Source organism: Lycium ferocissimum, chromosome 8 (assembly GCF_029784015.1).
Source record: "Lycium ferocissimum isolate CSIRO_LF1 chromosome 8, AGI_CSIRO_Lferr_CH_V1, whole genome shotgun sequence".
Taxonomy (NCBI): domain Eukaryota; kingdom Viridiplantae; phylum Streptophyta; class Magnoliopsida; order Solanales; family Solanaceae; genus Lycium; species Lycium ferocissimum.
Window position 1 is genome coordinate 22,476,328 of NC_081349.1, and position 71,601 is coordinate 22,547,928.

At 33.3% G+C, this 71,601-nt stretch overlaps 8 protein-coding genes across 11 annotated transcripts in view; 3 read left to right on the top strand and 5 right to left on the bottom strand.

Annotated features, from left to right (window-relative positions):
- Positions 1–22,353: 22,353 nt before the first annotated feature.
- On the bottom strand, positions 22,354–27,177 carry LOC132067560 (G-type lectin S-receptor-like serine/threonine-protein kinase B120). 3 transcript variants are annotated; one of them, XM_059460825.1, is made up of 7 exons: positions 25,637–27,177; positions 24,820–24,951; positions 24,543–24,727; positions 23,875–24,085; positions 23,535–23,772; positions 23,274–23,424; positions 22,354–22,725 (listed from the first exon to the last, which is right to left on the bottom strand). In XM_059460825.1, exons 1-7 carry the CDS (start codon positions 26,979–26,981, stop codon positions 22,408–22,410), a joined length of 2,580 nt encoding a protein of 859 aa, XP_059316808.1. In that variant the 5' UTR covers positions 26,982–27,177; the 3' UTR covers positions 22,354–22,407. The 3 variants fall into 3 exon arrangements, with proteins under 3 accessions (XP_059316808.1, XP_059316809.1, XP_059316810.1); XM_059460826.1 differs by having other exon boundaries at positions 24,820–24,948; positions 25,637–27,176; XM_059460827.1 differs by having other exon boundaries at positions 24,820–24,948; positions 26,267–27,174.
- A 4,428-nt stretch (positions 27,178–31,605) lies between these two features.
- On the top strand, positions 31,606–34,896 carry LOC132067561 (uncharacterized). The gene is made up of 4 exons (XM_059460828.1): positions 31,606–32,362; positions 32,534–33,084; positions 33,186–33,799; positions 34,229–34,896. Exons 1-4 carry the CDS (start codon positions 31,938–31,940, stop codon positions 34,667–34,669), a joined length of 2,031 nt encoding a protein of 676 aa, XP_059316811.1. The 5' UTR covers positions 31,606–31,937; the 3' UTR covers positions 34,670–34,896.
- A 465-nt stretch (positions 34,897–35,361) lies between these two features.
- LOC132066137 (uncharacterized) lies at positions 35,362–39,925 on the bottom strand. Its single transcript, XM_059459512.1, has 8 exons — positions 39,800–39,925; positions 38,012–38,239; positions 37,646–37,928; positions 37,417–37,564; positions 36,724–36,862; positions 36,333–36,631; positions 35,930–36,160; positions 35,362–35,739 (listed from the first exon to the last, which is right to left on the bottom strand). Exons 1-8 carry the CDS (start codon positions 39,923–39,925, stop codon positions 35,517–35,519), a joined length of 1,677 nt encoding a protein of 558 aa, XP_059315495.1. The 3' UTR covers positions 35,362–35,516.
- Positions 39,926–44,218: 4,293 nt separating this feature from the next.
- On the bottom strand, positions 44,219–45,364 carry LOC132066138 (putative fasciclin-like arabinogalactan protein 20). Its single transcript, XM_059459513.1, has 2 exons — positions 45,097–45,364; positions 44,219–44,532 (listed from the first exon to the last, which is right to left on the bottom strand). The coding sequence occupies exons 1-2, from the start codon at positions 45,362–45,364 to the stop codon at positions 44,219–44,221; spliced, it is 582 nt and encodes a 193-aa protein (XP_059315496.1).
- A 1,890-nt stretch (positions 45,365–47,254) lies between these two features.
- Positions 47,255–49,237, top strand: LOC132066139 (putative fasciclin-like arabinogalactan protein 20). The gene is made up of 2 exons (XM_059459515.1): positions 47,255–48,317; positions 49,015–49,237. Exon 1 carries the CDS (start codon positions 47,255–47,257, stop codon positions 48,314–48,316), a length of 1,062 nt encoding a protein of 353 aa, XP_059315498.1. The 3' UTR covers position 48,317; positions 49,015–49,237.
- Positions 49,238–49,526: 289 nt separating this feature from the next.
- LOC132067562 (pentatricopeptide repeat-containing protein At1g71060, mitochondrial) lies at positions 49,527–51,486 on the bottom strand. The gene has a single exon (XM_059460829.1). It carries the CDS (start codon positions 51,318–51,320, stop codon positions 49,758–49,760), a length of 1,563 nt encoding a protein of 520 aa, XP_059316812.1. The 5' UTR covers positions 51,321–51,486; the 3' UTR covers positions 49,527–49,757.
- Positions 51,487–53,616: 2,130 nt separating this feature from the next.
- LOC132067563 (beta-glucuronosyltransferase GlcAT14B) lies at positions 53,617–58,233 on the bottom strand. The gene is made up of 4 exons (XM_059460830.1): positions 57,218–58,233; positions 54,919–54,994; positions 54,703–54,818; positions 53,617–54,604 (listed from the first exon to the last, which is right to left on the bottom strand). Exons 1-4 carry the CDS (start codon positions 57,717–57,719, stop codon positions 54,090–54,092), a joined length of 1,209 nt encoding a protein of 402 aa, XP_059316813.1. The 5' UTR covers positions 57,720–58,233; the 3' UTR covers positions 53,617–54,089.
- A 6,883-nt stretch (positions 58,234–65,116) lies between these two features.
- The window catches only part of LOC132067564 (ABC transporter G family member 7), a 10,272-nt gene continuing 3,787 nt past the window's right edge, over positions 65,117–71,601 (top strand). Inside the window, exons 1-7 of one of the 2 annotated variants that reach the window (XM_059460831.1) lie at positions 65,117–65,404; positions 66,734–66,924; positions 67,014–67,164; positions 68,276–68,408; positions 69,919–70,120; positions 70,745–71,015; positions 71,473–71,601. The exon at positions 71,473–71,601 is cut by the window's right edge and continues 3 nt beyond it. In XM_059460831.1, the coding sequence (XP_059316814.1) occupies positions 65,168–65,404; positions 66,734–66,924; positions 67,014–67,164; positions 68,276–68,408; positions 69,919–70,120; positions 70,745–71,015; positions 71,473–71,601 (1,314 nt within the window). In that variant the 5' untranslated portion in view covers positions 65,117–65,167. The remainder of the gene's footprint in view (positions 65,405–66,733; positions 66,925–67,013; positions 67,165–68,275; positions 68,409–69,918; positions 70,121–70,744; positions 71,016–71,472) is intronic. The other variant, XM_059460832.1, reaches the window with a different exon arrangement.

Here is a 71,601-nt window from a genome sequence, read left to right on the forward strand (position 1 = left end):
TAGGTGATTAAGTGGAAAGATATCAGTCCAAATTTAAGAGAAAGACTATAACAAATTTTCAGCAAATGACAACCAAAATCTTGTTTTATTTTAATCTTTCGCCTCATTTTGTTTAAAAGGAACTCGACAATCGCCATGTCTTATATGAAGTTAAGGATTTGAACCGGAAGTGATTAATTTTAGAAAAGAAAGTTGCCGGGATATGAAATTTGATTTAAGAACGTTATAGAAGGAAATATGAGCTTTAAAAGTGATCCAATGATGCCAAAAAATACTACTTTTGATTAGTTCTCCCAAGTGCGATCTTGATAAACCGAAATTATATTTCTATATTTGGACTTGATAGTTATTCGCAAAGAAACTTCAGCCGACACTTGCTAAATCTTTCTCCTTAAAGAAAGTCAACTTTTATTAACTAAAAGGAAATGGTCCAGATTCTGAAAAATCAGTTTGCAACAAGTTAAAAAAAGATTAAGTCGATGTTTTCTCTTTCAAAAGACCAACAGTGAAACAAAAGGTTGCTGTATAAACAAATCTGATTTTTTAATACTAAAAAAAAACGTTATAGATATTATAAAGGCTCCCAAAACGAAAAAAAAGAAACAAAAAAAAAGCTATTAGTTTTCCCGCATAACATCTACCCTTTCTAACTTAATACTAGCACTGGTGCTATTCCTCTATCAAAGTAAAAAAAGTTCAACAAGCTGTAACTAAACAGAAAGAAGTCATAGAGAAGGAAAGCAAAAAGTAGAAGTAACTCCCTCGCTCTCATTTTATTCGAATGGTAGAGAGCGAGGAGATGAACAATGAGGGTTGCAAGTTTCAAATCTTTTCTCGCTCCCCTCTTTCCATTTTCTGTTCGGGCGCATAGCAGGAGGAAGCAAGATGTGCTTGAGAGGACGAAATGCATTTTCCTTGATCTAACTGTGATATCGAGTCTCATTTGAGGATCCTCGCAACGCCGGATGTCATGCAAAAGAAGTTGGAAAAGAGAAAATTAGAACAAATAACATATGATTCATGATAAATAGTAAAGGTAGCTTCAGTACACAGAATCACTTGATGACAACATGTAGGACCAAACTTGGGCAAGTAATTTGCACCTCAAGCCACTAGAAAGCATGTGATTAAACCATAGTTTACACAAACAGAATCTCAAACAAAGTACTTCTATTTTCAGAAAATAAACTCTTCTTCTTTTATCCTTTAAATCTTAGACAAAAAGAAATGCTCACATGTCCGAACATTATTTTTCTAAATCACAGCAAATTACGCCATAAATTTTAAACCATTTATAAAAAAATAAAAAATCCTCTTTTCCAGGTTGACATATGAACTAACCCAAGAACCTATACTCTCGCATAAAACATAATCACAAGGTTCATATTTTATCAAAACTTCAAGGCCAAAGCATAATTAGAAGTGAAGGTGAAATGTACTCACTGATTTTAAAGCAACAGAGGAGTAATTTTAGACTAACTGTTCATGTAGTCACTAAGGAAGCTTAATTTCCATTATTCCCCAACATTTAAAGCTCGTTTTTAACAAGAAACATATACTTATTTATGGAACTACTGAATTATTCTCAAGAGTAAACACAAAGGAAAGGTATTACTCGATTAACATGCTTTACTTCTCTTTAATCTAACCTTGTGATCACATATAAAACAAAACTTAAACTTCCTATAAGAACAGGAGAAAACAGCCCCAAACACACATTAACACAAACTAGAACATGTACCTTTTGCAAGATTCATAATAATTCCTATTGTGACAGAACAGTGAAAACTCAAGCCACAAACCTACTATATTCTTTAGTGCAACAACAAAATGAAGAATAAGTGCTTAAATACTCATTTTTTATTTTACAAACAAAGGAGTTAAAGGCTGAAAAACAAGCTGACAGAAGTTAAACTTGATTCTCTTTGTTTTGTGAAATGTTCAGATTACACTAGCATGTATAGGAAAGAAAGGGGGCAGTCATATGTCATTAAGGGGTAATCCTCTCGTTTAGTTTCTGGAAAATGTACTCTATAGTCTTGAGGAAAGGTAATCCCAACCAAAATAGATTCTCAAGACAACTCTCAACATCAGACCAAATTATAGGGATTTGTCAAGTTAAATTCGAAAGGAAATACACTCAGACAAGGTTTATTACTAAAACAGTGACCAAACAAGATATTAAAATCATACACTTTCAGCCTCATACTTAAACGACCACATGCACATATCCGGGAGCACTTTGAGTTTATTAACTTCCACAGAAAGGCGGTAAAATCACACACTTTCACCTATTATTTCATAACCATAAAGTTGCGCATAGGCTTCCTCTTAATAGCGAAACAAAGATCCTATACCATGTTTTCAAATAAAATGAAAAACTTATTATGGACAGTAATCCTAATTTAAGAGCACCAGCAATCATCAAAAAGACAACAAACATGCTATTTTTATAACATCCAACATAGGAGAAACAACTCGAAATCGAAAGCGTTTTTTAAATACAGAAACAACATTATGAACACACAGCAAAGCTCTAAACTAAATCGAAAAGAGAGAAAAGGAATGAATAACACTGACCTTTTTCGGGTGCAGTGAACTAAGGCTTTAGGTCACGGATTCACCCTCAAAAGACGACGAACACGGGCACGCTCAGATTAACCAAAAGTTCCAAACGGAAAGGTGAAAATATAGTAGTTTTGAGGGATATGTGGCTATTTCTTGTTGTTTTTTTTTAGGGTGAGATCATGGCTGTTCAACCATCCCTGAAACGGATGCAAGGACTGATATTTATAGTTACGAGCTAGGGTTAGGTTGACATTTGGGCGGGATTTTTTTTTCTTTTTTTGAGTTTCAAAAACAATGTTTTATTTAGGACGTTGGGAGGCAGAATCAATCAGAAGGAGCAAAGACGAGCAGGGATTCTTTCCTCAAATCGTCTAAGAGAGAGGAAACTTTTATTAAGAGGGAATAACCTGTATGTTTGTATTGGTATTTTTAGATGTCTTGGTCAAAAGAACTCTCGAGATTTTACAGTGATTCGCCCGAACAATTGCTTGAAACGGCCATACAAATATCTGATTTCCGAAGATAGAGGTCAAAGCCTCTCCAAATGGGGGATGAAGCCAAAACTTACTCTGTTATGGAAGAGAGAGTGAAGGATGCGGCTATGAGACTCCAGGAATGAAAATCTAGAATTTTAGGGCATCGAGGGGTATTACGGGTGTTTTGTGTGGGCTAAGTGAGGGTAAAATAGGCCATTCAATATAAATTAGGAACCTAGGGTTTGAGACTCAAACTGCTCAGCCAATCCGAGAGCAACACGTGGAAAAGGCGTGTGCTGGATGTGGCAGACGTGTGCGAGGCGTGTGCTAGCCCTATGTTGTGACCGTTTGGCGCCTTATGTGGCGCTGACGGGGCGCTCGCATGGCGTCCATGTGGAAAGGAGGGTATGGAAATGGGCTGTGTGGATTGAGCTCTCTTTTGGGCTAAAATAAGCCAAATTAAGGATCAGATATTATATGAATTGGGCTAGTAAGAAGACTTTTATCTTGGACTTAAAATGCTTTCTTCCTCATATTTATTTAGGTTTTTAAATTAAGATGAAAGACACTCTTTAGGTAATTACATATTAACGCGCGCTAAAATATTACTTAATATAAAAATATATTTATTATAGCTCAAATAAAAAATAAAATTGTTTGATATTGTAATAGTTGCGATAATATTTATAAAGTTTAAAAAATAAGTAAATGCTGTCGTTCAACTCTATAAATAAAACGTAATGCGTTTTTGCGTAAGATAATAAATAGAAATGTTAAAAGTGATCATGACGATTATAATATTAAGTGATGGCAATACAACAACAACAACAACAACAACAACAACAATAATAATAATAATAATAATAATAATAATAATAATAATAATAATAATAATAATAATAGGGAATGACTATATGTTGGATAATGAAAATGATGATGATGATGATAACGGTAATCATATGATAATAGGGAATGACTATAGATAATGAAAAACGCTAATAATTAATTGTAATAAAATATAAATAACTGTTCTTAAGTTGTCCAAATATTAGAAGCGCCCATAAATATTTTGGAAGAAAGGCGGGACAAAATTGGCTGTCAACAATAGTAATATTGTTTTCAGAAATTGTGATTTTTTCATTGTTTGAAAGTTAAGATGTTAGAGTTGATTTACATTTCATAATAGGTTTTATTTCATTGTATTGTTTATACTTGTAAGATTATGTTATATATAATTACAAGTTGTAAGTGGCGTATAATGGATTGCTTTGATTAGTTTTTTGTGATTTTACCTATTTAAAAATATTTATTGTAATTATATTATTTTATGAAATACAAACTATTAAATACCCATGGGGCTTATGCCCCGTGCCTCAGGGCTTACGCCTCGCTGAGGCATATGCAAAACGCCCCGCCTTACGCCCCCGCCTTTTAAAACACTGGTTACTAGTACTATATAGTGGTAGCAATTATGCTTTTTAAATAATATATCAATAATGTAAGAAATTATTACAGTACTATCAGCGTAGTTTAGCTCGTTATAGCAGGCCATTACCTATTTTCATATTATCATACTCCCTTTGTCTCAATTTATGTGATACACTTTCCTTTTTAGTCTATTCAAAAAAGAATAATACATTTCTATAGTTAGAAATAATTTAACTTAAACTTTCCCTTTTACCCTTTAATGAAATGATTTAAAACCTCACAAATATCTATGACTTATCTTACACCACAAGTTTCAAAAGTCTTTCTTTCTTTTTTAAATTTGTGCCTAGTCAAACTATATCACATAAATTGGGATGCAGAGAGTAGTATTAGACTTGTTGTGATGAATTACTTATTGTTGTAAGCTGACTTAATCTGAAAGTATAATAATTTAACTGCCACTGCAGAGAATTTAAACTACAAAATAAGAATATACATCTAGCTATAGTTCAGACAAGTGGATGAGAACTTTTTTCAATCCATAGGCAACCAAGTAAGGATTATATAGAACATACTTCCCTTAGTTTGTGTAAACAGAGAGTGATAATACGAAAAATCATTGTTACAAGATATGCAGTAGTAGTAACCGACCATCAATAAGGGTTTGTGCTGGAGTTTTAAGTATTTTTTTATCCTTAATAAGAGGTTTTGGGTTCGAGCCCCGAGTATAAAGTTAGCTTTGTTAGAGAGCTTTTTATCCTCCAATTTGAGACTTTCTGACATGAATCGAAATTTCACTAGTTCTCAATACGAATACCGGACAAATAAGAAAGCAAAAAAAAAAAAAAAAACTTAACTAAGCATTGTATATAATTAAGAAAATTGATCAAACCAGTAAACCCCACATAATAGAGCAATCTTATAATAACCGGGCAGGCATTTTTAGAGATAGACGACAGTTTTTTTTTTTTTTGGTTTCTCACTTCATGTTCGGTATTCACTTTGGGGCTTGACTATATGAATTCACGCGGGATAGTTCCACTTTAAAGGTAAAGCACGCTTATGAATGTTATTTTATTCTCAAAGCTCAAACTCATACCACTAATTAAAGAAAAATATTATTTTTCATCCATTATAACCTTTGGTAATATAGAGTAGTAGTAGGGGTGTCAATGGTACGGTTCACGGTTATTTTATAAACATTATATCATAACAATTTTTCGATTATTTTATTTAGTATAACCAAAATTAGACTTTTAGAAACCGTCACATCATCTCGATTTTTCTTCGATATCGGTACGGTTCGGTTAATTTTCGGTATTTTTTAAAACAAAAATTTCATGTAAAAATCACTAGTAAAAGTTAGAACACGATACCATACATACTCCGGTTGGACTTTGACAAAAACTCTCTAGAAATTTTTACTGTTTAAAAGGTAATGAATCAAGAAAACGTGAAAGACGACAAGAAGAGATTGATCTCGCTATTTTACGATAGTGTAAAACAATATTAGCAAAGACAAAAGGTATAATTTAAATCACACAAGTGGGAAGAAATCAATCAAGATGAGACTCAGTTCTACTAAGATTAAGTATCCAATAAGAGAAATATAATTCAAATCATACGAGAGGAAAGATATCTAAAATCTTGTATAATATCTTGTAGTTTGCTATCCAAATTCGTTCGAATACCTTGTAGCTTACATGTTACTAATCGAGATCCTAGAACTAATTCAGTTTTAATATATAGAAGTAGTATGATAAGTTTCAATGTTAGGACCTTTCGGTGTTAATTATTTTGTCGGCTCATAGTTGTTTCCATCACCCGAGGCCCAAGGTCAAAATTTTAATATTTTATTATTTTTAAACTTAATATAGAAAATATATACATATAAATATATTCGGTTCGGTATTTTTTCGGCTAATTTTTATAAAAATAAAAACCAACCTAATTATTCGGTACGGTTATAAATTTATGTAAAAACCGTCGGTTTTCTAGTGTATCACCTATGGATTCACGTGATCTCAATGTTTTTGCGCTGTATATGTATCAATAAATCAGCTAAATATCTACAAATATTTGATTGTAAGTTCAAATATTATTATACACCCCCTATGTCTCAATTTCTACAAAGACTTTTCGCTTATCGAGCCAGAGTCAATTTGACTAATTATCTTTGAAGCTGAATTGAATTAGATCAACTCAACTTTCTGTCACACCCCCAAGTTAGGGTGGGAAGTGCTTGGCACCCATCGCTTACTACCGGTTGAGCGAACCCTGTTCTAGCTAACTAAAATTCACTTATAAACTCAACCTTTAATGAAGAGAAATAATAAAATAAAATAATTATTTAATAATTTCATAAAACTAAATAATAAACTCAATGAAGTATCGTCTAAAACATAATCACTGACAATCATGAGCCTCTAGGAATCTGAAATCTAATACATAGTCAACGGGGCATTCCCCCGCAATAATAATGTCTAAGAAAAATCAATGTCTGGAAACAAACAGCTACTGGTGCAATGAAATCAACGCAGCCTATCAGCTGAGCCTAAAAGATCATCCTCTAGTCATGGGTTTCGTTACTTGCACACTCAACACCTGCCACATGACGTGGCAGGGCCAAACGGGCTAAGTATCTCCAAGGGTACCTAGTAAGTGTCATAGACTACCTCCGAAAAAAAAAAGACGGATCTAGACTTTCTGGGATAGCAACATAATAAACAAGGAAAAACACGTTTCACAAGAAAGCATGTAACTCATATACAGTCTTGAAAACTAACATAAGCTGATTACTAAATGGAAAACTGAGTCTGAAACTGAAGCTAAAACCTGAGTTATTTTAAAATAGAAATAACTTTTCTGAGCAAAACAATTTTTCACATATTGGTCCTACATACGTGAGGACCCGGCAACACGCATAGAGGAGTGTCGGCCTATCTCTCCAACAAACAATAGCCACTATGAGCGTGTGGGTAGCTAACCCAGGCCGTCGTGGCACTCATGCAAGGGGAGGTCGGCTGGCTCTCGCGTCTGAGGTTGGATGTGATCACGCCAATAACTGAACATATAATTTGCAAACAATTGCACATAACATGAAGTGTAACACGTAAGCATATATTTCTTGAAAACTAAGTCTAAAAATCATATAACACTTACGAGACATAAAGCAACATGTTAAAATATTATTACCCTACTACTTATGACCGTGATGAATAAGAATGGATTGAACTGAGTACTTCATGATAAGAATTCTTTCTAGGGCATTCTATCGAACATATAGAGTACATAGGAAGTAAGTCTTAACTTACCTCTGTAGCTTAACCAATGCATAGCATCTTTACTGGTTTTCTTGTTCTACGTCAGTCAAGCTCCTCCAATCTCAATGCTAGGAAAGATTTGAACTGAAATTCCTCTCAAAGAAGGCATAGCAGTTCACGTTCTGTTTCTTATTCTCTTAGTTGAAGCAATCTTGATACAAATTGTTGGAGAATCATTGAAGAATATGAGCAGCCATTAATTGCTCATACTATCATCATATAGCATGCTTCTTGCAGCTTGAAATTTAGACTTAAAAGTCTTGATCTACAACGTAATTAAACACTGGAACCACAATTCCTATAAGGATTGGAATAAGATGCCTGTGTCACCTCTCTCTATGCATTAGAATTTATTTGAGAAACACAGTAGCTTGCCAAATTATTCACGATTCAATATTTTGTTAAATTAGCAGCGGCACTTGGCGAACCGATATACATATGCTACTAGCCCTTTTTATTCTCTTCCGGGCCTTGGACTACCAACTCTTCCTCATTATTTATTGGTTTATTCTTGGGCAGTTTACTATTTTAAAAATTTGCAGGATTGTCCTTCGCTGGGGTGGTCTTTAATTTTTGTCTCTCAAATTGGTGGTCTTTAATTTTTGTCCTTCGCTAAAAAATTCTTAATTTCGGGTTTGAACCCCTGCTCGGTCCAAATTTAAACAAAGTTCGCAAGGCAGAGTTTTGCATGCTTCAGGTAGAGTTTTGAAGGCAAAATTCTGCCTTGCGAATACAAACCTCTGTCTTGCGAAATTTCTTTTTTTTTTTTTTTTTTACTGAGCTGAGGTTCGAATCCAGAACCTTAGGGTATTAGGTGAAGGGCAAAAATTAAAGACCACCCCAAAAGAAGGCCAATCCGCGCAAAAAAATGCTTTAATTCATACCATGTATATATCGACATATCCCGAATACTTTGTTAAAGACCATGTTGATCTTTATATCTATTAGGCCACCTAAATTATGTCATTAAGCTTGCTATTACCGAAGTTGTAAGCCTAGAACTTTATGGGGCTTTACATTTTCTAAAATTAAAATATAAATATCCAAAAACTATATAAAAGATACTATTAGTTGCAATTCTTGTCATGCCAATATGATTAAAAAAAAAAAAAAAAAAACATTTTAAAATGTTGCTCAAAACTCACATAATATGTATCTCGTGAAGCGAAAAATGTAACATAAATTTGGACGGAGGAAGCACTAAGTTCGGATAGTGTATTGTACATAAATTTGATAAGGACATTATATTGTAACTATCATGAAAAGTAGCCTATAATAAATTTGAAAAGCTGGTTTACGGTGTCTATTTAGTTTGATTATTTTTCTCATAAAAAATGTCTATTTAATTTAGTTTGTTGAGACACAAGTTAAGGTCCATTTATGAAAGATATATATGTGTCTTATCACCATATAGCAGTATCTATTTGATTCGTATATTATCGATCTGTCTTTAAAGTTTTATATGTACATCTAAAAGACATTTAATAACTTTAATTACAATTAATATTATTAATTTGAACTATTATTTATCTCTTCCTTAAACATCTTACTTATTAATGACACACCACATAGTAAGAATAGAATAGGAAAAAAAGTAATAAATGAGTTCTTGTTCCTCTAAAGCATTAAAATTTTGAAACAAATTCAGTTCGCGGGAAAAAAAATGATATTTTATATCTCGTCTATGATATTAAACTCAAATATTATTTCATGCAAGAAGAGGAGGTAAAACTTAATCACACAGGACGTTTACATCAAACTAATGCAGCTTATTATAGCTAAATGGTTAATTTGATGAAGTGAAAATATATATGGGTAAAGGTGCAAATATACCCCTCAACTTTGTGATTTAGAACAGATATACCCCTCGTTGCAAAAGTGATGTATATATACTTCTGCAGTTACAAAATGGCGCAAATATACCCCTGTCGTTACAAAATGGTGCAAATATACCCCTGCCGTTACAAAATGATGCAAATATACCTTTTTCACTGACTGAAATTTTTTTTTAAATCATTTAGGTTATTTTTTAATTAAAAAAAATGCCACGTGACTTTAAAAAAAGTTTACCTATTTTTTTTTAGTAGACATATTTTTCTAAAGCCACATGGTAATTTTTTACTAATGTATCGGGTTTGGTTCGTTTAAAAAAATATCTCCGTGACTTTGAAAAAATAAATCTACCCATTTTTTTAAACTAACCGGACCCGACCCATCAGAAAAAAAAGTACTATGTGGCTTTAGAAAAGTATGTCTACTAAAAAAAATGGGTAGACTTTTTTTTTTAAGTCACGTGGCTTTTTTTTAATTAAAAAATAACCTAAATGATTTTTTTTAAAAAAATTCCATCAGCGAAAAGGGTATATTTGTACCATTTTGTAACGACAGGGATATATTTGCACTATTTTGTAATTGCAGGGGTATATATACACCACTTTTGTAACGACAGATATATTTGCTCTAAATCGCAAAGTTAAGGGGTATATTTGCACCTTTACCCAATATATATTAATCAATCATCGTAAGTGATAGTTATAAATATATTACTATATTATATAAGAGCAAATGTGAGGACTTTTGTAGTCCTCACATAATTTTCCAATTTTTTAAAAACTTTTTAATTAATTACTTTTATGTTCTTATTTATTTAAGTCAATTTTTTTGTTTTTTGTTTTTAAAGTCTACTTTTCAAAAGCTATCGAACCTGGGGACTTTTGTAGTCCTCACAATAATTTTCAAATTTTTTTTAAACTTTTTAATTAATTACTTTTAGGTCCTAATCTTATTTATTTAAGTCAATTTTTTTGTTTTTGTTTTTAAAGTCTACTTTTCATATCAAACCTCCTATATTTTTCACGTTCTTTGATTTTCGATTGGTGCTCGATATCCGCATTTGAGCTCAATTAATCCGGATAATTCGCATATCGCATATTTATTCGGGGGAGCGCTTCCTCCAAAGATTTTTTTCCATATCCATGTTCCAACCCCTAATCACCGATTAAGAGAGGAGCTCCATCATCTGGAAGTTAAATTATGTATTTGTCTTAAAAGTTCATTAACTATGTATAGATTATTTATTTAGAACTAAATAACTAGGATACATAAGTTATAATGTCAAATTAAGTTCCAAATTTGATTTGAATTAAATAATTTCATCAAAATGGAAGTTAAAATATTAAAGGAGTGGAATGAAAATTTTGCTTTCATATATATATATATATATGATGGGTATATGGTTGTTGTTGTACACTTCTACTAACACAAATTATATTTCTTTAGTTAAAATATCTACTTTTATATCTTGAGTTTGGAGCCCGGGCCTCACATAACTAGTATTGTAATATATGTCATGAGTTTATTGGTTTTGTGTAAACAAAACATTTTTAACAGAATAAGGAATATTGTCAAGCTGTTTAATGCATGAGGGAGATATTACAGAGGGGGTATGGACCCTTCATGGAGGAAATGGCATTTCTGACTTCCCTTTCACAGCCATCACACACAGTCCATTTTTACCTTTATTTCAACTGTCTGAAAAATGATGTAGATCCATTTTTACAAAATTAGATTTAAAACAAAAGATCATACAATTAATAATAGATGCATAAAAAAATAAAAATAAAAGAGGAGTAATTAAGCAAGTACTTTCATGGTTTTGAGCTTGTTTTGATGTAAACATAAGTTTATATCTCAAAAAGAAATATTTTTATTAATATCTAAATTCAGTATTTTAATATTATCTTAATGACTTCATATGATAATTATCTAACAGCAATTCTAACGTACTTTACTATGACTATTTCAACAGATTCTTCTTTCTTTTCTAGACATAATTAATAGCTACTATTATGTTAATATTAATTTATTTTATCTTGTAACTGACAAATTAATTGGTCCCTTGAATTGTTATTATGACATTAAATATGGTGAAGCAATTACTATTTTGATTGAATACTTTTTGAGCTATTTAATTGCTTGCAATCAGTTGGACATATTTGACCTATATATACTCTAGTTCTTTTCCGATGGAAGATATATTATGATGTAAAACTCTTCTTATCTTCATTTTGTATTGCTGGGTTTTATAACAAAATAAATCTTTATTAGATTCTGGCTCCTAGTTTTGTACTAGAAGAGCTTGTTGAATCCTGGAGGATACACTTATACCGGGTGAAATATTCTTAAGGACAGTGTCTTAATTGACATGCCTCAAGCAATGAGATTGTTCAAGAATTCCCTACAATGTTCGTGATCGAGTATTTTCCGTAAGATTTCCAACAATTTTTCCTTCTACTTGAAACTTCAAACATGCATGATATTTGACCAAGAACCCCCATTCTTTTAAAAAAATAATTTCTTACCTCTTCCTTATTATTCTTTCTTCTATTTTTTAAGAAGATGAAATAAGAGTTGTGGGAGTGGGTGGCAAAAGAATACCATATTTGGCCAAGCTTCTAAAATCAGCTTTTTTTCAAAAGTGTTTTTCAAAAAAGGACTTTTGGCGAAAATTAGTTCGTGTTTGGCCAATTAATTTGAAAAGCACTTTTGCGCAGCAATTAGTGTTTGACCAAGCTTTTAAACTCACAAGTGTTTTTCAAAAAAAATGCTTTTGGGCAAAAATTATTTTTTGTCAGCTTTTGAAAAAATGCTTCTGCTACTCCCCAGAAGCACTTATTTTCTCCCAAAAGCTTGGCCAAACACCTCACTTTTTAAAAATAAGCACTTATTGAAAAAAATAAGTACTTTTGGGAAAAAATAAATTTGGCCAAACAGGCTAGAAGTGGAGATATATAGGTAACTATGGGTTCATTCTATATGTCTGTATTTATACCAAAAGTTTTGTGGAACAAGACTTGATCAGAAGAGGAGTTGTCTACATGCAATATTTAAACTCAAGAAAATGACTTGCTTCAATTTTAATTTGCTACAAATTTATGTTCATATATATAGACCATAATGTTGGGCTAAACGGCCCAAAGATACTTTTAACATGATGTGATATTGTCCGCTTTGGGCCAAGCCCGCATGGTTGTCCCCAAAAGGTCTCACATCATTAAGAGTATCTTTGGGCCGTTTAGCCCAACAACTGGTATCAGAGCCAATGGTTTGGCGGGACGAGTATGAAGATGGCGGAGTGTGGCGTGGGGCCCGGTTTAGTGTCTTTGCCCATTTATGGGCCGGTTTAGGACCTTTACTCATAGGTGATGCATACACAGCCTTGGGCTTCGGTGACCGTAAATACTCTGACAATGTGGGTGGCACACAGACATGTTGAATCTCTGACCGCCATGTGGAACTTAGTTTGAGGGGGAGATTATTGGGTGTGCGAACAAAGTACCACATTGGTAGCTGAAAAGAAAAAGTAGCTACTTATAAGGAGTTGGATACTCTTAATGATGTGAGGCCTTTTGGGGAAAACGTAAAAAAAAAGCAGACAATATCACATCATGTTAAGAGCATCTTTGGGCCGTTTTAGCCCAACAATTGGTATCAAAGCTTGTGGTTGTATTTGGTTGTGTTGATCGTCTATTTGAATGATGGAGGCAAATATGAGCAAGATGGTTTGTTTAAATAGCAGTAATTACCATATTTGGGAAAGCAATATGAAAGATCTTCAATTTGTCAAGAAATTGCATTTACCTGTGTTTGCTTCTAAGAAACCCGAGTCTATTGAAGATGAGGATTGGGAATTTGAGCACTTATAGGTCTGTCGCTATATTAGGCAATGGGTTGAAGATAATGTTCGAAATTATATTGTGAATGAGACAAATGCTAAAAGCTTGTGGGAAAAGCTTGAGACACTTTATGCTTCGAAGACTGGCAATAATAAGTTGTTCTTACTGAAACAATTGATGAATATTAGATACAAAGAGGCGACCCTATTTACGATCATATCAATGATTTTCGGGGTGTCCTTGATCGGTATGCGGAATGGGTGTCAAGTTTGATGAAGAAATACAGGGACTTTGATTTCTTAATACTCTGCCAGACTCTTGGGAAACTCTTCGAGTTTCTTTGACTAATTCTGCTCCCAGTGATAGTGCTAAGAGTGGTGTTTGAATGAAAGATGAGAAGAAGATCTCAAGCTTCATCTTCTTCAACTTCACACTCCGATGTTTTGGTTACTGAAGACAGGGGGAGAAGTAACTTCAGAGGTCAGAATGACAGAGGCAAAAGTAGAAGCAAGTCAAGATCCTCCAGGTACAAGAATCTTACATGTGACTATTGTCACTTGAAAGGGTACATTTGCTACAAGTTTAAGAGAGACTAGAAAAAGGAAAAGAAAGATGGAGATAATGAAAAATGTGTTGCTATTGTTGCTGAAAATGATCTTCTTGTTGCTTGTGGTAAAAATGATATCAATCTTGTTTGTGATGAGTCTACCTGGTTTGTGGATTCAGGTGCCACTTCTCATGTCACGCCAAAGAAGGAATTATTTTCTTTTTATACTCCGGGAAATTTTGGAATGTTACGAATGGGCAATAATAGTGAGGTTGAGGTATTTGGTATTGGCACAGTTTGCTTAAAAAGTAAGAATGGTTCGAGGTTGGTTCTTAACAATGTCAAGCATGCTCCAGATATTCGTCTGAATTTGATTTCTGTAGGAAAGCTTGATGATGAGGGTTATGATCAAACTTTTGGTGGTGGCTAGTGGAAGCTTCTTAGAGGTTCAATGATTGTGGCTCGAGGTAACAAGATATCTGACTGATACTTATTTCAGGGCTCCATTTGTGATGACTCAGTAAATTTGGTGGAGAATGATACTTCATCAGAGTTATGGCATAGAAGGCTGAGTCATATGAGCGAGAAGGGGATTGATAATTTAGCTAAGAAGAATTTGCTTTCTGGAGCGAAACAAGCAAAGTTAAAGAAATGTGTTCATTGCTTAGCCGGGAAACAGAAAAAAGTTTCTTTTCAGAGTCATTCAACTTCAAGAAAGCTTGATTTGCTGGAGTTGGTACATTCTGATTTATGTGTCCTTTTAAAGTAAGCTCTCGTGTCGGTGCACTTTACTTTGTGACTTTTATTGATGTTCATTATCGCAAACTCTGGGTATTTCCTTTGAAGTCCAAGGATTAAGTACTTAATGTGTTCAAGAATTTTTAGGCCTTGGTTGAGAGACAGACAGGGAAGAAATTCAAATGCGTCCGCTCAGACAATGGTGGTGAATACATTGGTCCCTTTGATAATTATTGTAGACGATAGGGTATTCGGCATCGAAAACTCCTCCAAAGACTTCTCGGTTAAATGGTTTAGCGAGAGAGATGAACGGAACTCTAGTTGAGAGGGTTAAATGTTTGCTTTCAAATGCTAAGTTGCCAGATTCATTTTGGACAGAAGCACTTAATACTGCTGCTTATGTTATCAATTTATCTCCTACCGTTGCTTTGGATGGTGATGTCCTTGACAGAGTTTGGTTTCTTAAGGATGTCTCTTATGCTCATCTGAGAGTCTTCGGGTGTAAGGTCTTTGTGCATGTTCCTAAGGATGAGAGGTCAAAGCTGGAAGTTAAAACTAGGCAGTGTATCTTCATTGGTTATGGTCAAGACGAATTTGGCTATCATTTCTATGATCCGGTTGAAAAGAAACTTGTTAGAAGCCGTGATGTTGTGTTCTTTGAAGACCGGACAATTGAAGATTTTGACAAAGGCGAGAAGGTTGATTCTCGGAGCAATGAAAGCTTAGTTGATTTTGATCCGATTCTTATTGAAGAAAATCTTCAAAATAATGAAGATCAAGTTGATAATGAAGATAGTTATCATGTTCAGAATGACCAGCATGATGTTGTTGATGCTCCAGTGGAAGATGATGCGGTTGGCCAGCAAACAGCTGCTATTGATGCTCCAGAGAATTTTCTCAAAAGATCTATTAGAGAGAAAGTACCTTCATCTCGTTATTCTCCCAATGAGTTTGTACTCTTGACTGATGGGGAGGAACCTGAAAGTTTTGATGAGGCCATGGATAGTGAAGAAAAAGAAAGGTGGTTTGATGCTATGCAAGATGAGATTAAATCCTTGTATGATAATCATTCATTTGATTGGGTTAAGCTTCCTAGAGATCGAAAAGCTTTGAAAAATAGGTGGGTTTTTAGGGTGAAACATGAAGATGGTAACCCAGTTCCACGATACAAGGCTAGATTGGTTTTCAAGGGCTTTAATCAGAAGAAGGGAGTTGATTTTGATGAAATCTTTTCTCCAATTGTGAAGATGTCATCCATTCGGGTTGTTCTGGGCTTGGCTACAAGTCTATATTTAGAGTGTTGCTTGATCGCTAGGATGACGGTTTCCTCCACATAGTCGGGAGGGGGAGAATTGTTAGGTTTTTGGGTTTTCCCTTCCTATGTAGAATTGGATTAATAAAACCCAATCCAATTTGGACCAGGCCACTTTCGCCCAAAAATTCCTCTATATATAGGATCAATTTAGGTCTTATTTTAGAACACAAGGGTGAATTCATAGCAACCATATAGAGAGAAAAACGTACGAGAGAAAGCAGATTTTCGTTCAGAAATTTTCTGCTACGATCCGCTTTAAATTGCGTTTCCCAATTCGATAACCGTTGGATCGTGCTGAAATTTGAATGGGGGGTTCTCAACATCTGGTTCTTCTATTTCAATGTGGAGATCGGATTTTGTTGTCTTTATCTTCAGTTTTTTAGTACGAACAGTAGCTCGTTTTTAGGGGTGATTTCTCTCCTTTCTTCACTAGTTTTGGTGCTATCTTTTATGTATTGTTTCTCCGTGCTTAGCTTTGTTGTTGTAGCTATTTGGAGAATATTGTTGTAACTCTTGTTGATTATAGTGGAGCTTTTGTGGGCCGGAGGTCCCGTGGATGTTTCCTCTTCACCTTGAAGGGGTCTTACCACGTAAATTTGGTGTCTCTTGCATTCGATTTATTTTTGCTTGCTTTCCTATTTTATTGTTGGTATAGCTGCTACCCGGATTACCATTTGTGCTAGTATTTATTGTCTTCTCTTTGTTCAAATAGTGTGGGAAGTTTTGACTTGGATATTTCTTCCGTTGTTACCTCGTCGTGCAATTTGGTTATTGCTTGTTTCTTCCCAACCATAGGCCCCTTTTCATAATTACGAAAGTGTTGTAACACCAATAATATTGAAGCCACTATCTTAAGTATATTTAATGAAATGAATGAATTATTATTTAAGATATTAGGTGCTGATAGATATTGAGAGATAGTGATGCTATCCTCATGAATTTTCTTCATTAGTCCAATCATATCTTCAACTTCTTTTAATTCTTCATACTAGTATTCATACCCGCGCGACGCGCGATCAGTATTAAAAAAATCATTAAAAGTAATACATGTCTTTCAAAGGAGCACTTCTCCTCTTTAAGTGTAAATCCGAGCAAATAATGTGTGTATTCTAGTTCTAGTGATAGAAAAGAAAGTTATTAGAAAATTAAAACAAAAATGCCTTCTAAAATTGACAATTCTATAATAGGATAATATAATTGACACATAGCAGGCCTCGAAACTCCTGTATATAAAAGAGTTGTGAAAACACAATAGGTCAAATAACTTATAGCTTTAAAGGATCATTACAGATGACATTTCGTAGGCACATTATCTCCTTTGGACAAATTGAACTTGTTTATTCTACAACCGTGTTATTGAACTGAACACTTAATCTCCACCCTCTTTTCAATTTGGTAGTCAACAACTTGAATATTATCTTATCTATACAAAAGATATTTATGTACCATCACAATGGTTATCATTATACAAAGCTACGAGTTTAAACACTCAATGTGTCTATTAAAATTAATGCAAGTACGTTTCATCCATCCGAAATCATCTTCCTTTTCCTTTTGATGTTTCAAATAAATGTGATAGAAATCCTTGAAAACGAAAGTGCTGAACCTTTCTCTACCTACGCATATAAATTAAAAATTCAACTTCAAAAACGCTATAAGCTGTTGAATTTGCCTGTTCGGAAAGATGTAGTGGAAGATGAAGTAGAAGAGCAAAAAGGATTCAAGCTAAAGGAAAGCTCGCATTGAAAACCTGGTGCGCTAATATTCTAATTGAAACAAAAAACTCAAGTTTTTAGATGATAACAAAGCCTAGCAAACTGACCAACATTTTTGGAGCGAGATACTAAATTAAGTTTCCTGTTTATTCATCTGCTTCATTACTCCTCACTCCTCTGCTTCGTCACTGCACATGTTAAAATCAAATAAAATGCCAAAACCACATTTGTCTAATAGCATCAAAGCTATGGGCAAGAAAGGTTGGATGTTCATAGATTTAACCAAATAACCTCTTCAGTCTTTTCTGAGCATCGCCATGTAACATCACCATCAATAGGTTAAGCCAAGTAAAACCAAAATCAGGAAAATCTGTGGAACTATTTAGACATTTAGGCAACAGTCCAACAAAATGTGAAACTAAAGAAATAAATACATAGGCAATTCAAATGACTAATATATTGCCTTGTTACATATAATTAAGAATTTCAACAATATTCAAACAAAAAAAGTATCAAAGAAGCATCTTCTATTTAGGCATCTAGTTGTAAATAGCCCCAGCGCTATGGAACGAATGATTATCTCGGACCTAATCACCCCCTATATGTGAAACTTTCTCCTATAATGAAATGAATAACCCCAACCCCGTTAGTCATCCCATCAATTATCGTCGATCAAAAAAAATAGCAAATTCAGCTAATCTTCTTATCCAACCAACTAAGAATCTTGTATTAAAAAAAAAATTACGTTGAAAATTATAACTCCAATTCACAGCATCAAGTCAGATTACATAGCTAAATGGAAGTTAATAGCTACCTTTTAGAATTCTGAGGCCCTTTTAAGAGCTCCATGAAACTACTGCACATCGGGGAGAAGATTTCTTTGAAAGAACTATAGATGAACTTATCGTCTGGGTTTATGCTTTTGTTGTGGATCAAGGTCAAGGGGAAATAGATTATTTGTAGCAACAATGTGTTGAAGAAACTTAATCTTTGCTTTTTGCCACTAATATGAATACAAAAATAGGCAAATTTTGAGAGGACAATTCACATATGAAGTTGTTATCAATATGAAAGAATTCCTTGATAGTTTGAGCCTCATATATATTGGAATAAATGCATTAGCATTTTCTAATAAGAAATATTTCCTAAAATTATATGAAAGCAGACTTGCACAACATAGAAAATTTTGTTAAAAAGTCAAACAGACATGCAAAAAGAATAGAAATTTCATGACCATACCATCATTATCAAACATAGGGAGATATGGTTTTTTGGTTCAGTTCCTCTTTTCTCACCAATTTATTCGCCTCATATCCTTCCAGATCTGCCTTACCCCATTTCACTTGTGCTCCTGACACAATATCGGTGGAAAAGCTTTAAGCTGCAGTTCAGACCTTAAAAGGAGAATTCATATGCTGGGAAGAGAGAAATACTATTAGTACTAAATCAAACCATTTACACAATTTTATTATTTCAATCCCTTTTTCTTTTGTAAGTGTTTGTGCCCTTTATCCCATTTTGAAACCCATATTGCTATACATGTTAACTTTAGCTTAAAAAGCTTACAAGCAAATAAGCCAATCTCTTTTTAATTGGTCAAAATAGGACATTGTTTTGCAATATACCTTATTGATAGTCAATAGTTTAAATCTCTTGGCAATATACCCAATGGATAGTCAATGCCAAGGCGTCCTGCCCCTTCAACCTATCACAGAAGACACAGTCTCTTCTTTTGATGGAATAGTTGTTTATTCATATCATTCAGCACTATGGTATTTCCTTCGTCTGTTTAACGGTTTTGTCTATTAAAGGCAAAAGATAGCAATGACAACAACACTTCACACAAATTTGAGGCTAAATGGTATTTGACTCGGCATTACTTCCTATAAAGGAAAAAGTGATAAAAGCAAAGAATGATAATCAAATAGTAAAAACTAAAAAGTAATAGATCCGCATTGCACTGTTCATCCTACTGAATTTGGTGTAGCATACCTGATAGTGTGAAAGATCTTTTTCCGAACGCGGCAAGAAGTAAGTTTTGACCCGAAATCTAGAGGTAATAATTTAAACTTGAGACACATACAATTACTTTCCATACAATGAAGCATACTGCTAGTTAAGAGATTGTGTTCATGAAAACTAAATTCTATATTGATCGACTTTATTCTTAAAGGAAAACTTTGCTTAAAAGACATTGCACTTCTTGTATTTCATCTCCTATCAAATTCGATAGCGCTTTTACTGTCAAAAAAATGAGGGAAAAAGGAAGGAGTCAAACAGTGAAGCATGTGCAGCTAATTAATAGGAATCATCGTAGTGATGCATAGTGGATTAAATAGATCATTCAACTAAGCCTTTAGCTTAATCATGTACCTAAAAATCTAATCTCAACTAAAGATGCAAATCAGGCTCTACTATAGCAAAAATAAATAGAAGTAAATAGAAATAATAAGATGATGAAGTGGACATTAGATAAAAACATACCCATTTAAAATATTTGTTGGAACAGTAAGAGGAAACCTCGTTGGCTATTTGAGAAGTTGGCATTGAATTTCTCCCGGAAAAGCGAGCAAGTCTAAAAAATATACAAATTTAAATCACAATATAGTGAAGCATCAGCACAATACAAAAAAAAAAAAAAAAAAAAAAAGAAAGAAAAAACAAAACTCAAAACAGCCACCTGCAAAAGTAGTAGAAATGTAATATTAACTTAGAATATTCAAAACCTCAAAGGAGAATCCGAAAATTTACATCAACTACACTCTCTTCCAGTTTCAAAAGTTGGAAGTATAACAAAAACTCAAAACTAATAAAGACTTTAAGATATATAAACTTTACGATATCATTTTTTTTTTTTGTAGCAAGTTAGTGTGCCATTTGAAACTACTTCAAGCAAGATGGAACACTTTGGTAAGCCTCAACTTATTTCTCATCCCATTGTTCTTGTTCTCATGACCAAGCATAAGAGAAAATAAACAGAATAATCAGATATTATTTTTAAAATAAATGTAGGACATAATTAACTCAGTTGTAGATACATCAGCACGATTTGCATCCTCAATAGAACCCTATGAAGTTATTTCCATTCACATCGAATCTAAAGACGATAATCTCTTTCGAGAGTAGCACTACAAGAAAAAATATATCTGGCAACAAAAAATTTTTTGTTGCCATAGATTGATTATTGTTGCAAAAAGCTTGTTGCATGAATTTTTCCCAACGGCTGTTATTGCAACAACGTGTAACAACTTTTTTTTTTTTGTTGCCAAAAGTACTTTTTGCAACAATAATCAAAACTATGGCAACAAAAAAATCATTTGTCAATAATAAAACTAAGTTGTTGCCAAATATTAAAAAAAAAATAAAAAAAATTGCGATTTCTATACTTTCTTGTAGTGTAGAATGAGATGTGATTCGTCTTTGCTTCACTGGGTACATAGCAAAAGATCGAAGACACCATAACATTGTAACAATTCAGCAACCATGAAAAATGTAATCATTTCTATTATGAAATATAAATGTCGAACAACCCAACAATTGGAATTAATGGTTCCAAAGATTTTACCCCTTTTCCCTATTTTTACCAATATCGTGGGATATTGGTAAAATTGGTGTGTATAAGATTTTGCTCCTTTGAAACTGAACGGCTGAAGTTTTCACTTTGAAACGCTTTGCAAAACTGAAACTGCTCCTACTCTTTAGTTTGCTCCTTCCAGTTTTTTTAACTGTTGCAATTTTTTTTATTTTTTTTATTTTCTGATTTTTGTGGTGATGACACTTGTCATTCTACCATTCTTTATCTCTCCTATTCTATATAGATAGATCTTCAACTTCTTTTAATTCTTCTCCATCAACTCTTGCAAATTAATCCAATGGCGTAAAATGACAATAAATAAGAAGCAAAAAAAAAAATGCCAAAAGAGACCTAGTAATTTGGCATAGTTTGATCAATTGACCTAAACATGAACAATTTACTAATTATATAAAAGAGAGTACAAATTATCAAGTGAATAACCTCACAAAATTCACTCTTAATTAAAGAGGTTTACGTTCTTCTCTGAACAAAAATTTCTTAACGATTACATTGTGGATATTGTTAAGTGAGAAGGAAGGAATTTCAATTTATAGGAATCTAAAATCTTATAATTCAAGAAAAGAATTAGCCAAATATGAAAGATTTATTTACTATCAATTATGATAAATATTTTACCTTTCAAGAAAAAGTAATGAAAATATGATAAGAAAATGAGGGCAAACATCTAACAAGCTGTTCTATATGAGCCTCCAACTTCATGTCAACTTTTTGTTTTTATACACACACATCATATTACAATTAGGGACTTTTCTTATAACCTTAGTCCCATTTTTGTCTGCTACATAATACTCAGGAAAACGCTAACAATGCAGCTATTCATATACCATGTCTATGCAGTGTTAACAATATTATCTTTGCAAGCCTATGTAAAAATACATAAGTAAATTACTGAATATGTTTCTAAAGAACACGCTTTAGTTGAATATATATACACATTGGAATCATGAAGACTAAATTTATAAAAATAAAAAAAAAAGGAAAGGGATTATATTTACTATATGTCAAAAATTGATGGCATCCCATCTAATTATCGACCAATTTCAATGGTCACAGTGAGCTCATTGTTAGAGACAATATCAGACTTAGCAGCAGAAGAAGAAGATGTGTTATTGTTGGCATATTTTCTAGTCATGAAAGATGGTTGATTTGGGCTCGGAAGAGAAACAATATTTTCGCTACCAAGCATCATAACTATATTTGATGTGTTGGGTCGATCTTTTGGATCTTCTTGTACACACAAAAGACCAATATTAAGGCATTTGATTGCTTCTTCTTCGTTGCATGATTCATGTAGTGATTGATCCACTAAGTCCATGGCCTTATCTTCTTTCCATAATCTCCATGCCTAAAATAGTACACATATGTTAATACAAAATAGTAATAGCGCGGATATATTTACTTCAGTCCTGTAATTGAATAATAGCCGTCATGAAAATTCAAATTTCATAGGTAATGTCATGAATTAACAATAACTAACTTTCAATTACATGGACTAAAAAGTGACTATTGTTAATTTTATCCCAACACATTAGTAAAAATATAATTATATGAGATGATAAGAAGTGAGTTTAAGTATCCAATATCAAGAAATTTTTTATAGTAGGTCCCTCATGATTAAATCTGAAGCCTCTAATATCAAGCTTGTTTTTAGAGAAGGAAATCTGCTGATGATTTTGCAAGAAAAAAGTTTAAGGGGAAATGACGAAGATGGTATTTTATTTTTTTGAAATCCAACCCCCTTTGGTTCTGGCATATTATGTACTAGTGCTAGATTTAAAATGGACAAGTTTCACTAGTGACAGACAAGTTTCACGAGAAATGTCCCTAGTTACAATAGTCGTAATATATATGATGCAGTAAGCAAATCAAGAATTTAAGTAGTTCTTCACTTACATGGCCTAAGAGGTTCGACGCTTCTTCTTGGTGAAAAAATCCGGTATTCCTTCTTCCACTGATGATCTCGAGTATAACTATTCCAAAACTAAATACATCCGATTTAGTTGAGAATAATCCATCTATTGCATATTCCGGAGCCATATAACCACTGCATAAACAGTATCAAAAAAACATATCAATGAACAAGAAAATCAACAATATTGCCTATTTGAATTTCAAAATCATGTCAAGAAGACAATAGGAATTAGGACGACTTACTAGGTTCCAACCACTTTATTTGTATTTCCCTGTGTAATTTTCCCTTCAACAACCCTTGCTAAGCCAAAATCTGATATTTTTGGATTTAACTCTTCATCCAATAATATATTACTTGTTTTGAGATCTCTATGAATGATCCTTAATCTTGAATCATGGTGCAGGTAAAGAAGTCCTCTAGCAATTCCCTCTATAATTTCAAATCTCTTACTCCAATCCAATATCATGCATCGTCTTCGATCTTGTGGAGTCGTCATGCAAAGAAATAATCAAAGACTTTAACTTATATACACCGATAATATAAAGACATTTTACACTATCAGGTCAGTAAAAAAATACTAACCAAATATGAAGGTGTCTAGACTTTTGTTTGCCATATACTCATAGAGTAAAATCTTTTCACTTGATTGGAAACAATAACCCAAAAGTCTAACAAGATTTCTATGTTGAAGCCTTGCAATCAGTATTACTTCATTCTTGAATTCATTTAAGCCTTGTCCAGAATGACTTGATAGCCTCTTCACTGCAATTTCTCTTCCTCCTGAAAATATGCCCTATAACAAATTTTACCAGTCTTATTAATTCCAATCAAGAAATGTGTATTATATAAGGAGTTACTTGATAATAATATGACACAATTTTTAAAAAAAAAATGAGAATGTTGGTTAGGCCCACGTCACCGGCTTGATTCTACTACAAACTGTCTAGCATTTAAGTGGAGAAGGAATAAGGGTCGAGCTCATTATCCAAACCCAGAGGCCGAATTAGGATTTGAGTTTATGGGTTCTGGATTCCTGAAAAGACATTTTATTGAGATTTGGATAAAATATTCATACATATTAAGTGGATTTTTAAACATAAATACAGGTCAGAGCCAAATTACTAGGTTCGACCAAACCCCATAAGCAGACTTGTGGCTCCATCCTTGTCCAAACCGGGCTTCAAACCGCACGGAACTAGCTCTCGGGAATTTCTCAATTATAAAATTAAATAGTGATATTGGGTAAGTACCTTGTAAACAGGACCAAAACCCCCTTGTCCAAGCTTATTTTGTTCTGAGAAGTCATCTGTTGCCACTAATATGCTTTCCAAACTAAAGAATGGAACATCAATATTGCCTTTATCTTCATCCTGAATATTTATCAATTCTTTTCCTTCTCCTTCAGTATTCTGCATGAGAGATTTTGTACTACTCTCTGTATATAAAAAAACAAAAAGAAAGTGAGAAAAATAATTGAAAGATTGTGCTTCATTATAAAAAGAAAAAAAAAAAGAAATTTGTTGTTACCTTTGACTTTTGAGCTTCTTCTTTTTCTATAATATATGTATGTAAAGCATGAAACAAAGAGAAGTGCAGCAATTACACCAATAGGTATGGCAACTTTCAGCTTTTTTGAAGTTTGCTTTTGATGTTCATCTGCTAACCAAAGGGGAATACAAAGAGGAAATTTACTTAGGAAAATAAGTTAGAGAAATCACAAGTTCATAAATAGACAAATAACAGAGGAGAAAAGAAACAAAAGATGTATTTTAAATCATTAATGAATAGGATGGTTGGAATCCTCCACTCATAACCAGAGGTCTCGCATTCGAGCTCTAGTAATAGACGGCTTCTTGGCAGGGAGCGCTTTACTCTCTTAGTGGGCCTATCCGATGCGAAATCGGATTAGTCGGACCGATAAGCTTCAAATACCGGATGGTTAAACTAAGTTTTTTTTTTCTTTTCATTTTCTTGATAATGGAGAAAAAAGAGAAGTAATTAATAAAATTCAATTTGTATTCAAAAGAATGGTATAAATCAGGTAAGTCCACTCTACCTATAGAAGGAAACATTTGAAGTACCATTATGCACAATCAAAGATTACGGTAGAGTAATAAGTATCCGTTCATCTTTAATTATAGGTCTCGGGTTCGAGCCCGAAAATAGAATTCCCTTTGGTAGGTAGGAGACATTTTACCTCCCAAAGTGCAACTTCCAGGCACGAACCCGAATAAGTCCGATCCCAAAACAGATATCAAATACCACCATATGAGAAACCAAAAAGAAAAAATACATCATGCATCCAAAATTTTCAAAATTAGGAGAAAATATAGCAAATCATCACCTTTGTTACTTGAAAATTCAGAAGCTGCAAGCCTGACGTAAATGGTGCTTCCATTAGCATTATCTTGAGAGAGTTGTTGCAAATTTAACAGCTCTCCACTCCAAATCAAACACCCAATATTTCCACTATTATAAGAATAACCAACACAACCACAATTCTCCAAACATGCACTTTCACACTCTGCTTCATTCTGAACTCTCAAAGTTTGATTATTTGCAGGTAATCTCATATTCTTGTGCACCCAAAACCTGTCCTTTTCACTAAACTTACCACAATTCAAACTTGTTTTCCTCATACATCCACTTGAAAAACTATTCAATCCCCAATCTTTTTCGAACTTAGGCTTAAAACCAGGCAAACAATCACATGTTGAAGCAGAGTTGTTTAGTTCATTACAAATACCAAAAGCCCCACAATAAGCAAAAACATCACAAACTTGTTTTGGATCAGTGTAAAAAACACTCCAAGCATTTGTACTATCCATCCACAAAAATTGTTTTGTTTGTCCATTGACATCCATAACGAATCTTGAAATAAGTGCAGGATTAAAGAATTTGTACATGTAATAAACCTCATCATCATTGTTAACATATGTGTAATTAAACATAGGATTTGGTTGATATGGTACACCTGTAAAATTGTTGCCTGTCCAAGGTCCACTATTCCAATAAATCACACTATGGTTCCACATATTAACACCTTGGCCACTATACTTATCCATGTCAACTTCATGAGTAAAGGGTCCCGGTGATGGATCATTCTCGCTTTTCCATGAAGTAAGGACCTGCTTCAGCCTCGTACGTTTGTTGTACCCGAATTTTGAACCAGGCATGAACGTGTGAGACGGATGATCAAAACTTGTCCATAGAAAATTCGTTGAATTTTTACTATCTCCATTACTCAATATCAAATTCCCATCATCAAATAGAGTTGCTACAACTTGGGAATTGTTAGAATTTGTGGAATACTTGATATTTGTGGACCAAATTGTATGTCTAGTACCATTGAGGAGTACCAAATTTCCATCTACAATCTTGAATTGTGCAAAATCCATTTCATATATGGAAACTGGTGTCTCTCTATTTGCAACCCAAATAACAGTTTGTACACTTAGTTTTTTGTACCATATGCCTATGTAATAATTAGAATTGTTACCTGGTGTGAAGAACCCCATTTCAAAATTCCCACCTGATGAAACTACTGTTGAGGCAATTGTAATCCATTTGTTTGCATCAATTGTGTCACCAATAACTGAATTATTCTGGCTTGCTAAGGTTGTTGCAGCTCCTAGGCTTTTGAGAGAGGAGCAAAAGAGTAGAAAGAGAAAGACAAAGAGAGAAGACATTTCTTTGTAGTTCCAAGGTTGTAGCACTTGGTTTTTGTGCACTAGAAAAGTTTTATGAATTAGGAATATGACAAGAATGTTTGATAAAAGTTTACCATAAGTCTATTTTAAAAAAGGAATGGCATTCATGTTCGGTACTCCCTTCTTTTCCAGTTATGCGATATAATTGGAATCGTATGAAATTCAAGAGAGAAATAAAAAAAATTAAAAAAAAACTTGTAATATTACACATGTTATATTAACCATGAAACTTTGTCATGACATGTATGAGGCTATAAACGCATATGCATTAAAGATATTGAACGAGAAAATGACAAAGTTAATTTTTGTGTGTAGAATGTATCATAGATTTTTTGGATAGCCCTTTAAAAATATATCACATAAATTAAATTCAAATATCTCTTTGCTACATTAAGCAAATCTTTACCTTAAACCCACAAGACATAAAAATCTATTTTCATAAACTTCGTGTCTAGTAAATAAGATAAAATGAAATGGAGGGAGTATATATTTGAAGAACAAATCGGAATTGTCCACTTAATAATTTTGACTAAAATTAAATGGGAGTCGTTGCCAAGTCTACGTTACTAAATTTTCTCTAGATGGTTCCTACCCTGGTATCTCTATGATTTTTGGGGGTCAAATGTTGGACGCTTGTTTACATATGTCACTTTTTACTTTCAAAATTCGACCAAGAACAAAATGGATTTTGAAGTCAATTTTTAGAAAGAGTTACGAAATGAAATAAACAACAAAGTTGCTTAGGAATCATTTAAATGATTATCTAAATTCTCATTGAATATATTTTTTTGTTTAAAAACACAAAAAATTAAAAATAATAAATAAAAAAGATAGAATATTAATAAAAAAAGAGAAAATGAAATAAATGAAAAAATAAACGCTTAATATCCCACTTCATTACCCATGATTTCTTAACTCGTGTCATTTTCAATGGGTAGTTGAATTCCACTGATTAATCTCTTTGTGATTTTTCTATTGTGGGGGGTAATTGATTTCTTAATTATCATACAAATTAAAAAAAAAAAAAACTAAAGGTTTCTTAGACAAGATTTTATCTTTTTGTGTTAAATATTTTTATATAAGTAAGTATGAAAGGGAAAGGCATAATCTCTGGCTCGAACAAAATCTGCTGCAATTTTACAATTGGTTAACATATTATTTCTTGTGTATACCCTATAATGCTCAATATCTTTATTAAAAAAACATCTGATAAATTACTTCCTTGATAAGAAAATCATGGAGGAAAAAAACTACTAGTACTCACTACTTAAGAAAATAGGTTAGGCATAGAAGTTAGACACTTGATTGTGGTACATTTGAGAATTCCCTTTTATTTAAATACTTCTATAACTATTGATTTTTCTAATTAATCTTTTTAACATTAAAAACTACTCAGTATTTATGGTACTTATTAATTATTATAGTTTCTGAAATCTAGCTTAAAATTATTATAGTTTCTGAAATCTAGCTTAAAATTATTATAGTTTCTGAAATCTAGCTTTTACTTCAAACAATTGGGAAATCAATGTTCAAATTCTGAAATCTGATTTCCACTAAACATATTTTACGAAAGGCAGGAGTTTATCTTTTTGCTCTTTTTCTTATTTGTTTATTGCAGCGGTCAATTACAGACACTATAGTCAATGCAAATGAGCGAAAATAATGTTGCGTTTCAAACGTCGGCTTCAACCAGTAGTTCAAATAAATAGATTAAAAAAGAGAATTAAACATCTGTGGTTTAAATCCCAATAAATGAACAAAATCTTGATAGGGAGCGTTATACCTCCTTGATGAGTGATCTAGGCCGCTAATCCAAATAAGTTTGCGTCTCAAACTAAGTATCTTTTACCGCGTGAGAAATAAAAAAGCATATAGTACTATTCTTTATACTTTTAGCTCTATTCTGAACATGAAAAAAAGTTTTGATCCATGATCCAACCAGTTACGTAAGAAACCACCAACTTGATTACAATATCATATTCCAACTTTCACCTAAAACATTATGATATGCATATGTATCAAGATGATGAGTGTCTTTATCTTGCTTGACTATATGCTGGGTAAAAGAAAATTTCTTCTATAAAGAAACATGTAATTTGTAGGAAACCCAAATAAACCTTTGTTATCTAGTATACTTTTATATTAACACATTATTTTTGCTTTCCCTTATGTCGTAAGATGTGATGTAATTCCGAGAGAGAGAAAAATGTGTTCATTTTGGTCGTTTGTTGAGCAGAATTCATAAGTTATGCAAAATTTAGTACTTGTGAAAAGTATTTAGCAAAAATAAAGAAATTCAATAGGGAGATATGATGTTTGAATTTTTGAAACAAAATTACAACTTTCAAAGGAAATCATAATTTATACTGTCTTTTCCTTACTCAAAAATTTAAACAATGAATATATACACCCCTCCTCAGTCCTCTGCGAGCAGCTTGAAAAGGACTTAATTTACGAATAGGAGCAAGGTAACCAAAAAATGAATGAACTTAATAGCTGAAGCTGTGTAATCAATTGTGAAAAGCTATCCAATATCAAAAGATAATGATTAAATTATTAAGATCTAATGTTAAGTGTTTGTATCAGAAAAGGAAATGTCCGTTAGTCGAATCCATAAGCATGCCCGATATCATAAAAATTGAGAGGTCCACTGTTAAAGACTTAAAATAATGCATGCCTCCAAAATAGACATGTCACCATTAGGTTTTTGATTGTCGCTATTTTATAGAAGCAAATATGCACTTATCTTTTTATTAAAAGATATACTTTCGATATCTAGAGATTATATAAAACTGCAAGAAGGTTCAAAAATTAAACGTCTAAGTTTAAAAAATAATTGATCAGATTTATGATGATCAAATTTACGTTTTTAGCAATGCACAATGGTGAAGAGACACCAAAGGATGTGGTGCAGCGGACTGCTCCTCCCTTAACCAGAGGTTTCGGGTTCGAGCACTGGGTATGGAAAAATATTTGGTAGGGAGCGCTCCACCCTAAATGGGGCCCTACGCGGAGCGAATCCAGATATAATTGGGCTCCAATGCGGGTACCGGACACCGGGTGAGAACCCCCCCTAAAAAAAAAAGTTTTGTGAACGAAGAAGATTTTAAATCAAGTAACGATGAATAAAGCCGAACAAGTTAGAAAGTTAGGAAATTAAAGCGAAGAACAACATTTTCTAACTAGTAAATCAAATTTGTAGCTCTTGAAATCTAATATTCAAATATTCAACGAGGGTTCATCATTTGAATTTTCATATGAAAAGATATTGTTGATGGCAAACTTACAGGAATAGCTACCATAAGATTGGATGTAACCAACTATAGCTACCATTCCAATATTACAGCTCGTAGCTAATATTATGGCAAAATAAGTATTAATTTTGGTGTATTTGGAATTCTTCAAATACACGGATATGTGGCATGTAACGTGTATGACAAAAACAAATCCCTGGATATTAGGCACTAGTCATGCGTTTAATATGGAAAGGTGAAATTAAATATTTTACAATCTCTTTCAGCAAATTAGAATCCCATTAATCACACGTTTCTCCTTCTCTCTCTCCTTATTCTTCTTAGTAACGTAAAATCAATCTTCCAAAACATTCAAAACACAGGGAACTTAAAAAACAGAGGTTTTGATAACACAAAAGCAATTTTGGAGAAAATCTTTTACAAATCAAACTCACTGTACAAACAGTTGAAGTACCGCTTTTGGTGAGTTATGGTTTTGTGGTATTTGATTTTCGTTTTTATTATCTCCATTGTTATGTTTTTATATTTTAGGCAGTGATTTTGTTCATCTCTATGTGTAGTGCCGTCAGTTCATCAATGTGATTAAAAAAAAATACATATACAGACGACTTCGTGTATGTTTTTTTGTGAATCAGAGATGATCCACATATTTGTTTGAATGTTTTGTTACAGCTTTTTTTGAATGTTTTGTGAGCTTGTATTTGAACAAATGAAGACTGATTATCATTACTGTGTATTTGAACAAATGAATAGCTGATTATCATTAATGTGTATTTGAATAAATGATTTTGAATACTTTTGGGTATGTGCTGTTACACCTAGGTGTGTATTTGAACAAAGGAAGAACTGATTTTGATGTATCTGAACACTGGTTTTGTATGTTTTGTTACAACTAACTATGTATTTGAACAAATGAAAAACTGATTTTCATGAATTTGAACACTTTTGGGTATGTGCTGTTACACCTAGGTGTGTATTTGAACAAAGGAAGAACTGATTTTCATATATTTGAACACTTTTGGGTATGTGCTGTTACACCTAGGTGTGTATTTGAAAAAAGGAAGAACTGATTTTGATGTATCTGAACACTGGTTTTGTATGTTTTTTTACAACTAACTGTGTATTTTGAACAAATGATGAACTGATTTTCATATATCTGAACACTGGTTTTATATGTTTTGTTACACCTATCTGTGTATTTTGAACAAATAAAAAACTGATTTTCATGTATGTGACCACTGGTTTGTATGTTTTGTTATATCTAACTGTGTATTTTCACAAAGATTTGTTACACCTTTTTGGTATGTTTTGTTACACCTAACTACATACACCTAATTTGTATGAATAATACGCATATATTCAAATCTTTGTGTCATAATTTGTATATATTTTGTATGTGTTGATTTTATCCATTGTTAGTTGTTTTCTAGAATAATCCCATATTTTATTTGATAATCTATTTCAGGAAGTTAACAAGCATATTGAATTCGGTTGCAGGAAAATGTCGTCTATATCTTCGTTAATTAGACACTGTGGTACTTGGAATAATGAGAACCGTTATGTGAATTTCAAAATCGATGCTGTTGTTTTCAAGGAGTATTCAACATATATGGATTTGTTACAGACAATTGCAACACAAATTGAAGTTAGACACGTCCGAACGTAAATATACATCAAATACATGGTGGAGGGTAGTGATATGCCGATGGAAATACACAATGATATGGGTGTCAGAGTTTACGTGGATTTGAAGAAAGAGAATAAACAGTTAGCAATGTATCCTTTGTGCATAACTATTAATGATAAACGCCTTGACAACTGTGTATCTGATGAAAGTTGTATTCAAGGGGAGATTTTGCAACTTGGATACACAAGTCAGTTCGATTCTATGAAAACGGTCGGGTGTGTAGACTTTGCGTCTTCAAGTTATATCAAGGATGTTGCTGTGTTTGAAAAAGACACCAATCTAATTATCGAAGACAAAAACCAAAAAGAGGTTGTTGTTGATCAAGTCTACAAGGACAAAAATACATTAAAGGCTGTGATGGCAAATTATGCAATTTCACATAGGTTCAATTTTCGTACGGAGAGGTCTAATGCAATAAGGTACGGTCAAAGGTATAATGTTATGTATTTATATTGTATAAGTTGATTTATTCAAATATTTTGTTTTATCAGAAATTGTGCTATGTATTTAACTGTTCTATCATATTATATGCCTTTTATTGACTGATGTTTTTTTACTTAATGTATTTATGTTGATCTATGTATTTGTAGCTACACACTTGTGTGTGTGTCCGAAGAATGTAATTGGAAATTCAGGGCATCAAGCGTTGGGAAATCAGAAATGTTCTTAGTCAGGGAGTTCCGTGACAAGCATACATGTCCGCTAAAGGATAAAGTGTATTCGCAACGGCATGCCACAAGTTGGTTAATAGGAGGGATTGTTAAACCAAAAGTAGCCAACCATAAGAGGAAATACACACCTAATGACATAGCGGATGATGTATTGAAGGACCTTGGCATGGATGTGTCTTACATGGTCGCTTGGCGGGCTAAAGAGAGGGCTATGAAGGACTTAATGGGTGAGCCAGCAGAATCATACAATAAGTTACCCAGATATCTATATATCATGGATAAAACATATCCTGGGTCGCATATACGAATGCGCAAGTCCCATGACAACGAGTTCCTTTATGTTTTTATAGCATTATATGCATTTATCAAGGGCTTTGAGTGTTGTAGACCCATTGTGGTAGTAGACGGGAGCCACCTTAAAACAGCATACAACGGCACATTCGTTTCAGCAAGCACACTAGACGGTGCAGGTAAGCCAAAAACACATATATATTATGAAAATGAAATATTGTATTTATTAAATTTATAAATACATACTAATTTCTTTGTTTAAACGCAACTGAATGTGCAGGCAATATACTTCCCTTAGCATATGGTGTGATAGATTCTGAGAATGACAAGTCTTGGACGTGGTTCTTTGAGCGGTTCAGTTCGAAAGCCTATGGAGTTAGAGAGAATATGTGTATCGTATCCGATAGGCATGAAAGCATAAACAAAGCTGTATGTCTAACTTATCCAAATGTTCCGCATTACGCGTGCATATGGCATTTGTGGGGTAACGTATGTAAGAATTACAAGAAGAGTAAAGATGTATTGAGTCCAGTGTTTTATGCAATGGCAAAGGCATACACACAGGATGAATTTGATGAGTTGATGGCGAAGGTTGTTAAGGCAGATATTCGGGTGGCAGAGTATTTGGATTTAGCTGGAAGAGAAAAGTGGGCTAGAGTGTATGCATCTGTTAACCGAGGGTGGACCATGACTTCGAACATAGCAGAGTGTATCAATCGTCACCTTGTAGCGGCAAGAGAACTGCCTATATTTGATTTTCTTGAAGAAGTTAGGAAGATGTTTGGTAGATGGAATTACACTAACCGGAGGAACGGTACATACACGTTCACAACACTCTCTAAGAAGTTCCAGGAGATGCTATCAATAAATGAGTATCTATGTTTACGTATGACGGTACGTTTAAATTAAATTCATTTAAAATATACTTTAATGACCTGCAATTATCGTTAGCTGCGTGTGATTTATTTGGCTGTATTTGGATGCTCAAATTTTTTCATCGTATCTGATCTATTATTCTGTAATTGTCGGTTGCAGATTTGTCATGTATTTGTTATGTTTTGGCTGTATTAGTCAGGTCTTGTTTGTATATGTGTGCAAGCTATTCTTTATTTTTTTCTTTTATTTATTACACATCCTATACTTTAAATACAATGTTAAGGTAGCTTGCATCAAATGTTGAAATCTTAAGGTTGATTGGTCTTTGTTATTTTGAATGTCAAGCATGTTTGAGGATGTATTTGTATGTATTTGTGTAAAAGCATATTTATGTATTTGTATTTATTTTACTGCATACTCAACAAATACAACTAATGACTTTTGTAGGTGGAACCATCAACCGAATATGTGTACACAGTCCATGATGGAGGAAGGCGTTTCGTTGTTTGCTTGAAAAACAAAACTTGCAGTTGTCGTATGTTTCAAATAGATGAAATTCCTTGCCCACATGCTTGGGCTGTATTAAAAAAGAAAAATCTAAAAGCTGATGATTATTGCTCAGAATTGTTCAAACCGGAGACTGTGGTGAAAACATATGATATACCTGTGGATCCTCTCCCTGACGAGCGTGAATGGAAGATTCCCACATACATCTTGGAGGATGTAGTTTTGCCACCAAGATACAAGAGACCGCCCGGTAGGCCGAAGAAGAAGCGTGATAAGCCGTTAAGGGAATTGCTTATTGGTAAAAAAAGACATGCTTGCAGCACTTGTGGACAGCTGGGACACAATAGACGTTCTTGTAGTTTTGAGCCTCGGAAGAAGTGATTATTTTTTTATTATTTATTTACAGCCATTTGCATTTGTTATTAAAAATACGTTGTTTTTTTTGCAATATTCGAATAAAGGTAGTTAGTTTAAATAGATTACTTAGTTCCGAATAATATAACTTACATGAAATACACACTGTGAATGATGACATAAGTTCATAATCCAACATAAGATATAAAAATACACATATATCTCGTGTATTGTTATATATTTAAATGCAATAACAGCTTGATAAGTTCATAAGATAAAACTGCACATGTATTTATCTATGTTGGAAAACTGTGTATTTGGATATACCTAAAATATATTAAAAAATGCTCAACTTGATGTAATACACAGTGTGAATGATATAAAAAAATGTGGTAATTTGAAACTTGAGTGTATTTGGATATACTTAAAATATATTAAAAAATGCTCAACTTGATGTAATACACAGTGTGAATGATATAACAAAATGTGTTAATTGCAAACTTGAATTCCACTGGATTGTTAGTTGATAATCCAACGTATGATAAACTGCACATGTATGTTGTGTATTTGTATATATTTGAATGCAGTAACAACTTGGTAAGTTCATAATCCAACATAGATAAAACTGCAAAATGTATATTGTGTATTTGGTCAGCTGTGTATTTGAAAATAGACAAATACACTCAAATTACTCAACTTGATGTATTTTGAGATACCTATGAATGCAGTCATAATAGCTGAATATTGGTAAATTAAAAATTGAGTGACACCAAAATGTAAAATACTTCTAAAACCAAAAAATGTGTGCCAAACTAGGTTCACTTAAAACCAATCACAAATCCGGTATTAATCCAAAGTTATAAATCAGTACTAATCAAACATCGATTGCATCAACAGATGCGTAATCTATGGCTGGCCTAATTGGTCTTGGTGGCACCTCATTATCGCTCTCAGCGTCGTCCGCTACCTTTCGTTCTGCGTAGTCCCATAGGAGTGCACCATATCTAATACGCATCATGTTTGCATCAATTGTAGCTGGAACCACTCCACCCGAGCTCAAATACTCAGCAAATAATGCCACGTAAACACCACAATCCCTGGAAAAAAGATGTATGAGAAAGATTAAGAATACTGTACACTTTGATGAGGTAAAAAAATATTTATTAATAAGTACAAATACATATGTGCACATATATTTGAAAAGTGTTTGAGCTTGATATTCAGTTTATCAATTGTTGGAAAATACATAAATACTTTAAAAAAAAAAAAAATACATTAACAACTTACATGCTACCACTGGCCTGCTGAGGTAGATTTTCCGCATAGACTACTTCAAGACTATCATTTTGTGCCTTATCCGCATAAGCTGGGTCTTTGACCAAATCTATGCTTTTTTGGTCTACAAAGAATCCACCAATATGTAGGAAATGTGGTAGAAGTGTAGCAAGTTTCTGTACTTCAGCCCTAACAACTGCATTATGCCCTGCTGCTTGATACGAGTCATACACGTAAAGACGCCTGTCCATAAAAAATAAGGATACCCAAAGACACAAAAATACGTGCTTAGAAAAGGGTATCAAAATCTTCATTCAAAATACAGCGAACACTTATCTTAACAAAATATATATATATATATATATATATATATATATATATATATATATATATATATATATATATATTAAATTACCTGTCCTTGAATGAAAGCACAACCAATATCCAGTGATTTTCTTCTTGTATGTTGACTGGAATCAACACATTGTCAACCGTATGCCACGGGACATTTGCAAGAATCCTGTGCCCCTTCACGTACTCGCACAACACTTGCTCTTCGTTGGCCACATTGGTTTGAGTTTCAAGGTTGTGATAGGCGCTATAGACAACATCAACCTTCTGCCTGAATACACAGTCCACCGTGGTGAATTTGTAATTGATCCTATTGTCATACTTGCCTTTCTTTCGAAAGTAGTAGAAAATGACGTCAATGTGCTACAATCATAAAATACAGTAGTTAAAAACACAAAAAAAAAATACATGAACTATTTCAAAATAACTAAGTGTATAGTTCAGCTATATTGCACCTCATCATTCCATAGTTGGCAAGGCATTGATAAAAGGTAGAACCAATTTTTATCGGCGACAGTTGTGATGCCAAAATTGTACTCGCCCCCATGCTCAAAAACTGCCATCTTCTTTTTGTAATGGTCTTCCTTATAGTTTCTATAAAAGAAAAATACATAAATACTCATCATCCATTATGTTTTGGGAGTATCTTGTTGTAGCTTCTGTGCAATATGAAAAAACAGTTTGAAAAAACAAAATCCTCAAAAAATTGTTTTCATCTCAAAAACACATACACATACAGAGACAAATGAAAATGGTATGTGTGAAAAAACAATAAATATGACAGTATAACACACATACAGAAAGATATATACACATAGAGCGAGACAAAAATAAAGCAGTAGGTATGCCAAAAAAAATCAGTATGTATGCCAAACAAAAAATCAAGTTGAGCATGAATGCAAAAAAAAAAAAAAAAAAAAAAAAAATAGAACAGGTCAAAAAAGATATACTAGTAAGTCTTACAAAGAACAAGATGACCAAAAAAACCAAAGAAAACTTATGTTATGATATCTCGAAAACACATACACATACACAGAGACAAAGAAAGGGGTGTGTATGGCAAAAAAATAAACAAGATGACCGGTATTGATAAAAAGAACAAAATGACCAAAAAAACAAAATCTGTACTTGTGGATAAAAAAACATACTTGTTATCGTGCCTAACAAGTAATCCGTGACGAAGCCACGCACGGTATTGATCAAGAAGCTGTACATCAAGTGGACCGGTAATGGGATCTTGCTCAAATGGAAATTTTTTGTCAAAAATAGGCACATGGATCTTCGACGAACTGCTTCCTGTGTGATGCATAATGAAGAAATAACATATGGTTACATAAATACGTGAAAAACGTTAATAAATGTCAATAAAATACATACCTGAAGCTGAACCAAAATCTGTCATGTATGGTGAACTCTTGTATCTACTGGGACGAGTGGCTCGAGACATTGATGGATGCAAAATCACTTGTTTTCCAGGAGTCTGGCTTGGTAAAAACTCGTCGGGCAACAACCACTGAGATAGAGGTTTTGCGTCCGTAACTGCAATATAGGGCTTCTCAGATACAATATGATCAATGTGTTCCCCGGCATCTTGTTCTTTAACTGATTGTGTAGCTATGTCTGAGGCAGCTATATCAGCTAGGACCTGTGCTATCATGCCCTGATTTAACAAAAAGTTACATTTTTTAAAGTCGCTTGTATTTTTCGTACACTAAAACATTTGATAAAATCCATATAACGTACCTCACTATTGTTCGATGAATCATCTTGTCGAGTGGCATCAGATTCATGGTTTCCTTCATCTTTATCTTTCCGTGATACATCACAAGGGAACTGGGCTGAGCTCTTAGGTTCCCCTGAAAGATCACCTCCGTCATTAATCTCTTCAGTCGAAGCTTTTAGTGTATCCCCACTCTCGTTGCAATGACCGACTCCAATATCTGGCGCATCTCCCTGTCCTGTCTCCACTCCCTTAAAGATATTTTATAAAAAAGGTAAAATACATGAATCAGTTAATTCAAATAAAACCAAATGAATCGATAAAACCCGAACAGTGTAACTGAAATATACCAAAATACATCACAATAAAAAAATGGTATAACAAGTTATGTGCCCAAATAAACAGTAACCCAATTCAAAACAAAAATTCTATAAATACATGCTCACCGAGATTTAATCGTAACTGTGTACGTTCATGATACCTGTAACTGTGTATTTGACCAAAATGAAGAACTGATTTTCATGTATTGTTACACTTTTTTTTAATGTTTTGTTACACATATTTTGCACAGAATTGTACGTTCATGCTACCTGTAACTGTGTATTTGAACAAATGAATAACTGATTATCATGTATTTGAACTCTTTATTTGCATGTTTTGTTACAACTAACTGTGTATTTGAACATCTGAAAAACTGATTATCATGTATCTGAACACTTTTTTTGTATGGTTTGTTACACCTAACTATGTATTTAAATATCAAGCAACTACACATATACTCAAATACATACATGAGTTATATGTATTTAAACAATAGTGTCTATGTATAATCAAAATACAGTTATGTGTATTGAATAACTGCCAATTCGAGCATAAAATACACAGAAACTCTATTACACATACATTGCCGTAATGTTGTTGTTTTTTTCCTATATTACATATTTGATACTCATTTTTATCTGTATATGACTTTCTTTCAGGACCCTAAATTCCTTGTTAAATTTCCTCCAACTCATCCTATACGATATGCAAGACACTCTTAACATGGTGATATTGTTCGCTTTAAGTACCGTTAAGAATATCCATATACCTTATATTTAATTTATTTTTCTTTTCAACTACTACTATGAGACTTTATTCGCACACCCAATAATAATCGTAAGTCCCTCCTCGTCTTCTAGTTTGATTTGGTTGTTTTCGATAAACTTAAGCAAAGATTCAAGTCTCAGTACTTGAGTTTGTGTTCATTCCTTCAATTGATTTCTATCCCTTTGATTTACATTTCAGCATTTTGTATATATCGACATGATCACTACGCGTAAACCTAATAGAATGCACTAATTGATCTCACCTTTTGTTACTACTAAATTAATTTGCAACTGAAATGCTTTTTATTTGTATTCGATATTAGATTTAACAGTCAATTATTGGATGAAGAAACTTTTCATTTTACATATAGATAGATCATGGTACTTAGTAAGTTAATTGAATGAAGTGAGAAATGTGTTTCAACTGATTTTGAGACATTTGAGCAACTCAAATGATAGACAAACAATAATTTACCTGTAGCTTTATCTGCTATAATAACTATAATTAATTGATGTAAGAATCAAAAAACCAATATTCACTAATTAAAAAAACTTCATCAGTCCATCAAAATCACACACTTCTTTACAGTTCAAAATCAAAAGCAGAAGAATTCACATAGACAGAAACATACAGATCTATCCATATCCAAATGCTAAGAATCACAATTTTTTCGGGTAAACTATTAGTAGTACCATTTACCAGTAAACCTCCATGAAAATTACCTCAAAGTTCTGGATCACGAGTAATTCTTCCATTTGATGAGCTGTTATTATGCCCTGCTTTTTTGTCCTTAGTGAAATTGATGTCGAAGACTTGATCGATAGAGTAAACAATGACATAACCGTCATCGTATATTTTGACGAGGCCAATTGATATTTCAGAAACAAGGGGAATGCTAGTAGTGAAGAGATTATACTGAAGAGAAATCGTAGGAATTTCCCTCAAAAAACGGAACTTACGGTAAGGGAGATAAACAGGGGAATAATGAATGAGAATAGTTTCCATAGACGTAATTTCAGTCTCACCTGAGACATCACACGATAAAACCGGATTCAGTCGGAGCAAATAGTATATGATATTTTTAGGGTCAATTTGACTAAAATTTAAAGCTAATTTTGATTAGATTAACTCAATATTTTAAGATCTTAAATTTATTAAAAAAATACATCAAAAATGCTCCTTTCGTCCAGTGGTTAGGACATCGTCTTTTCATGTCGAAGACACGGGTTCGATTCCCGTAAGGGATAGGTACTCATTCCCGGCCGCTTTCAGTTAGTGTTCATTGCTGAGTGATCGCTAGCTATCTGGATGGAAAAGATGGTCCGAAGCTTCCTCTCTCCCCCAGCAAGCAAGACGAGATCACCACTTCTCTCGTAATGGACTTCCTTTACTTCGTAACCTTAGCCTTAGATGTCCTTTCATAGATTCTCGAACCTCCGACAGACAGTAATCTCCATGCATGTGTTCTTTCTCTCCTCCTCTCAGCCATACATACCTTTTTTTGCTTTTGGCCCTTTTTGTTAGGCATTGAACCCCGCCCCCGGAGCGGTGCTTTGAGTGGTGTCCTCCCTTCCCTAATACCTAAACAGAGTTTCGTCTATGGAGCCTAAAGCTTAAACCATGGCAGTAAGCAGTAAGTTGGCCTAGCCTCTCGCCCAGCCTTCGCCTTCTTCAGTGGCCGACGTTGAAGCGTTCAACGTCGGCCTACCACCTTTTTTTTTTCAAGGTTGAGCTTGTTATCAAAAGTGCTATAAGTTGCAATTTTTCACATATCAATTTGGTGAAAATGCATCTTAAAATGTTACGTAGTAATTAAATTTCATGTCGTTTAAATCTCGAAAAGCGAAAAGTACATTCATCAAAACATTTAAAATTCAGTAATCAAAAAACCTTCATCAATCCATCAAAATAACACTCTTTTCTCAAACAGTTCAAAATCAAAAGCAGAAGAATTCGCATCGCAATAAAGTAATCATAGTTGTAACAATGTTTTTCAGGTCAAATATTAGTAGCACTTACCAGAGACGAAAGTGTAATCAGTTGGAGCAAAAATGGTGAAGCCAGTGAGGTTGAGTTTAGTCCATTCAAGGAGGTAATTGTGAAGCATCATAGTAATGGCGGACATCATGGTTTAGCCTGAGCTGGACATTGCTTGTGTTGCGTTCATTACTGATTGCATTTTCGGTGAGTGCTGATCCTGGCGGTGAACGGTTGAGAGAGAGAAGAATAGTGATGCAAAAGCAACGGTGAGAATGAAGAGAGACAAGTATTTCAGAGCTGTTGCCATGCCTACCTTTTGTTAGTTTAATGGAGAGTGCAAATGTGCAATACGTGAAGTGTTAGGGGTATGTAGGCGGGAAAAAATGGAGGGACACGTGTTCGCATATCACTAGTTAATTGAACTTGATGGGAATGACTGCATTTTGGATCTAACAAATTATTTGTACGATTACTAGTAATTAGTAAATCTATTCAATTTCTTTTTACATGACTTAGCTTTTAGTAGAAATTAAGCTTTTAATATATCAATAATGTAAGAAATTATTACAGTTCTATCAGCGTAATTTAGCTCGTTAGAGCAGGTCATTACCTATTTCCATATTATCATTCTGTTGAATTACTCCTTCTGTCCAAATTTATGTGACACTTTTAGTTTATCGAAATTTAAACTGTATGAACTTTGGCTAATATTTTAAGATGTATTTTATCACCAAATTGATATGAGAAAAGTTGCAAATTATAGTACTTTTCATGTACTTTTCAAATTTATAAATTTTAGGGAAAAGGACACCGTGTGTTCACTCAGCCAAACTAATCCCACATTTGACCACTGTTTGGGCTTATTCCCACCAGGAGTCCGGTCAGCCCAAATTAAAGCCAAAAAATGGCCGGTCGGCTCAAAATAATGCTGGTAAGCCGGCCACGAATGCGCTTAAAAAAAAAAAAAAAGACTTTTAAATGGCTGCTACAGAAAAATCAGGCTTTTTAGTGACAATTAAAAAAGTTGCCACTAAAGGTTAAATATCCCAAAACATGTATAATATGTGTATATTTAGTAAGAAACATCCCAAAATATGTATAACATGTGTATATTTAGTAAGTATATATAAGAACGATACATTTTATATACATATGTTGGAATTATATATACACTTTATATAGAAGAATGATACATTTTGTTTATATACATATGCTGGAATTAATTATACACTTTATATATAAGAATGATGCAGTTTATATACATATGCTGGAATTAGTTATACACTTTATGTACAAGAATGATGCAGTTTATATACATATGTTGGAATTAATCATACATTTATTATACATAAATTATACGTTAATTATACATTTATTATACACATATTATACAATAATGATATGATTATTTTTTTTACATATACAATAGTGATACATATTATATACCACAATGATACGGTTTCTACGATACATTTTTTATATGTATGATACACTTTCTATACAAGACTGATACAGTTTATATACACATGTTGGAATTATATATACACTTTCTATACAAAAATGATACATATTATATACAAAAATGATACAATTTCTATTCTATAATACACATTATATACACAAATGATACATACCTTAGTGATTCATGTTTTATACAGTTTCTATACATTAGAGATAGGTAATGATACATATTTTTATACACAAATGATAAATATTATATGCAAAAATCGCCTCAAAGTTTTTTTGGATACTTCTTACTAAATATACACATATTATACATGTTTTGGGATGTTTAACCTTTAGTGGCGAATTTTTTAATTGCCACTAAAAAGCCTGATTTTTCTGTGGCAGCCCTTTAGTGGCGACAAAAAGTCTATTTTGTTTTTAAAGCGCCTAGGCTTTTAGTGGCGACTTTTTAAATCTTTTGTTGCTACAGATTTTGGCTAGCGGATAGAAATAGTTTATGGGCTAATTTTTGAGTTTCGGAATAGATGGGCCAGCGCGTGGGATTATTTATGGCCTAGCGGCTATTTGTGTCCTGTCCCCTAAATTTTAATCTTAAAATATTAAGTTAATCTGCTCCAATTTAGCTTCAAAGTTTCGTCAAATTGACTCTCGAAAAGCGAAAAGTGTTATATAAATTAGGATGGAGGGTATAATAATTTAACTGCAAGTGCAGAAAATTTAAACTTAAAATAAGAATATACATCTAGCTATAGTTCAGACAAGTGTTTGAGAACTTTTTTCAATATATAGGCAACCAAGCAAAGATTATATAGAAATGCAATTTTATTCTCAAGCTCAAACCTCTAATTAAAGATAAAAGAATATTTCTCATTCATTATAACCTTTGGTAATTGTATAGACAATGCATATCAATCAAATTTTTAGAAAATTAAAAGTGCTTATTTTCAAATAAAAGTCATGTGCTCATTAGACATGAACAATTGCATACAGTTTTTCTTAAAAATAAGCACCTCTCGTCTCCTAGATGATAATTATTGATGCTTGAAGCAATGATAACGACCACAACTATTGGTTTTTGAAGCAATTATGAAATATTTTATAAATGGTTATTCGATAAATCTCAATTTCCCTTCATTGAATAATCTAAGTAGTTGAATTTTTAATTTTCAACATCTGTCATAAAAAATAAAAATAAATAAAAAGAATACACAAGCTATTCACCATTTTATTCTAAACTTATGTACCAATCTGTAATTCTCAATACTAAAGGGTAAGTCTTATATAATTCCACAAACTTACAACGAATTTTGATTCCCTCAAATAACCGCCAAATTACATAAACCCCCACACACTCCATAACAGAACAAAACAAACAAGAGAAAATACTAACTTTCATGGCTTATTTTGAATTCACCTTTTGTTAAGTATTACAAATCAATCTGCAACTGAAATGTAGCTTAGTTTTTATTTGTATTTGATCATACATTTGAGCAAACAAAACTATAATTGATGTACGAATAATAAAAACAAAATATCACTAATCAGAACACCTTCAGGCTTCATCAATCCATCAACATCACACACTTTATAACAGTACAAAATCCAAAATTGCTTAAAGGACTTGTAACAATTATTCAGCGTCAAATATTAGTACTAGTACCATTATTTACCATTAAGTTTCCATGGAAATTAGCTCAAAGTTCTGGATCTCGAGTAATACTTCCATTTGATGAGCTCTTCTTATGCACTACTTTTTTATCCTTAGTGAAACTGATGTCGAATACTTGATCAACAGAGTAAATAATGACATAACCGTCATCATAGATCGGCGGTACAGAGATTTTAACGAAGCCAATTGAGATCTCAGAATCAAGGATTTCACTAGTAACGACGAGATATTTGTTAACAAAAATAGTAGGGATTTCCGTCAAAAAACAGAGCGTACGGTAAGGGAGATAAACAGGGGAATAGTGAAGAACAGTTTCGAAAGACGGAGCTTCTCTCTTACCTGAAACATCATCAAACAGATAAAATATTGAGTTAATTTGGTGAAGCCAGTGAAGTTTAGTTTAATTTTTATACACAAATATGGGCTAAACCGGTTAACAAATTCAAAATATGGGCTAACGCGTGTAAATATTTTCTCCCAGTAGACATAGAACATAATTATCCCATATATTACTCCCTCCATCTCAATTCATGTGATACTTTAATTAATTTGACTAAACTTTAAAATTAAATTTTGATTGGATTCACTCAGTATTTTAAAATTAGGAAAAATAATATAAATCGCAACTTTTTGCATATCGATTTGGTGAAAAAATTACATGTTAAAATCTTCTCTATGCACAGTTTGAATCTCGAAAAGCGAAAAATAAAGATATAAATTGAGACAAAAGAAATATTAGAAAAATTTAAAATTCACTAATCAAAACACCTTCATCAATCCATCAAAATAATACTTTTTATCTAACAGTTCAAAATCAAAAACAGAAGAAATCATAATTTTAACTGCTTAACGGACTTGTAACAATTTTTTCAACTCAAATATTAGTAGAGTAGTATTAATTACCGGAGACATTATTACAGGTAAAAGCGGATTCGATAGGAGCGAAGATAGTGAAGCCAGTGAGGTTGAGTTTAGTCCAATGGAAGAGAGATTTGTGAAGCTTTGTATTAATGGCGGACATAGTGATGTAGCCTGAGCTGGACATTGCGTTTGTTGCGTTGATTACTGATTCCATTTCCGGTGAGTGCTGGCCGTTAACGGCGGAGAGATAAAGGAATGAAGCAAAAGCAACGGTGAGGATGAAGAGACAGAAATGGTTGAGAGCTGCCATGGCTGTAATTCTGTTATGATTTCTGAAATTGAAATGGCGTGTGTGCAAATGTTGCAATACGTGAAGGTGGGTAGATTTCAGGGGGAAATATATGGAGGGACACGTGTTTGTATATCATTGGTTCAATTGAGCTTGATTTATATGACTGCATTTTGGAGTTAAAGAAGTAATTTGAGTTATTTTTGATATATTGAATGACTTGCTTTTTGTGAATAGAAATTATGCCTTTTAATTTACATATTCCGATGATATAAAAAATTACTACAATACTATTATGACAATCATTAACTATTGGTGTTTGAAATAAATAATGACATCCTTTATCAAGGGTTTTTTTAATAATATGAACTTTTCGCTTCATTCAATAGTTTAAGTCGTTGAATTTTTAATTTTGTATCATTATGTATTCATCTTATTTTGGGAACATTACGCTCTAGGTTTACCGGGAGAATATATTAACTCCATGTAGCCCATACGTTGAGTTTTTTATCCGGTTTAACTTATATTTGTGTATAAACACCCTTGATACACTAAGGTTAATACATAATGTATAATGTTTTTCCCCAGGTATAATGTTGTATAATATTAGTAGTATTTATTGGGCTACGCGGCTAAGATTTTTATAAATTTCCCTATTCTAATCTTATAGACCATTCTGCAATTCTCAAAACTAGAGGGTAAGTCTTGTATAATCTTACAAACTTGCAACCAATTGTGATTTCCTTAAATGAAAAACCCCTACATAAACCCACACACTCCATAACAGAAACGAAACAAAGCATTCTTCTTCTTCATCAAAGCAGAACAATAATGGCTTCCTTCAATTCATTTTTCCTATTCATCATCATCTTTGTTTGTTTCAATTTATGTAGCACTTTTCGCTTCCCAAGAGTTCATTTGACTAATTTTTAAGCAAAAATTGAATTAGATTAACTTAATATTCTTCAATTAAAAGTTAAATATAAAAAAACTATACGAAAAGTTAATGTCAATACAATAAAAAAGTACATTTTAAATTCTTGATCAAAGTTTACTTTGTATGAAACTCAAAAAACGAAAAGTGACATAAATTAGGATAGAGGGAGTCCCTCCATTTCATAATAAATGACTCTTTTAGCTCATGCACATTCTTTAAGAAATTGCTTACTTTTAGAAAATTATGAGTATTTTGACTAACTTACCTCTAATTAATGCTTAGAAAAAGAAAAATTATTTAATGATTCTTGATTATAAATAAGGGTAAGTTTGGAAGAACGGGATTAATTTCTTCTTGAAATCCTAAAGTGTCACTTATTTTGAAACAAAATAAAAGGCCTAAGAAATCACTTAATATGGAATGGAGAGAGTAAAGGATTCTTCAAAAAATCTGAATTTCTCTTCATTGACTGATATAAGGTGTTGAATTTTTAACTACTAGGGACCCGTTTGGCCATAAGAATTATTCACTTTTTTCCATAATTTTTTTTTACTTTTTTCAAAAATTAGTGTTTGGCCATAAAAACAAGAAAAACTTATTTTTCAAGTTTTTTACTTTTTTCACAACCAAAACAAGTACATTTCAATAAAAAAAAAATACTATTTATAAAAACTATGGCCAAACACAACTCCAACTCCAAAAAATTAAAAAAAAAAAATTGGTTTCTATGGCCAAACGCCTACTTATAAGTCTTATCACAAAGACTCCTACACAGGTATGTCACTTATTCTAAGTCTTATAGACCAATCTGTACTTTTCAAAACTTGAGGGTAAGTCTTGTATAATTCCACAAACTTACAACCAATTCTGATTCCCTCAAATAACCGCCAAATTGTTAACCCCTAGTCCCTACATAAACCCAAACTCACACTCAATAACAGAACGAAACAAACACTGTAACAAGCACAACAATAATGGCTTCATTTTTCTTCATCATTTTTTTCTTCACTTCACTTCTCACATTTTCCACTTCACAAACCACCACCCAACCACCCCCACCCCCACCACAATCCCTTCTCAACGCAGTCGAAACACTCTCAAACACAGGCCACATTTCAATGTCACTAACACTCTCACTTATCACTGACACAATCCTCTCACGCACCACTACAAACTCACTCACTATCTTCACACCACCCGATACTTCTTTTTCTAACTTCGGTCAACCTTCACTTTCACATATCCTTCTTCACTTCACTCCCATTTCACTTTCATTGTCTTCTTTACAATCTCTACCCTTTTCTTCCAAAATCCCTTCACTTTCACCCTCTAATTCCCTTTATATTACCACTTTGCCATCCAATACCAACCAAATCTCAATCAACAGCGTTAACATCATCACTCCCCCTATTTACGATGATGGGTTTGTCGTCATTTTCGCTATTGATGATTTCTTTAAACAGAATTTCACCCGACCCGAAAACCCGAATTTGAAACCCGGTCATCATTCTCAATGTACCACGTTAGATTCATTTTCTCGGTTTTATGAAGTGTCATTGCATTTAAAGTCAAAAGGGTATCTGATTATGTCATCTTTTTTGGAGTTACAGTTAATCGGGTTTTTTTCGAACCGGGTCGGGTTGAAGTTAACGGTTTTCGCTCCGGTTGACGATGCGATTATCGGGTTTTCGGGTGATTTTCCGGAGTATCAGTTGATTTTTTTGAGACATTTGGTACCATGTGTGTTGTATTGGAGTGATTTAATTGATATGGAAAATGGAACTAATAATGAGTTTAAGACTTATGTTAATGGGTTTAATTTGGAGATAAGGAAGGTTAATGATGTGAGTTTTGTTAATGGAGTTGAGATTAGTTATCCGGATTTGTATTATAATGATTGGTTAGTTGTGCATGGGTTACAAAGTATGATACCTTTACCTGATGAAATTGATGATGAAATGGATGATGATAATAATATTGATAAACCTGAGAGAACGGTCGATGTTTCTATTGCACCTGATCGTAGTGAATTCTGAGGTACAACAAAATTTTGCTTATATTATGTCTAAATTCATTTTGATTTTTCTGTTCTTTGAAGATTTCTCTGTGTGTGTGTGTGTTGATTGATTTTTAAATCTTAATCACCAACATATATTATATATTTCTCCAACATATGTAATATTAGTAGTATTTAACTAGGTATTGTAGGAGTATAATATAATATTTGGTGGTTAAGAAAATTGTGTTATATTTATGAGGTCAAAATAATTTGTTGGGTATATAAAGTGGATGTTGGATCCTCATTCATGTGTTTATTCCCTTATATTTTGAATTTCTTTAGCGAAAATCCTAACTCCATCTCGACACAAATTGGAACAAATAGGCATTTTTAGAGATAGACAATGGGATTTTCTTGTTTACCATTTGGTGTTTGGTACCTACTGAGGGATTCAACTAATTCTGATTCACTTTGAGGATAACGTGCTCCTTATAAAGGCGATTTTATTCGGAAGGTTCGGACTGATTAAAAATAATTTAAGTCAATGAATTTTAAGTATTAAGTCTTATCAATGAACTTTTAAGGATTAAGTCTATCATAAAGACTACTATGTCCAAGTTCATTTATAGTATTGTGTTTGATTGATTGATTCTTCTGTTCTTTCAACATTTCTGTGTGTCTCTGTGTGTGTGTGTGAATTTATTTTGATATGGTGGTTATTTCTTGATGATACAGGTTAGATTGATGTTGGAATTTACATTGCTGTGCCATTTGGATACTGGAGGTTGGTGGTTCTGGGGAAAGTTTGTTTCATGGTTTTAGAGTTTTAAGTGATTGAATTGTAGATTTCTTGACTTTGAGGAGTATAAAATAGTTTGAATAGAATTGAGAGGTATCTTCAATGTAAATGTTGATCTTGCGAATGTTCATTTTCTGCAATGCTATACATTTCTGGTTCCCTTAATTTCATCTCTGTTCCCTCTTTTCCTTGTTGCAGTACAACGGAAACCACCCAATCGAAGGAAATAGCCGAATTTTAGATTTCGAGGACAAAAAAATTGCTTAGTATGAGTTTTGCACTAACTAGAGGCGAGGCGCTTAGGAAAGTGCAGAATAACTATTAACAAAGAAACGTACAAAAAAAAGTCTCAAGTGGGGATCGACAATATGGATCCTTAATGACCATCTCAGGAAGAAGCATAAAAATGGGACAAAAAAGAACATGGACATAATAAAGCATCTAATGCTACAACAAAATTCAACCAGTTCAATTGTCAAAATGAATCCATCTTATGCCAACATTATCCAACCAATGGACTTTTCTCTTAGTTTCTCAAGTTTCCTCCACAGAGCTTTAAATATGGGGACAAAAACGAAATGGGCATAATGAAACATATGGATGATACAACAAATTTCAACGAGTTCAATTGGGAAAAATACTACTACTACATTAAAATGATTCCATCTTTAAGCTGTCTTTATCCAACTAAAGGACTTTTTCTTAGTTTCTCAAGTTTCCTCCACAAAGCTTTAACAGTATCCTCTTTTCCCTCGTCAAGAAGTGCGCGTTTTAGATTATCAAACATCGGAAGTGGAGGTCTCATGCCCATATCAAGCATCTCTTGAAAGTATCTGCAGGCATCATCCAATCTATTCTCATGGCAAAAGCTGTTAATCAATGTGGAAAACGAATGCATTCCGGGAAGAACTCCCTTAGCTTTCATCTGATCCCATACCCTAAGAGCCATATCTATCCGGTCCTCGTTGCAGAACATCCTCACCATTATCTCGTACGTACTCACAGTCGGTTCACAGCCCGGATCATTGCTCATTTTCTGAAACACCGAATAAGCTTCATTCGTTCTCCTGGCCTTTATAAGATGGTGAAGAATGATATCATATGTTCGGGTATTCGGACCAATGTTACATCTCCTCATCTCATCAACTAACTTATATGCATCATCCATACGCATAGACCAACAATAAGCTCCCACCATCGCATTAAACGTAAACACCTCAAGCTCAAAACCACTACCCTTATACAGCTCGAAATACTTAATCGCCTCAGCCAACCTTTTCTCCGACCCCAAACCATTTATCAACGTGCAATACACATGAGGCGTCACCTTAATCTTATTCCTCTCCATTTCGCGCCACAACAAAATCGCCTCATCATACTTTTTAACCTTGCAATGAGCATGGATCATAATCCCATAACTCACCACATCCGGCTCAATACCATCACCCTCCATCTCGCGATAAACTTCGTTCAACCTCAACAAATTCTTTTCTTGACCCCACCCTTCTAACAATATCGTATACGACTTAACATTAGGCTTAAATTTCCTATTCTTCCATTTATCAAACATCTCTTGAGCACTCCCAACATTCCTAGACTTACACAATGTATCAAGCAATCTATTAAAATCTTGCAATCCATGAACCAACCCATATTTCTCCATTCTCTCAAACGCCTCGATGGCTTCTTTAACCTTCCTAGCACGAGCAAATCTCCGCGATACAAGGGCAAATGCGTCTTTACACAATAACCCTTTGTTTTTCAACTCATCAATTAAAATCCAAACCATTTTAAACTGTTTGATTTTCCCTAATGCTTCAATTAAACCATGATAACTCTCTGCACAATGCTCAAATCCGTTTTGTTTTTCGGCCCAACGAAAGAAAGATAAAGCTAAAACACCAGAATTACTGAGCTTCTTTATAACTTCATTAACTAATAAAGGACTCACATTTACTTTAGCAGAACTTAAAGCATCACCAACATTTACACCACTGTTTTTTAATAAAATTTTGCAGATTTTTTCTGCTTCTTGGATTATTTCTAGGTTTTTGTGATATGGGTTTTGGTGATTAGCATTGGAGTTGAAATGGGTATTCACTGAATCATTACTACAAGTAGAAATTTGGAAAAAGGAGAGTAATTTGTGTAATTGGTGTCCATTTTTTGTGGAATTGTGAAGTAAAGGGATTAGGGTTTTAGGGGTTTTAGAAATACGGCTAAGGGATCGTTGGAGATTCATGTTTTGGGATGAACTTTGAGTGAAAAATGATTTCTCTGCTACTTCTCTAATTTACTGTTTTTTTTTTTTAGAAACTGAGGAAATGGGGAAAGGGAAAGAAGGAAAAGTGGAAATTAGGGAAGATGATGGAGCAAATGAGAGGATTTTTTTTATTTTTTTTTCTTGTTGGGTTAAACAAGAAAATGTATTGAATTACGTAATTAATTTTTTGAAATTTCTGAAAGTCATATAAGGAGTTTAATAGTAAGATAATTTTAAATATTTTTAAAGACCTTAAATAATAAAATAAAAAGTGTTGCATAAATATAAATAAAAGGATTTTTTGTTAAAATAGTGAGGACGCAGCAATTATTGTATCCGGTAGTTACAGGAAATCATATTTATTTATCATGACTAAATGATAAATTTTAGGTAAGAAAGTAAATTGATTAATTTGGTATAAGCATAAAATGTGAATAAGTTTTCAAAGAACAAAAAAAAAAAAAAAAAAAATAGGACCTTAGCGATTGATTTTTTTCCAGCATAATAATTTTCGGTCTGTTATAAAATAAGAAGATATGAGTAACAATATGAAACAAGAAAGTAAACAAAAAATATAGAGAGCAAAAGAAAGTATTTCTTATTTCGTCCAACATGATTGTTAATATCGTAGGCTTACATTGAGTAACATCAAAAGTGATGAATATGAAATTAACTATTGAGGTCATGGTAACTACATCATGTAGTATAGTATTGGAACTACATTTGAATATTGGACATTCATACAACTGATTTAATAAGTGTTGTAAAATACTATAGTTAATACGGATGTCCACTATTTTTCTCCATGATATAGATATTAACTCCTACACCTCCACAACCTGTATTCATGATTCTAAACGGGTTAAATATTATGTTCGTGGCAACCCATTATATTACTAGATATAACCATATAAATAGTATAAGAAAAGCTCTCGTCCCTCCCTTTACATTTCTTGTCTTAAATTGTTACTTTTAGCTTTATTTTATAACACACTAATAATTTGTGTACATCTCTATTATTTTTTAAAACCGTAACCAATTATATGCCATCGTTATTATATTACTTGTCGTTCATGCTTTTGCGTGCATACAATCTGCAACAATTGATTTACATGAAACTTAGAGGGCGTTTGGCCATAAGAATTATTCACTTTATTCCGGAAATTTTTTTCACTTTTCAGCGTTTGGCCATAAAAATTCCGAATACAACTTGAAGTTGTATTCCGGAATTTCAAAAACAAACAAAAAAAAAAAAAAAAACTTGTTTTAAAAAAAAAATCACTTTTTCACAACTACATTTCAACAAAAACTACAATTTAAAAAACTATGGCCAAACACAACTCCAACTCCAACTCCAACTCCAAAATACCAAAAAAAGTGATTTTTTTTTGTATCTATGGACAAACAGGCCCTTAGTAGAATTGCCACCTAATAAGAAACTTATTAGGCATAAATCGGTTAAATATATATATATATATCTAATGGTTAGACTTTCTCTTTTATACTCGAGAAATCTCAAGCACCAATGACGCATGATTTAAAACTCGATACATCTTGAACCCTCTCCTTTACCCTTCTCCACTAGAATAGCAATTTTTTGTCTGCGGCTAAACCGCAATATACATCAATCTCATAGAATGTTGTGCTCTTACCATTAGACCAAAACCCCGGAAACCAAAATTAGAGTTGTAATGAGGAAATAACATACAAATGCATGATTTTGACTATATTCAGACCTTTTTTGCTCGTAGTAATGACTAATATCAAATTCATAATTGTTATAGTTAGTTAAAAGATCATAGCCGCTTTCCAGCAGCATATCAACACAATGTTCTTGATCATGAATAGAACACTCAATTCAAATTCAAAGACTTAACCAAAAGCCTGCTGAAAAACTCCAAGTGACTAACTTTCCGATAACCGTGTATTCATAGGTTTGTGCACACCTCGACTAATTACACGAGATACCTGCAATCTCTCACCAAAGACATGTACCGCGTAAGTCTACTACCTTTGAGAGGCGGACAAAGAAAGGTGTACTTCTGAAGCTCACTTCCATAGAGAAACAAGTTCGTTGATTTCACATGGCTAACAACAATACTTGTAATCCTACCAATCTATTGTTGATAGCTTAATTGTGTAAAAACTAATACAACTCGCAATATGTCTATTCACTATTGATGCGCGTATAGAGCTTATATCGACCAAGAAAAGGAGCTACAACAGCAGCAGTATCATTTATAACCAACATCAAAGCTCGAGGATTCAAGAGTAGTACTTGGATAGCATTTGTACTAGACTTCTAAATATAGCATAGATACCAAAGCTTAAAACAAGGAAAATGTCCAGTGACTTGGTCCACAGATACCTCAATAATGGATCTAATTAAACTGCATGTAACACAATGTCAAATTATGATAAAACTTAAAAGGCATACATGTACTAGACGTGAAAAAACTCATTAATAACTTAAACTGAAAAAAAAAAAAAATATAGGCATGGTACAGTGGAGAGATTCCTCTTATTGTTGGGAGACAATATATGGTAGCTCTACTTAAGTTGTCCGAAGGCCACAGCCCGATCCAAAACTCGGAAAGAGCCTGTCAATGCTTCTTCCAACTTGCAATCTCAAAATGAACACCGAAGAAGCGCATAACGAAGAACATATCTCCCAAAAAAGAATTGTGGACCAAAAATGCATCTAAGCCGAAAGTACGCAAGCCTGGTCGTCAACTCGTACTTTGCTCGTCATCTGCATTGATTTGATTGTGAGCTCAAATCTTGAAGCAGTCTTTGTACAGAATCACCTAATGTTTTCACTTGAGGTCCGGGTTTCAACACGTTGACATCGCCCCATCGGGAACAAGGATCCATCCTCCAACTCTTCCGACCGGTGCACCATGCACCCGGGGTCACTCTATTCTGGCTGCGCTTAAGGATATTCTGATCAATCATGTCAAGTACCGCCTCGTCTTTATTAAACTGTCTAGCAAATGCAGCTCCGCTTTGCGCCATCAGATCATAATCCGAAGTGTTAAGGAAAAGCGGCTCCATCTTAGGGGGGTTATCCCAGACCATATATCTCATGTCACGATTAACCGTCGTATTCTTAAACTCTGGCGAATTGCAAACAACAGAATGGAAATAGACTTCTTGTGACAACACTGCATTAGTAAAATACATTAGAAGGGTTCTAGGAAGGTTGTCCCATCCGAAAACACAGAACTCGAGAAACGGTCGGCTCAAGACAACCCAAGGAGAGCCTGCATATTGAAATTTTAAGAACCACAGTCAGTCATCAATTTTCGAAAAAATATGTAATCCGGTAAGTCCATCAGAATGCAGTGTGAAGAACTCTTACCAGTAAAAACTTTGAAAGCCTCAGGCAGTGGCCGCTTTTCGGTGGCATAAAAGATTTGCGTATTTCGTGCTAGGTAAAGCCCTGGATCAACTACAATGGGCTTTACGCGTTGACCCCTAAAAAATTCGATTAGACAAAAGAAATATTCAAGTTTTTGGACATATAAATATGTGTTAATAACCAAAAAGAAGAAAATGAAAACAAGATTTGGCCTACTCTTTCCATCCAAGGTCGCTGGTGTGGTCGATGAAATTTAGGTCTCTACTAACAGATGAGAGGACATGAGATAAATCTGAAAGCAGAGTAAAAATCAGGTCACAGACAGAAAAATGAGCAAGGGAGTCAATTCACAGATATTATGTATTTATTATGAAAACAAGCAGGACCTAGTATCAACATTTGTGAACACGCCAAATTTTTGATTAAACATGGAAGTGGAGGTCTCGTGCCCTCAATGGTTCAACGTTCATCAAGGAAATATCTGATGGAGACCAAAAGTGCTCATTTTTGGCAAACTTAATGGATCAAAACTGCTCCAGGTGATACCTAAGGGACTTTTTTGAACCTACTGCCAAAGATAAAGGATCATTTTTGTCATTTCCTAGATAATTCTATAAACTCTTAAACTTATAATATAACTTAATCTCTTACTCCTATAATAGTGAGATCATTAATGGCAAGACAATTACGTGTAAATAACTATCAAACATTCAATAGATTTCCCACTAAATTCATCATGATGTAGATTGCAAGCAAACTTTCCTTTCTTGCTTTTACAGTTCATTAAGCAATAACTATAAAGCTAAACTTATTTTCGTCAAGAAAAGTTGTTGGGCGTGATTCTTGTTTCCAAAAGTTATGATTTTCTTCCCAAAATTTCGCAATCTATAAAAGAACAATAGCCTGAACCAACCCAACTAGTCTTATGTACTTGGCAGGTCTTTTGACCTGGAATTATGATACTAAAACTAAAGCTACTTGAAGAACCTATATCTACTAGTTATCTGGAAATTTCCTTTTCTGCACATGGCTTCGACAATTGAGTGCAATCCACGCATTTAAATTGATACAACTAACAAAAGAAAATTCTCATCACATGGAAAAAATCTACTACCACATTTTAGCAAATAAGCAGGACATGATAAACGTTTACATCTGTCGTGCCCACAAGAGGCAGGGGAGGATGTAGAAGCTCATTTACAGGTTCATAGGAACCCATAAACTTCAAATCATGAATCCGCCTCTGCCAAGAGGTAGTGAAAGAACAAATTGCCCTTTAGCATAGTTTAGATAGCTCTAATATAAAGATAATAGTCAGCAAATAAGTTGGGAGGCTAGATGTTCACACAGTTGGATCAAATAAACTCAAGCAGAATTATTGTTTTCAGAGGGGGGGGGGGGGGGGGGGGGGGGGGAATGGTCGTGTCATATTGATCAAAACGGTACCTGACACTCTTGCTGCAAATGAACTGGTCTTTTAAAATGCTATTCAGATTATAGGTCAATCAATTACTGTGTCATCTTAAATTGAGTGACCTCAACGTATCAATCTCTCTTTAGAGGAGTAGAACTACAAGCAGACACACGGGAAACATAACCTATGTTGCTCGGACTCTACAAATATGTTGTCATACCCATGTCGGTACCTCCATAAATGAACTATTTTTGGAGGATCTGACACGCACCCCCAACATTTTTGAAGAGTCCGGGCAACATAGAACGCAATCAAATTATCTGACTAGTTATTTATTTCCATAAAAGAACATTAAACTATCACATATCACAAGACTGAGAACTGCCACATAATTACCCGGACAAAAAATAATAGTCATATCTTTCTGACTTTATTCACCAATCATATACCATAACATACACTTGGCGACAAATTTCTAAACTTAGACACTAATCCAGTAGGCGATAGTTTTAGTCAATAGTACAACGAAGATAGATCCAAAAATCTAAATTTTGATCCTCACATACAGCTCATAGCCAAAACTTAACTCATCCGGAGAAAAAAAATTGAAACTTCAAGCAAATCAAACTCCCAAAATTCAAAACCCATGAATCTTTTTAGCAATTATGAGCTTCTACCTTATCAATTAATCACTCAGAAGCTATCATATCCAATAAAATAAACTTAATTATGAACAAAACCAATTCAGCAGAAACAATAACTTAAGATCTATGTAATTAACGGATAATCAAAGGCAGTTAAATTTCTAAACTGAGACACTAATCCAGCAGGCAATACAAGTATTAGTCAATAGTACAACTAATTGAGATCCAAAAAATCAAGATTTCAATCCTCAGTTACCTCATATATAGCTAATATCCAAAACTTAACTCATCCACAGAAAATAAAATAAAAATTGAATCTTTAAGCAAAACTAAATCCCATAATTCAAAACCATGAATCTTTTTAGCAATTATGGCATTCTACTTTATCAATTAGTCTCAATTATGAACAAAACCAACAAAACAATAAGCAAATCAGCTGAAGCAAAGCAAAACTTACCATCTTGAGTAATTAAAGGATAATCATTGGCACTTAAATTAACAAACCAATCCCATCCACCATCAACTTTCAACAAAATCGATACCGCCCTTAGCATAGCCGCTATATTAGTCGACCCCATATAAGTAACTGGATCAGGCTTTCCAATCACATCAACATTCCCAAAAGCCTGAATTACTGGCACAGATTTCACTAACATCCCAAGTTTCCTCCTTTCTTTATCACTACCATCAACACCAATGTGTAACAAATACCTATTCCTAGGATGATACACAGCTAACAACAGTCTAAAAATCCTGTCACTATCACCTCCACCACCTGATATATAGTATGCAAATGCAGGAGGATGGCCCGGCCCGTGATTTACGGGCGTGGCAAACCTCCTGTGTGATGAAAATGCATAGTATGATGAACTAAAACCTGAAATGGAAGATAAAAATATGAGTAATGATACAAATGCTGCACAAAAAAGTGCATATAACCATTTTTTCTCAGCTCCCATCTTAATCTTGAAACATGGATGGAAAAAATTGGGAAACTTTCAGAATTTTATAAATATTTACAAAATTCTGATCTGGGGTTGGATTTTTTTGTGAAAAAAATGATTTCTTGGTATTAATGAGTTAAAGAATCTTTAACTAAAAATGGGTTCTTTCACAAAAAAAAAAAAAAAAAAAAAAAAAAATTTTTCATCTCAAAATGGGGTTTTTGAGATCTTCTACACTTCTCTTCGACAAATACTAAATCAAGAAAGCTTTCTTGAAATTCCCTTTTCAAAATAGTAAATCAGGGAATTTTTTGACACTAATTTCCTAATTATGACAAAATCTTGAAATTATAGGAATCTTGATTTAGGGTTAGGGTTTGAAACAGGTGGGGTATATAGAGTGTTTAAAAGAAGATGGAAAACAAAGCAAAGAAGATTCAGAAATGGAAGCAAAGTTTCTCTTTTTCTAGTAAATTTTCTTTCACGAAATTGATATGAAAAAAAAAACAATATTTTTTATCTACCATTAGCTAAGCAAAATAAAAATGAGTACTGCTCCCTCCGTTCCATATTAGTTGTCCACGTTATTAAATATATCCGTATCAAATTACTTGTCCATTTATAAAATTAAAATAAGAATTAATTACTAAAATTTATCTATTTTAACCTTAGTATTAATTACTTTTGAAAATAATTCATATTAATTAGGGCTCGTTTGATTGGAAACAACATATCTCGGGATAACTTATCCCGAGATTAATTATTCCACCCTCAAGGTGGGATAAAAAAACACTATAATCCCGGGATTAATTATCCCGAGTTTTTTTTTCCAACCAAACATGGGATAAGGCGACACTAATTTTTATCCCAGGCCTATTTTTGTTTATCCATCATACCAAACGAGCCCTTAGAATATAATTTATTAGAGAGATAGGATAAATGTATTTTTATTTATAAAATATGAGACGGTACTATATGTTAAAAGGGGGATTTGTTGTATCTACGCGCGTCTGGAGAGCGTGGGAACACGATAAGGACTATAGAGAAGGGCTGTGTTGATGACGTGCTTAGGTAGAGCGTGGGGGTGACAAAACTGAGGCATTTACCATTATTGTCACAGGTGAATTTATTCGTCTACTTTTGTTGCCTTGGTTTTTGTTAGAACTTTGGGAGTTGGTAGAGCTAAAAATAAACTTTTACATCTTTTTTCACTAAATTGGAATTCAAAAAATATATTTCCTCTGCTTTTAATTTATATAAGATTGAATTTGATAGACGACGACGACAACAACAACAAGTTCAGTAGAATCCGTAACATGCGAAGTGCAGGAAAGGTAGAGTATACGCGTCTGCTAACTCCCGCGCTTGAAAGGTAGGCGGCGTTTCGAAAGACGCGGCTCAAGAGAGGAAAACAAGACAAAAGGTCAGATTGAATTTGATAGACACAAAGTTATAAATGCGACTTCAGGAAGTTTATCGAAACGAACTTCATTCTGAGGCATAATTTGTGTTCTCGCTCTTCATACTCGTTAAGAGTTTCCTCAAGAAACATAATCATTAGGGACACAGATTTAGGGGGGCGGGAGAGTATTTACCCGAATCCCTTCAACAAAAAATTACGCTATATGTATAAGGTATTTTTTTCTTTTTTATGTACATAAATAGATTTTGAATCTCCTGAACACGAGACTAAAGGTTTGCTCAGTAGGTTAGGGGGTTCAAAATTCACCTTGAGGTTCCAAGTTCAAATTATAAGTACTACATTTTTATTTTTCGAACACCCTTAGTGAAGGTCTTGAATCCGCCACTGATAATCATCTTTGTCTCCCCACGTCAATCCCATGAGCCTTTATTTCCATTGAACGAAAACACGAGAGAAAATCCAACTAGAAAAGCTCAAACTGCGTTTAGGGATAATCACACTCAGACTGATGACTTGCATCACGTCAAGTTGACACTCACCGTTAAGTTATATACCTTTCCCACCACATTGAGAAATAGAATGGTCAAAATGGCACTATTATGACTATGAAATAATGATCAAAGTCGGATCAACTGCCTCAAAATAGAAATGACTATCAATTTCAAAGGTACTGAAATTTGCAACTTGTTATTTTAAACATGACATTTACTTGATCGTAAGGACATGTTATGAACGCTAAAATAAGAAATTTAAAGTTAGATGATTTCTATATATGAAATACCTTCTTTTTTTTTTTACTATACTAAGAAAGAAAGAATGTCGCGTAAAGGAAAATAAAGGGAGTATTTATTATTCCTTTTTCTTTTTTTGTTGAATTATTAACAACAAGAGGAATTATGAGAAATTTGGGAATTTTACAATGACACTATATTAGTTTATAATTAAAGGGTGATTCTACCTAAATAATTTTGGAGAATAGTGGATGTACCATTTGCTGAATGTTTCTTTACTTTATTTTGCTTCATTCTCTTTGTTGATACTTAGCTTGTAAGATTCAATAAGAATTTCGCTAATTACAACTTTTCTTTGACTTCGTCTGAATCAATACTATATTCTATGAGATTGAAACATGGATAATTACTTTGATGATAACGTTTTAACGTGAATGGAACACCCAATTGAGTTATCAAAACGAATGTATTTAATTTATATTTGCTCCATGTAATATGTGCATGTGAGAAGTTTGACAGTCAATATGTTTATATTTCTTAATTGATTCTCTTCTGTTGACAGAACATATTGAATTTTCATACTATTTATGTTATATGATATGTTGAAGTCTTTATCAATCCCATGACTATAATTAAGATCGATCTCATGGCAGTCTTTGGCAAATAATTGTGATTCATAATTTAAAAAACTTTAGATATTTAAAGTAAGTTTAAATTATTATCAAGTCATTCAAATGATATATGTAGCTAAGTTTTGTTAAAATGCGAGATTTGAAATGTTGACTCTATATATATATATTTTGGTTATAACATATAAAGATGACATGAAAAAATTCTTATACTGACTATCAGTGGCGGATCCAGGATTTTCACTCAGCGGGGTCGACAAAAATAACAAAAGCTAAATATTAAAAAATAATGTTGTCAGCGGGGATCAAACCTAAGACACTACAAACAATTTTGAACACCCTGGACCACTAGAGCTAACCATTTACATTTGTTTAGGGTGTTCAAAAGTTAATATATGTATATAGACACATAAAATCTGCCCTATATATACACTATAATTTTTGCCGAGGCCACCCACGTAGATCCGCCCCTGCTGACGATATATATAACTTAAACTCTAAAAGCTAACATATCTAGATTTCATCGATCGAATATAATGCATCACCGATGATTCTCTAAATGATGCGGTGCGATGCTATTCGAGTCGAACCAAGTAAATGAAATTGCTTTCGGTAGAAAATGTTTTATTTTTCCAAATGAAAATTTCGGCTTGTCTTAAAATTAATCGGGCTCGAAAGCGAATATTGAATACCAAGCTGGAAGTATAAAACAAAAAGATGTGGTGCTATTTTTCATCTTGAGTGTATTTGAATTGTAACCCTGTTACGTTTTCATATCACAAAAACCAAAAAAGTATGTGTTTCCAAATATCTTCAATTTTACCTCAAAAATATTCATTTCTTTTGGTAAAATAATATAGTAGTTAGTAAAGCATATTCTTATTAAGTCGTCAAGATTCTTAATTAAGTTTTAAAATGAACGGATCACCTAATAGTATGATTATTGACTTCAACCATAATAACAAGTAAATTAATCATGTCTCAGTCTTAAATAGGTTAGATCGACTACATAAATTCTTACTGATTATGTTTTCTCCATTTAAACTAATATCAGGTCAATATTGTATAAAATAAAAATAAAAAAATATGAAAAGACTAAAGGTTCTTTATATATATTTTTCTTACTCGATGTTTGATATTCGCTAGGGATATCGGTCCAAAAGTTTCACTATAGGGACTAACACTTCCTACCAAATATGTCTCCATACCCGGAACTCGAATACGAGGTCTGATTAATTATGGAGATGTATTTCCCACTGCACTATAACTTGTGGTGGTTCTATATTTTCTACGGGCATAACATGATCATCCACTTTTCCTAATTAAATAGTACTACTTAATTTTCTTAGGTGGTTCCATGTGCCTAGTATTAGTCTTCCTATAACATCAGGTTAGGTTTACGAAAACGACCGTATTTATGTTCTGGCAATTGTACAATTCTCCAATTTTCTATTCTACTGAGTATATGATCATATTAAATGAAGCAGGAATATTCTTAGAGTTCGTAAAGTTTAAGAAATGTAGGAGCCCACAGCTAATTAATCTAAGTAAGTCAATGAGCATTTTCTTGAACAATTTCAACAGCATGGTTTGCAAAACAAAAATAATGAAATTTTACGTAATTCTGTTTGTTTGAGTTGGTTTTTGTACAAAAAAAAAAAAGTTAGTTCTTTTTTAACATTGTTACACCTAATTTTTCAAAAACTTAGAAACAAAATTACAAAAGTTCAAACATTGAGTTGCATTTTTTAAAATAATTAAACAATGCTAATTTAAAATTATGGAAAATAGGTAAACAGTAGAAAGTGGATAAAGGAGCCAAGTTGAACATTTTATAAATTAGTTTTTGGCTTGAAGTAAAGTTAGGCATTACCTTTGCCATATTTCGAAAAAGTAAACAAAAAATGTACGGCTTTGACCGGACTATGGGTGTAATGGATACCTAACAACTTCGGAAAAATTAAAGTCAACATCTCTTATTTGTTACTCCTCTTATCGTCACACTTGTCTCAAATAAATAATTGGTGACGCTCAAAATTAAAAAAAATGTTCATGTTGAAAGGTCATGAGCAAAATCTACTATAATTCCTTAATCTTTTGGATGTGAGAAACAATACTTATCTTTGCAATTTGAATGAGATAATGAATCTTCTGGATCTTAAATTGACGGCACAAATGAAATAAGTCATTGCATGTGCTTATAAAAGGAACGTCAAAATTAATATGTTGTTACTTGTTATTATACCTTCTTCTTTTTTTCAAAATTTTAAATTTTAAATAAATTTGAAAACTGAATACGTTTTGAATTGTCTTCCTGGCTCAATAGAAAGACAATCTCGTTCAACAATTCATCAAAACAAAAATCTCACTCCATCATTTGACTATTTTACAAATATAAATATCCATCCTAACACTACTAGCCATACCTTATTCTTCTACTCCCTCCTTCCCAATTTATATGATACAGTTTGACTAGGCATAAATTTTTCTTTAGAAAAAATTGAAATTTGTGGTTTAAAATAAGTCATAAATATGATAGAAATGTATAATATTATTTTGGACAAACTAAAAAAAAGGTATATTACATAAATTGAGACAGAGAGAGTATTATCTTTCAGTTTTTTGCAAGGATTGTCCTTCATTTGGGGTGGTCTTTAATTTTTACCCTTCAAATTGGTGGTCTTTAAGTTTTGCCTTTCGCCTAATACCCCGAGGTTGTGGGTTTGAACCTCAGTTCAGCAAAAAAAATAAAAAAATTCGCAAGACAGATGTTTAGATTCGCAAGATTCTGGCAGAATTTTGCAAAATTCTACCCATGCAAATTCTGCCTTAAGGCCAAAATTTTGCCTTTCAAAACTCTGTCTTGCGAATCGAAACTCTACCTTGTGAATTTTTTAAAATTTTTGACTGAGCGAGAGTTCGAACCCGAAATCAAAAAAGTTTTAGTGAAGGGCAAAAGTTAAAGACCACCAATTTGAGGGACAAAAATTAAAGACCACCCCAGCGAAGGACAATCCTGCAAATTGTCCATTATCTTTTGGTGAACCTCACTTATGAACTTCGGCCCGGTTAATATAATGTCTATATCTTTGAAGCCATTGTTTAAATCTTGTCCTCATTTAAGGAGGTTTTGCAAAAATAATATTAGAGCGACACATTCAAAACAATGAAAAAAGTTTGGATCACAACTTTTGTCAGGGCGTAACATAAGTTTGATACTATCTCAAATTTACCTATCCTGTTAAATTATTTACGAACTTTACTGGATGAAATTTTTTTTATCTTGTTCGCAGGGTTTGTCAGGTAGGGTATAATTTTACTATTGATATTCTATCTATCTAGTTAAATTATTTATAAGTTCTACCAAAAATTAGATGAAAAAAAATTGTGTCTATGTTATTCAATTGTTCACAAGTTTTATAATTATTATTTGCAGGCCTAGTGGTTAATAGAGTTGGTTGAGAAAAATGAGGTTCAGGTTCAAATTTCATCAGAGACAAAAACACTATAGAGTTACATGGTAAACATGTTGCTGGTGGAAGGCGGCATGTTTAAAATTAAAATTAATAAAGGTCTTAGTAATTCGATCCTGGATATCGTGGTTATCACGAGAAAAAACAGAATTGTCTCTACCATTGTTATATTGATTCTTTAACACAACTTTATGGAAAATTATCAATGTAGGACCAATTTACAAGTAATAGTAACAAATTACTAGCATAACCTTGATACCTTATCTCCTCCCGAAGGACACGTGTTTGTTCATATAATACACACTGGTCCCTTCACCATATCCAACCAAACTTCGGTCTTACTCACAATCACTATACGACGTTGTAATAACTTCAAGTCCACTATCTAGGATTAATAACATTTTTATCCTTCAATTTTTGATAAATTTTAATTTTGATCTCTCTGATATTTAGCTAATGACATTTAACCTTCAATTAAATGAGATATGTACTTTTAACCCCTTTTACTTGTGCATATTCACAACAACATATTCAGCATAATCCCCCAAATGGGGTTTGAGGAGGGTAATGTGTACGCAAACATTACTTCTACCTTGGGAAGCTAGAGAGACTATTTCCGATAGACACTCAGCTCATAGCAAGACGAAAAGTAGGTAGTAGCAACAAGCAAAAACAATAGCTAGATAATAAGATAATCGAGGCTAAAGAAATCTCAGACAATAATAGCGAACCAAAAATAAGAAAATACAAGAGTAATGCTAAAGCTTCGTGAGAGAGGAACAGAAAAGCGCCCCGTTACCCCCTTATCCTTCTACCCTAATTCTAGATCTCCACACCCTCCTATAAAGAGTCACGTCCTCAATGAGCTGAAATTATCTTGTAAATATTCACAAATTTACAATAATTATTAATTATTCTATCACCTAATTACATATATATATTATGTTAAGCTTATATTGTTACTTCATATTTGTCCCTCAATATAATTCTAAAAGTAGTTCAAATACAATGTAAAAGAACTAAAAACAGACATTTCAATTAATTCAGGATTAAATCTGCTTCGTCAAATATCACAAGGACCAAAATTAAAATAAACTATAATTTCGGGGGACCAAAAATGCCATTATCTCATATTTTTTTTTATTATCTAAAACTGAACCAAGTGTAGTAGTGTGAGAGTGAAGAAGAAGAAACGTGAACGGAGAAAATGTTATTGCCAATTGGCGGCAAAGGCGGCGGCGGAGTTGGGCAGTTACTGGCGGCAGTTGCGGCGGCGCTGCTTCTCCGCCTTTTCTCCTCACCTGGTCCGGTGATTTTACCGGAAAATGAAGATGAGAGAGAGAGTGAAAATGACGAAACTCCGGTAACTGGAAAAGTAGTAACTCCGGTTACTATTAAATGGACTAATATTACTTGCTCTCTATCGGATAAATCTTCTAACACGGTGAGTAATAGTAGCCTTTTTGCGAATATAGATTGAATTTTCAACGTAACATTTGGAAAAGTGCGAACTTATGTTGATATATGTTAGTGTAGATTATTTGTTGAACTTATGAACATTTATTTATTTGTCAATTTCATCCGAAATTTCGTAAAATTAAGCTGAAAATTGATGATATAGCTCACTAAATGGACAGTATTACTTGTTCTCTCTGATAAATCCTCTAACACGGTGAGTTCATTGCCTTTTTTGAGAATATAGACTGAATTTTCAATGTAGCATTTGGAGAAGTTAAGTAAAGTCGTTATACGAAGCATGTGTAAGTTATGTTGATGAATGTTACTGTAGATTATTTTTTGAACGTGTGAACAGTCCTTTAGTTTGACTATTTAATCCGAAATATCGTAGAGTTCAGCTGAAATTGATGATAGAGTTCACAGCTTGTGTGTGTAAAGGTTCAAATTTACAAAGCCAAATTCCTTATTTGATTTTTTTTTTTTTTTTGATTTTGTAGAGATTAAGATTTTAGAATTTGCTCCTATCGGTGTAGTAGTTCCAGAGTAACATATGGCACTTTTAGCCTGATGATGAACTTCTGTTTAGTCGATTTTATCAGTTTTCCGATATCTATGAGGCGTTCATGCTTTTTTATTTGTATATATTAGATATACATGTTAGTGAACTACACTAAAAGATTGATCCTGTTACGTTTCTCAAACTTATAAGTTACAAAACCGGACTAGTAGTCGTGCTGTATACTTCAGGATATAACAAAGATATCATTGTATCTTCATAAACATTATATTCTAGGACATGGAATGAGCAGTTATCTTAATAGTTGATGTGTGTTTGTTTAGAGACAACCAGTAAAATTTTATGTGTGTTAGCAGATATGCATACATTGCTGTCTTATCTTATAAAAGAAAATATACTATATAAACTGCTGTAATTCTATAACCAATGATTATTCTCTATGATTATGACAAGGAAAACTATACTCTCGTCTCTTTTCGTCTTATTAGCCATACAAGTATAATTACTTCAAAACGGCTTCATAGTTTAACCTTTGATACTATCTTCATAATGTAGACTATTTCCTATGACCGTAGCTTGACTTTATAAGTTAATGTGGCTTCCCCTTAATTTTACAATTCACCTGTATGTTCTTTTGCTCATTTTGCTTGGGGATGACTAATTTCTGGTTATAATGATTTAAACAACACGCAAGTTCCAAGATGGGAATGGTCTAGTTATTTTGAGAGCCAGATTCAAATGATACTGGCATTGACATTCGAAATCTTTCTGTTGCTTTTACTTTCCCCCAAACTCTAGGTGCGGTTCTTGCTAAAAAATGTGACAGGAGAAGCCAAACCTGGTCGATTGCTAGCGATAATGGGTCCATCAGGATCGGGGAAGACAACTCTTCTGAATGTTCTGGCAGGTCAGACAAAAGCATCACCCAAGTTACATTTGTCTGGCCTTTTGGACATCAATGGGGTGCCATTTTCAAACAAAACATACAAGTATGTCAGGTTCAATAAGCATTGTCAAATAGACTGAATACTTCTTGAGAGAAATTCATATAAGATGATGGAAATTTTTGCTACTGCAGGTTTGCTTATGTTAGACAAGAGGACCTTTTCTTTTCTCAGTTGACTGTTCGAGAAACACTTTCTCTTGCGGCTGAACTGCAGCTACAGGATATATCTTCAATAGAAGATAGAGATGAATATGTGAACAATCTATTGTTTAAAATAGGTTTGGTAAGGCTTCTCTTTGTCTTATCTTGGTAATTACTTAGGACGTGTACTAGTTAAAAAATTGTTACACGAAACAAACCTCTCTTTCTCTGATGACTGTAGAGTGTTCTAGGCATTTTTCTACGTTATGCTTCTGTTTCAATTTACATGAAAATCTTTCCATTTTGGAATGCTCTGAAATGTTTGATGCATTCTATTTCTATACAACTTTCACAATTTTCAAGAATTTAAGGCCATTAAACAGAAAGGATCGAGTAGTTATTTTATGTTTAGTGACCATTGAATCAATTTATCTCCTACTCAATTATATATACTTTGGGACTAGAACCTGCATGCATGCAATCCCTTAGCGGTTGTTTGGTCTGAAGTATTATTGGATTCAAAATTGGTATTAATAATCGAGCATTGGTTTTATTTTAAACCCAGTATAAGTATTCCATGCATTAGTGATGCTGCAATTATCATTGTACATTTTATACTACCAAATTAAATGAGGAATGCCAATACATTAGATTATGTAAATATCAAAAACTGCCTTTTGAAGTGTTACTTCTTTAGGTTATGATCTCTTACTTTTTCTCTCACACTTGTTTCTAATAATGTTTATAGTATTGATTTAAAATTATTAGAACCTGTATTGAAATAAAAATTTAAAGTTTAAAGGAGGACGGCGAGATTGATTGATTGATCTATTTAGACCATATTCTTGTGTGCTTTATTTTATCTTCCCCTTGAAAGTATTATTTGTCTGATAATCATTTATATACATTCTGCTAATTATTTTGATCAAGATGGTATAAAAACCAACCCCAGATTGGAAAAAGTGATTTAATATAGGCCACGAAACATCTGACAATAAACAAAATCTTTTTGTGATTATTATCAATTGTATTCTATTTTGCATTATAATATCTGAATAATTTGTTCATGAACAAACAACCCCTTATTGTTGGTTAGGTGCTTTTTTCATTCTTTAATGTATGTGCCGAGTTATCCATCTATGTTAAGTTTGTGCTTCTTGGAAAATCTGGAATCTGTTAGTATTACTTTGGGTTTAGTAGAGAAATCTCTACAATTTGTCCTCAGTTGTGCTGGTTTCATGTCTCTTCTAAAGGTCAGTTGTGCTGATTCACCCATTGGTGATGCAAAAGTTCGTGGAATTAGTGGAGGTGAAAAGAAGCGCCTGTCTCTTGCATGTGAGCTTATTGCCAGTCCATCTGTAATTTTTGCTGATGAACCAACAACTGGTAAGTTATGTCATCGCTTTTGCTAGTCTACATTTGCTCGCATTATGCTTTGACCATAATGGTATCATCCAACATACCTGCTTTTATTGAACCCAGTTGAACAGTGAGTATCTTTGTGTCTGGTTGACAGTATATGCTTTAATTCATATAATGCTTAGACATTACAACATTGCTAGAAGCTCATACAAACCAAGGAGGGTCTTTATAATGTCAAAAGCTTTTAAATTAGGATAACTATAGATTTCTGGCCAGTATGCTTCCCTGTCAGTCTTCTCTATGAAGTTAAAATGGGAAGGACTCCCAATTTTTCACTATAAGCTCTTCTATCTTTTGTTTATAATGGTGCTTTCCTGCTGGACCCGACCATTATCCAGTTGTGCTGACTCCTTAGTTATGTGACCCTGTCAAAATTTTATGTACTGGAAGTCATAATACTCATCGGATGAAAGGCATAAAAAGATTGTTGGGCTTGCGTAGGTATTGGAATCCTGTGATTGTATGGTTCTAGAGAAGTCTAAAAAATGTTTCTGGATATTCTCTATCCTTGTAGAAGCTGGGAGAGTTAGTTCTTCTACTTGCCCAGAAAATATGCTGAGCTCAATAATGTCCAAAACAAGCGCTTGCGCTGCTACTGGGTATTCTGAATGGAATTCTTTAGATAATATAGTTGGCATGGATTTATGGTGCTATTTAAGGACTTCAAAACCATCCTCTGGGATTCTGTATTGTCTTGTGCTGTTGTACTGTCTGATAAAGGTATACACTTGATTTGTTTTTGTTGAGGAAACCTTGTGGGTTCTTACTTAGACAAATGATTCTAGTTTTGAAGTACTTTTGTATATGAAACAATGCAATTGATTGTAGAAGCTTCTACATGTAGAAGGGGAAGGAATAAACATATAAAATGAAAACTAACAAAATGAGCTTCTGGAGAGAAAACATCCAGACTGGAGCTAATCTCAATTTGTTCTTGAAAGACAATCTCAATGAATATGTTTTCCTCTTTCATATAGAATTCATTTATGCATCCTAGTCTTATCCTGCTTTTCTCTTCCATGTTAATGGCATTTTTTAAATAAGGATCTTCTATGTTAAAGGCATGGCTCTTTTATTAATGGTTTTCTAGCTAGTTACATTTACCTCAAAAAAAAAAAAAAAACAATGGTTTTCTAGTTTCTGGATTCCGCTTTAGCCTCCTGCAGTGGAGGTTCAACTGGAAAGCTAGATGTGTTATGTTTTACTCGACGTTGAATCATAAAGCTGTAATTGTTGAAAGTTTTCTACTCAAACTTCTACAAAAGATGAACTTCACTTTCCTTGGTGGCAGTTGCAAAATATTACTAGTTATTTAATCTAGGACGAACAGTGTTTATAATGTAAGTCATTCTGATTTTAGTAGAAACAGTTCAACTCCTACTACTGAAATCGAAATAATTACGTGAAGACGAGGATTTGCTTCAATCGTTGCTTGTTAACCTTTTTACTCCTTCCCCACAAATCTTGCTTTCAGGACTTGATGCTTTTCAAGCAGAGCGAGTGATGGAAACCCTAAGACAACTGGCGCAGGATGGACATACTGTTATATGCTCTATACACCAGCCTAGAGGTTCTGTGTATGCAAAATTCGACGACATTATTCTGTTGGCAGAGGGTTCACTCATTTATGCTGGTCCTGCACGTGATGAAGTACTGGCATACTTCTCGAAATTTGGGTGTGTTATATGTTCTATTCCCTAAGTTACTTATATAGTTTATATAACCTTGTAGTAGTTTACTGCTATTGGCTCTCACTTTTTGGCGTTGTATTCCTGGAATGCCTTGTGGTTAGTGGTCTGATGAGATATGTCTACATGGTGCCAATTAATAAAAAAATTGAGTTCCCTTAAGAGCTAAATGTCACTTTAATAAAAGAGGGTAAATTTTATGTTGCATTTTATTCTTAAACACATATACAACAAGGTGGAATGTGGTAGACGAAATAGCGTGCATCATGATTAGGAAATTTCCTATAAGAATTTTAAGTATGAGTTCTAACACATTATGATGTGACATATATCCTTGTTTTTTTCCTAGTTATTTTTGTGGGGGAGTAGCGGGGAGAGGGATGTGTATGCATGAGTATGTGTGTATGTATGTGTATGTATGTGTGTGTGTGTATATATATATATGCGCTTGTTTTTGTGTCTGTGTGTGTATTTATGTGTTTGTCTGTAAATTGATGCCTTTATGCTATGCCATTGCATATGGATATGGAGCCAGCTTGCTTTTCTATGATTCACTTGAAGTGCAAACTGCAATGTGTTAAGCAAGTATTGATGGTGGTTACTAAATGACAGGTACATTTGTCCAGATCATGTAAATCCTGCCGAATTTTTGGCTGATCTAATATCAATAGACTATAGTTCGCCAGAGAGTGTATATTCTTCTCGAAAGAGAATAGATGGTCTAGTTGAGTCATTCTCAGAAAAGATACCAGAGGTTTTATATGCAACTCCACTTGTAAGAGATAGCTCTAGGACCCGTGAGAACTTACTAAAGAAACCTATTTCTCGTAAAGGTGGTTGGTGGAGGCAGTTCCGGTTACTTCTCAAACGTGCATGGATGCAAGTGAGTCCCATCTCTCTTTCTATTTCTCTTCCAATATCACTACTCTGTTTTAATGGGATTTGGGAGTAGTTACCATGCTGATTTTAAATAGAGATGTAACTCAATTGCTTCATTAAGCTGCTGGAACTATAAATCATATAAAAAGCAATGATCAGCTATTAGGATGAGTTTGTTCATTTGTTTGGAAACTTTAGGTGGAAAGTGGAGAATTTAAGCTCATTGTGTGCTATAGGTCATTTCGTTCAAGTATTACTGCATTACCATGTTATGTAGCTAGTTGGCACTTACCCTATCTCCAATAAATATGCTTTATTTATTTTCTTGCAGCCTGAGGATTTCCGTCCTTCTAATGCATTAATAATCAGTAACATATTTAAAAAAAAAAAAAAACTTGTTTGATGCAATTTTGCTTTATTTTTTGTCTGTTATAATTAAGATTAATTAAATTGATGAATAGGCTTCTCGTGATGGACCAACAAACAAAGTTCGGGCAAGGATGTCAATTGCATCAGCTTTGATATTTGGTTCTGTATTCTGGAGGATGGGCAGATCTCAGACGTCAATACAAGACAGGATGGGATTACTT

Excerpts from the sequence above, each read along its gene's own strand:
- LOC132067563 (XM_059460830.1), bottom strand. The coding sequence starts at position 57,719 with ATGGGAGCTGAGAAAAAATGGTTATATGCACTTTTTTGTGCAGCATTT. Across the intron at positions 54,995-57,217 it reads TCCTTTAATTACTCAAGATG|ATTTATCTCATGTCCTCTCA; the intron begins GTAAGTTTTGCT and ends CTCTGCTTTCAG. Across the intron at positions 54,605-54,702 it reads GGCTTTCAAAGTTTTTACTG|GCTCTCCTTGGGTTGTCTTG; the intron begins GTAAGAGTTCTT and ends TTCAATATGCAG.
- LOC132066137 (XM_059459512.1), bottom strand. The coding sequence starts at position 39,925 with ATGACGGTTATGTCATTGTTTACTCTATCGATCAAGTCTTCGACATCA. Across the intron at positions 36,863-37,416 it reads CTTGTTAGGCACGATAACAA|AAACTATAAGGAAGACCATT; the intron begins GTATGTTTTTTT and ends TTTCTTTTATAG. Across the intron at positions 36,632-36,723 it reads GCCAACTATGGAATGATGAG|CACATTGACGTCATTTTCTA; the intron begins GTGCAATATAGC and ends TTATGATTGTAG.
- LOC132066139 (XM_059459515.1), top strand. The coding sequence starts at position 47,255 with ATGGCTTCATTTTTCTTCATCATTTTTTTCTTCACTTCACTTCTCACA.
- LOC132066138 (XM_059459513.1), bottom strand. The coding sequence starts at position 45,364 with ATGGCAGCTCTCAACCATTTCTGTCTCTTCATCCTCACCGTTGCTTTT. Across the intron at positions 44,533-45,096 it reads TACCTGTAATAATGTCTCCG|GTAAGAGAGAAGCTCCGTCT; the intron begins GTAATTAATACT and ends ATGATGTTTCAG.
- LOC132067560 (XM_059460825.1), bottom strand. The coding sequence starts at position 26,981 with ATGTCTTCTCTCTTTGTCTTTCTCTTTCTACTCTTTTGCTCCTCTCTC. Across the intron at positions 24,728-24,819 it reads AAGAAGCTCAAAAGTCAAAG|AGAGTAGTACAAAATCTCTC; the intron begins GTAACAACAAAT and ends TTTTATATACAG. Across the intron at positions 23,773-23,874 it reads TCTAGACACCTTCATATTTG|ATCGAAGACGATGCATGATA; the intron begins GTTAGTATTTTT and ends CGACTCCACAAG.
- LOC132067561 (XM_059460828.1), top strand. The coding sequence starts at position 31,938 with ATGGTGGAGGGTAGTGATATGCCGATGGAAATACACAATGATATGGGT. Across the intron at positions 33,085-33,185 it reads AAGCACACTAGACGGTGCAG|GCAATATACTTCCCTTAGCA; the intron begins GTAAGCCAAAAA and ends CTGAATGTGCAG. Across the intron at positions 33,800-34,228 it reads ATCTATGTTTACGTATGACG|GTGGAACCATCAACCGAATA; the intron begins GTACGTTTAAAT and ends TGACTTTTGTAG.
- LOC132067562 (XM_059460829.1), bottom strand. The coding sequence starts at position 51,320 with ATGAATCTCCAACGATCCCTTAGCCGTATTTCTAAAACCCCTAAAACC.